Source organism: Lissotriton vulgaris, unplaced genomic scaffold (genome assembly GCF_964263255.1).
Source record: "Lissotriton vulgaris unplaced genomic scaffold, aLisVul1.2 SCAFFOLD_314, whole genome shotgun sequence".
NCBI classification, from domain to species: Eukaryota; Metazoa; Chordata; class Amphibia; order Caudata; family Salamandridae; genus Lissotriton; species Lissotriton vulgaris.
Genome location: NW_028252733.1, coordinates 1558061 through 1627500, shown reverse-complemented (window position 1 = coordinate 1627500; position 69440 = coordinate 1558061). Strand labels below are relative to the sequence as shown.

The window sequence follows — 69440 nt, the reverse complement described above, 5'->3', positions numbered from 1 at the left end:
CTATGTATCTATCTATCTATCTATCTATCTATCTATCTATCTATCTATCTATCTATCTATCTATCTATCTATCTATCTGTTACCCTCACTCTATCTAATGCCCTCACTCTATCTATCTTTTGCCCTCACTCTATTGCCCTCACTCTATCTATCTATCTATCTATCTATCTATATATCTATCTATCTATCTATCTATCTAGCTATCTCACTCTATCTATCACCCTCACTCAATCTATCTATCTATCTATCTATCTATCTATCTATCTATCTACCTCGCTCTATCTATCTATCGCCCTCACTCTATATCTATCTATCTATCTATCTATCTATCTATCTATCTATCTATCTATCTATCTATCTATCTATCTATCTATCTATCTATCTATCTATTGCCCTCACTCTATCTATTGCCCTCACTCTATCTATCTATTGTCCTCACTCTATCTATCGCCCTCACTCTATCTATCTATCACCCTCACTCTATCAATCTATCGCCCTCACTCTATCTATCGCCCTCACTCTATCTATCTATCTATCTATCTATCTATCTATCTATCTATCAATCTATCTATCTATCTATCTATCTATCTATCTATCTATCTATCTATCTATCTATCTATCTATCTATCGCCCTAACTCTATCTATCGCCCTCACTCTATCTATCCATCGCTCTCACTCTATGTATCTATCTATCTATCTATCTATCTATCTATCTATCTATCTATCTATCTATCTATCTATCTATCTATCTATCTATCTATCTGTTGCTCTCACTCTATCTAATGCCCTCACTCTATCTATCTTTTGCCCTCACTCTATTGCCCTCACTCTATCTATCTATCTATCTATCTATCTATCTATCTATCTATCTATCTATCTATCTGTCTGTCTGTCTGTCTGTCTGTCTATCTATCTATCTATCTATCTATCTACCTCGCTCTATCTATCTATCGCCCTCACTCTATATCTATCTATCTATCTATCTATCTATCTATCTATCTATCTATCTATCTATCTATCTATCTATCTATCTATCTATCTATCTATCTATCTATCTATCTGTCTGTCTGTCTGTCTGTCTATCTATCTATCTATCTATCTATCTATCTATCTATCGCCCTCACTCTATCTATTGCCCTCACTCTATCTATCTATTGTCCTCACTCTATCTATCGCCCTCACTCTATCTATCTATCGCCCTCACTCTATCAATCTATCGCCCTCACTCTATCTATCTATCGCCCTCACTCTATCTATCTATCGCCCTCACTCTATCTATCTTTCTATCTATCTATCTATCTATCTATCTATCTATCTATCTATCTATCTATCTATCTATCTATCGCCCTCACTCTATCTATTGCCCTCACTCTATCTATCTATCACCCTCACTCTATCTATCTATCTATCTATCTCACTCACTCTATCACCCTCAGTCTATCTATCTATTCCCATCACTCTATCTATCTGTCTATCTATTGCCCTCACTCTATCTATCGCCCTCACTCTGTTTATCTATCACTCTATCTATCTATCACTCTATCTATCTATCTATCTATCTATCTATCTATCTATCTATCTATCTATCTATCTATCTATCTATCGCACTCAATCTCTCTCTCTATCTATCGCACTCACTCTGTCACCCTCAGTCTATCTATCGCCATCACTCTATCTATCTATCTATCGCCCTCACTCTATCTATCAACATCACTCTATATCTGTCTATCACCCTCACTCTATCTATCACCCTCACTCTATCTATCTATCGCCCTCACTCTATCTATTGTCATCTATCAATCTATCTATCGCCCTCACTCTATCTATCGCCCTCACTCTATCTATCTATCACCCTCACTCTATCTATCTATCGCCCTCACTCTATCTATCGCCCTCACTCTATCTATCTATCACCCTCACTCTATCTATCTATTGCCCTCACTCTATCTATCTATTGTCCTCACTCTATCTATCGCCCTCACTCTATCTATCTATCACCCTCACTCTATCAATCTATCGCCCTCACTCTATCTATCGCCCTCACTCTATCTATCTATCTATCAATCTATCTATCTATCTATCTATCTATCTATCTATCTATCTATATATCTATCTATCTATCTATCTATCTATCTATCTATCTATCTATCTATCTATCTATCTATCGCCCTAACTCTATCTATCGCCCTCACTCTATCTATCCATCGCTCTCACTCTATGTATCTATCTATCTATCTATCTATCTATCTATCTATCTATCTATCTATCTATCTATCTATCTATCTATCTATCTGTTGCCCTCACTCTATCTAATGCCCTCACTCTATCTATCTTTTGCCCTCACTCTATTGCCCTCACTCTATCTATCTATCTATCTATCTATCTATCTATCTATCTATCTATCTATCTATCTATCTATCGCACTCAATCTCTCTCTCTATCTATCGCACTCACTCTGTCACCCTCAGTCTATCTATCGCCATCACTCTATCTATCTATCTATCGCCCTCACTCTATCTATCAACATCACTCTATATCTGTCTATCACCCTCACTCTATCTATCACCCTCACTCTATCTATCTATCGCCCTCACTCTATCTATTGTCATCTATCAATCTATCTATCGCCCTCACTCTCTCTATCGCCCTCACTCTATCTATCTATCACCCTCACTCTATCTATCTATCGCCCTCACTCTATCTATCGCCCTCACTCTATCTATCTATCACCCTCACTCTATCTATCTATTGCCCTCACTCTATCTATCTATTGTCCTCACTCTATCTATCGCCCTCACTCTATCTATCTATCACCCTCACTCTATCAATCTATCGCCCTCACTCTATCTATCGCCCTCACTCTATCTATCTATCTATCTATCTATCTATCAATCTATCTATCTATCTATCTATCTATCTATCTATCTATCTATCTATCTATCTATCTATCTATCTATCTATCTATCTATCTATCTATCTATCTATCTATCTATCTATCTATCGCCCTAACTCTATCTATCGCCCTCACTCTATCTATCCATCGCTCTCTCTATGTATCTATCTATCTATCTATCTATCTATCTATCTATCTATCTATCTATCTATCTATCTGTTGCCCTCACTCTATCTAATGCCCTCACTCTATCTATCTTTTGCCCTCACTCTATTGCCCTCACTCTATCTATCTATCTATCTATCTATCTATCTATCTATCTATCTATCTATCTATCTATCTATCTATCTATCTATCTATCTATCTATCTATCTATCTATCTATCTATCTGTCTGTCTGTCTGTCTGTCTGTCTGTCTGTCTGTCTATCTATCTATCTATCTATCTATCTATCTCACTCTATCTATCTATCACCCTCACTCTATCTATCTATCTATCTATCTATCTACCTCGCCATATCTATCTATCGCCCTCACTCTATATCTATCTATATCTATCTATCTATCTATCTATCTATCTATCTATCTATCTATCTATCTATCTATCTATCTATCTATCTGTCTGTCTGTCTGTCTGTCTGTCTATCTATCTATCTATCTATCTATCTATCTATCTATCTATCTATCTATCTATCGCCCTCACTCTATCTATTGCCCTCACTCTATCTATCTATTGTCCTCACTCTATCTATCGCCCTCACTCTATCTATCTATCGCCCTCACTCTATCAATCTATCGCCCTCACTCTATCTATCTATCGCCCTCTATCTATCTATCTATCTATCTATCTATCTATCTATCTATCTATCTATCTATCGCCCTCACTCTATCTATTGCCCTCACTCTATCTATCTATCACCCTCACTCTATCTATCTATCTATCTATCTATCTATCTATCTATCTATCTATCTATCTATCTATCTATCTATCTATCTCACTCACTCTATCACCCTCAGTCTATCTATCTATTCCCATCACTCTATCTATCTGTCTATCTATTGCCCTCACTCTATCTATCGCCCTCACTCTGTTTATCTATCACTCTATCTATCTATCACTCTATCTATCTATCTATCTATCTATCTATCTATCTATCTATCTATCTATCTATCTATCTATCTATCTATCTATCTATCTATCGCACTCAATCTCTCTCTCTATCTATCTATCGCACTCACTCTGTCACCCTCAGTCTATCTATCGCCATCACTCTATCTATCTATCTATCGCCCTCACTCTATCTATCAACATCACTCTATATCTGTCTATCACTCTCACTCTATCTATCACCCTCACTCTATCTATTGTCATCTATCAATCTATCTATCGCCCTCACTCTATCTATCGCCCTCACTCTATCTATCTATCACCCTCACTCTATCTATCTATCGCCCTCACTCTATCTATTGTCATCTATCAATCTATCTATCGCCCTCACTCTATCTATCGCCCTCACTCTATCTATCTATCACCCTCACTCTATCTATCTATCGCCCTCACTCTATCTATTGTCATCTATCAATCTATCTATCGCCCTCACTCTATCTATCTATCACCCTCACTCTATCTATCTATCACCCTCACTCTATCTATCTATCTATCTATCTATCTATCTATCTATCTATCTATCTATCTATCTATCTATCTATCTATCTATCTATCTATCTATCTATCGCCCTCACTCTATCTATCTTTTGCCCTCACTCTATCGCCCTCACTCTATCTATCTATCTATCTATCTATCTATCTATCTATCTATCTATCTATCTATCTATCTATCTATCTATCTATCTATCTATCTATCTATCTATCTATCTATCTATCTATCTATCTATCGCCCTCCCTCTGTCTATCCATCGCCTTCACTCTATCTATCGCCCTCCCTCTATCTATCTATCGCCCTCTCTCTATCTATCGTCCTCTCTCTGTCTATCGCTCTCACTCTATCTATCGCATCACCACAGCATCACTCAGCACCACCACCGCATCACTCAGGGGCACCACAACATCACTATGCGATACCACAGCATCACTGAACGCCAGAGCATCTATCGCTCTCCCTCTATCTATCTATCGCCCTCACTCTATCTATTTATTTATTTATTTAGTTTCTTACATCGCGCCAGAATTGACCCCAAAGGGGTATCTCCGCGCTTTGCACGCCGGGATGGTAAGGATTGTACCTCTGTAGATGAGGTATGGGCCATTATTCTTCCAGGAACAAGGTTGTTTTGATCGTTTTCCTGAAGGATATGTGATTGGTGTTGTGTCTGAGACTAAGGGGCAGTTTATTCCACAAGGTTGGCCCCATAAGGGAGAGGGCTCGGCCACCTTGCCTGGTCTTCTTAATGAGCGGGGATTTTAATAGCAGTTGGTTACTTGATCGAAGAGGGCGATCAGGTTTATAGAACTGGAATTTTTGGGCCAGGTATTTGGGGCCATCTCCAAAAAGGCATTTATGGACAGTGCAGCAGATTTTAAACTTAATACGTTGCCGTATCGGTAGCCAGTGGAGTTCTCTCAAAAGGGACTTGGAGGGAGTTCTTGTGGGATCATTCAGGATTAGTCTTGCCGCCGTGTTTCGGACCACCTGTAACCGGTTTACAGCGTCCTCATTAGCTAGTATCAGGAGCCCGTTACAGTAATCCAGCCGGCTTATCACCAGGGCCTGTACAAGGGTCTTTCTATGCGTATCAGGCAAAAGAGGGAAGACTCGCCTTAACAGGCCAATGGTGCGGAAGCATGCTCCAGAGATGAAATTTGCATGTTCCTTTAAGGTTAGATTTTGGTCTAGCTTCACAGGGAGAAGGACGGTGCGAGGGGGGTAGAGCAATAGGGTGCGGGGTGGGATGAGCGCTCATGGGTGGATTTAAGGGCCCCAATATTTGTTCAGCAGGAGAATTTTGAGGTATTTTTCTAAGCTGGTGTAGGAGGGGTTGCAACGAAGATCTTTGGGGAGCGAGTTCCAGATGATCGGAGCATTTCCGGAGAAGGAGCGGGATTGTGTGGTTTCTTGTTTAATAGAGGAGTTACAAGAGCGAGGGTGTTGGTGCTTCTCAGTGATCTAGAGTTGCCGGCTATGTGAAGTTTGGCAGTGAGGTACTGCGGGGAGCATTGATGAAGGGCTTTCTGCGTAATGCATGCTGTCTTGTATGAGGCCCCTGGCCAAGGTACTGACACCGCCTTGCTGGCAGTCTATGAAACTGGGGACATGGATGTTAACATGCTTCTCAGCTAGTTTGCTCAGGAAGGGTAATAGAGAGATGGGACGGAGGTTGGAAAGTTCCGTCCAAGGTAAAGCTGAGTTTTTCCGTATAGGATTCACTATTGCCTCTTTCCATTGCTGGGGGAGTTGCCCTTCTTTGAAGGAGAGGTTCAAGATTTTATAAATGATTGGGCATAGTGTCTTGCTCAAAGTGGTCGTTAGTCTTGCAGGAAGCAGATCAAGGGGGGAGCCTGTTTTCATGTTGTTTAAAAGTGACATAATGTCACTGTCAGTGGCTTCAGGAATGTCAAGAAAGGTGTCCCTTTGTGTCTCCAGATGAAGGGTACTTGGGGCCTCAATGTCCATAGGGCATTTGGCCGAGGTGATTTTATTGTAGATAGTTTCGATTTTATCCTCAAAAAATTGAGAGATGTTGTTACACAGCTCTTGGGAGAATGTGTCGGGGCTTTCACATACCAAAGGGTTAGAGTCTATCATACTCACTCTATCTTTCGCATCAATCTGTGCAACCATTCAACAACAACTGGTTCAAATATGTTCTCTCAATGTTTCAAGCTGCATTACAAATGTCGCAAAGAGATGTTAATATTTCACTTCTGTACTTGGATTTTCGTCACAATAAAATACACTGAACATAATCTTCACAAAAGTTATTTACAAAAGTTTAGGCTATTGCCATTATAAATTACAATAACTTTTATTTAAGTATTAATTATTTAAAAAAATTGAAAGCCATTGTTATTTGTAATATCAATACATCTAAGTCATGTAAATACAACACATATTGCATTACAAATGCTATAGGTGTCACATTTGCGAAAGTTATAATTATTGGCATTGTAAATGACAAAGCTATTAATTTCGCTATTTTCAAAACCAACACATAAGTACAAAATTTGTCATTTACAATACCAATAGCTCAAACATTCCTAATGCGAGACCTATTGCATTGGAAATGCTTGTTTTAAGGTGGGTTTTGTACACGATGTCTGCTTATTTTGTAACTCTGTTGTTGTGTTCTAAGACTTTACCACCCTGCCTCATTAAAACTATAAACTGTCCCATATGCCGCTCAGTAAACTCTTAAGAGATGCTTATTGCTGAGGGGCAGATTTACAAGCCCCTTGCGCCTCTGTTACGCCACTGTTGCGTCACTTTTGTGATGCAGCGGGGCAGATTTACAAGCCCCTTGCGCCTCTGTTACGCCACCGTTGCGTCACTTTTGTGACGCAGCGGCGGCGCAAAGCCAGCGCCATGCTGCGGGGTATTTACAACGTGACGCATCTGGGAGATGCGCCACGTTGTAAAGCCCTGAGCCTCATGTAGGTGTTCTGGCGCGGGGGGGAGGGGGCGTTCCGGCTCAGGAACGCCTCCTAAAAATGGCTGAGTGAAATCTACAAGATTTCACTCAGTCACTTTTAGGGCCATGCTGCGTCAAAACCCTGCGCCTGCTTGAAGCAGACGTAAGGATTGACGCAGCATGTTAGAGATAGGGCACCCCGAGCCTTGCTGGAGATGTGTCGAGCTTGCGACGCAACTCCAGCAATGCGCCGCATTCCCGCCAGGGATGCATCGCACATCTGCCCATCCGAGCACCACGGTGCGCCGCATTGTAAATGTGGAGCATCAGTGGTGGCGCACGGGTGGGCAGATGCGTCGCAACTCTTCTGGCGCATCTCTGCTAATTAGCAGAGATGCGCCAGAAGTCGTAAATCTGCCCCTTAGTATTTATTTATTTAACATGTTTTATATAGCGCTAGCTGAACCCGGGGGTATCAGAGTGCTTTACAGGGGTAATTTTTTTCAATACAGTAAAAAATTAGGTAGTATTCAGAAATCAATACAAATGGAAGACATCCTGTAAAATATTGCATAGTCTAAACGAAAACAAAGGCGGGAGTAGGGAATGGGGAGGGGGGAGGCAGGGAGTGGGATAATAAGGGGAATATAATACAGCAATACATAGATAGGATTGATTGAATGTAACAGGATAACAGTGAGATAGAAATCAATACTCAACAGGAAGGTCCAAACAATTCTAGAATTAACATCGACAAAATATATGAGAAGAGAGGGATTACCCGCTTGTCCTGGGATATTTATCCTGGTATAGGAGGGAAAACATGGAGAGGAGGGGAAAGGGTCGTTGAAAGGTAGTGGGCTAGGATGAGGAGGGGGTGAGATTTTGATCATAACAGGTGGGAAGGGGTGGGTCATATAGGAGGACATGAGGGAGAAGTTTTCAGGGAGAAGGACGGTGCGAGGGGGGTAGAGCAATAGGGTGCGGGGTGGGATGAGCGCTCATGGGTGGATTTAAGGGCCCCAATATTTGTTCAGCAGGAGAATTGTGAGGTATTTTTCTAAGCTGGTGTAGGAGGGCATGCAACGAAGATCTTTGGGGAGCGAGTTCCAGATGATCGGAGCATTTCCGGAGAAGGAGCGGGATTGTGTGGTTTCTTGTTTAATAGAGGAGTTACAAGAGCGAGGGTGTTGGTGCTTCTCAGTGATCTAGAGTTGCCGGCTATGTGAAGTTTGTCAGTGAGGTACTGCGGGGAGCATTGATGAAGGGCTTTCTGCGTAATGCATGCTGTCTTGTATGAGGCCCCGGGCCAAGGTACTGACACCGCCTTGCTGGCAGTCACGGAGGAGGCACGCTGCATTTTGGATTCAGGAGAATCAGTGGCAGTGATCCTCCTGGACCTTAGTGCAGCGTTCGACACTGTCAACCATCGGGTGTTACTCCAGCGACTGTCAGATGCCGGAGTGAGGGGGACAGCGCTGAACTAGCTCAGGTCATTTCTCAGCGAAAGATCCTTCCAGGTCTGGGAAGGGGGCGCATGATCGGCATCCACCCACCTCCATTGTGGTGTGCCTCAGGGCTCCTCCCTGAGTCCCACATTATTTAATGTGTACATGGCCCCCCTGGAGGATGTGGTGGCTCCATTTAACATCAAGATTGTGAGCTACGCCGACGACACCCAGCTGGTGTTCGCCCTCTCCCAATCCACGGACAATTCCCAGGTGCTACACTCTTGCCTTTCCAAAGTCTACTCTTGGATGGGGAACTCAGCATTAAAGCTGAATGGTTCAAAAACGGAGATAATGTTGATGGGACTGAAAAATCCCTCTCTCCCCTGCGCTGTACAAAACCGTTTAATAATAATAATAATAATAACAATGGGCAGCCACTTGAGGGCTTTAAGAGCGGGGGAGATATGATCACATCGTTTAAGGTCACTAATAAGCCTAGCTGCCAGATTAAGAACCAACTTGATAGGGGCGAGGTGGGCTTTGGAGTTCCGGTGAGGATGGCGTTCCCATATTCGAATTTTGACAGAACCAGTGATTGGACGACAAATTTAAAGTCGTCAGCAGGAATGAAGGGTTTTATTTTCTTTAAGTGATGGAGTGTGTAGAGGGCGCTTTTGGCTGAGTTTTTTATGTGCGGGATAAGAGACAGCTTCAGGTCAATGCTAAAACCGTGTGATTTAACAGAGTTGGATATGGTGAGAGAGCAGTTGAGTGCAGTAAGGTCTGAGATCCAGGCTAGAATGGGGAGCGCGTTGTTCTTGGGGGAGAAGAAAATGATTTTGGTTTTTTGGGGGTTGAGTTTGAGGTGGTTAAGGTCGAACCAGGATTGAATTTTACTCAAGGTATCATTGAGGTGAAGAATATCTGAGTGGGATTGAATTTTACAGTAAAGTTGGGTGTCATCAGCATAAAGGTGGTAGTTGATTCCTGCTTGTTTAAGGATGAGGGTGAGGGGTTCCATGAAGAGATGAAATAAAGAGGGGATGAGGATAGAGCCTTGAGGGACACCAAGGGAGATGGGCATAGGTTTAAAGAGGCAATCCCGGATTCTAATTTGCTGCGTTCTGTGTTGTAAAAAGGAGGTGAGCCATTTAAGGGCTGAGCCATTGAGGCCATAACGATCTTTAAATTTGTTAAGTAGTGTTGAGTGATTTACAGTTTCAAAAGCAGCGGAGAGATCAAGGAGAATGAGAAGGGAGGAATCGCCTTTGTCCAGGGCGTGTTGGATGTCATCAATTATGTTAAGCATTGCTGTTTCTGTACTACAGCCCTTTCTGAAGCCTGATTGGTCCGGGTCTAAATTATTGAATGAATCAATGTGTTTATCAAGTTGTAACTGGGCGCATTTTTCAAGGGATTTTGAGAGTATAGGAAGGTTAGAGATAGGACAAAGGTTATTTAGGTAACTGGAGTCACCAGCAGGGTTTTTGAGGATGGGAGTGATTTGTCCCATTTGGAGGGAGGCCGGCGACACAACCAGAGGCAAAGGAGGGGTTGATGATGGAGGTCCAGTAGGGGATAATGATATTTTTCAGTTCTTGGACAAGGTTTGATGGGAGAGAATCATTAGTGTGGGAAGATGGTTTTAGTCTGGAAATGACGTTTAGGACTTCAAGTTCAGTGACCAGATGGAAGTCGTGCCAAGAAGCGTTATTTTTTAGTTCCAGTATGATGGTGTCGGGTTCAAGATTGGGGACGAGAAGAGGGAGAGATAAGGAGTCAAGAGGGAGAGTATAGGGTAAGGCAGAATTAGAGGGGATGTCTAATGAGGGTAAATGGTTGGGGGGAGTTAGGGCGAAGGATTGATCTTTTTTGGAGATTTTTTCAACGAATGCGTTGGCAATTTCCTCACATCTCTCAGTGGATGCGATCACCTTGGGGGAAGCAGAAGAAGTTTGATTTTTCACAGTGCTAAAAAGTTCCCTAGGTCTGATCGAGTTGTGAGCGGAAGAAGGATGTCTGGGCGTTGAGAATGTGTTTTTTGTAGTTGGATCTAGCGGATCTGAGGAGAGAGAGGTTAAGGGTGGAGGGGTTTTGTCGCCAAATGCGTTCCGTAGATCTGAGTGCGCGATGCTCATTGTTGAGATCTGGATTGAACCAGGATTTGGAGGAGCTTTTCTGTAGTTTGTTTCGTGAAGTCAGAGCTTCACCCCTCCGTCAAGGCCATTTCTCGGTCGAATCTTAACCAGCCACCAGCCCTTCCTGCCTTTCGGTTTTCCACATTTCTACAAACTGTCTTAAGATTGCTTCGGAATTGGATTGGCCCTTTTCACGATGGGAAATGTGCACTCCTCTGTTGTGTCGCATTTGGCCCAAAAGTGCAGCGCGTTTGACAGGCAACCTCAGTCATGGAGAAGATTGGCTGGATTCAAAGGACTGTAGAGTTACTCCGACCTTTGGCGTATTTTCTTTTTAATTCTCCCCAAAAGTCTACACATAGTCATAGGAAGCTGAAATACTCGCAGATTTGTAGAACCACTCACTTTGGTAATTCTTTAGGCATGCTTAAATGTGAAGGGTTTACATATATGCAGTGTAACCGTTCATCAAAAGGACGTTTGTACTTGCTTTTTTCCGCCAAGCAGAGAATAGTTAGCAGTATGCAGTGTGAACCTCTTTCTCTGTATGTTAGTATATAGGACAAAAAAAAAGACATTTCATACCCATGTACACTCCCACCCATTAAAAAAATATACATGAATATGCAGAAAGGAGTGCGCCCTCTGGTCCTTCACACAGTTTTTTCTTAATTTGTTTCAAAAACTAAAGGTTACATGATAAATATATGGAAGAACAAATTAAATGAACTGGTAGAAAACTGTTTGCAAGTGGATTAAAAAAACCACAACATATCAACCCCTGTGACAACAGTTTTTTAATAAAAGATGGCACGTGTATAAACTACTGTAGAAAACCCTTGTTTAACTCAGGGTATCTGTTTAAATAACTTAACATGTATATTTAAACAGCAGCTTTCACCTTTGAGGATATTTTGACTTTTACATACAGGTGCTCATTTATACCCAAAGGTACTCATTTTATCAACCTCGGAAGAATGAAAGGCTGAGTGGACCCACGGGGATATGAACCTGTGTCCATGAGGTCAAACACACATTCCTGAAGTAGATACATTAGTCTACTGAGCCATAGATCCAGCATCGTAATTTCCAGTTTTCTTCATGTTTGTGTTGTTTCCAGTACTCTTTCATAATGTTTTTTCTTCAATTGCTTAAAAATAGATATGGTGAGGGTGCTAGGGCTGAAGGAGGAAAGTACAGCGATTGTGACCATTTAGGACAAGTTTAGGGGAGAGCCCCAAGACTAGAGACACTTTATGAGACTTAAAAGGAAGGGGTAAGGGTGCTGTGACATTAAGGACACACCTTTCAAAAATGTAATTAGTGTCCATTCAAATCAAATCAAATCAAAATTAACTTTATTCGGTTTTCATTGTTTACAAAACCATAAAAGTACAGTTTAAAAAGATTTTTCTTATAACATCACATAAGAAAGATTCCATAAGTTAAAAAACTATTATATAATAAAATGTATGTTAAAAGAGCTTTTTTGTAAATAATGGAAGAATCTGAATTAAAAAAGGCATAATTGAATAATTACTTACAGATTGTTAAGGTCCTAGGCAGGTGGATGGTGCTCTATTCCAGATTTAATCTATGGCAAACAATACATTTTAAAAATGTAATTACAATCTTTACTAACCAATCCTCCTCCAAAAACTGTAAGGATAACATTGCAGGGTAGCATCTCCTAATTCCCATATGTTTTAATACCGGGATGATCCAGGACTTTCTGGGTTCACAATAAAACTTGCAAAATAAAATTGTGTGAATAGTAGCCTGAGTAGAGAGATCATCACATGGACAGGTTGGTAATGCTGTTGTCCAGTCATTTCTTTTCGGGAAGGTAACCAATCGATTAAAGAGATTTAGTCTAACCCTTATCAACAGAAATCTCTCATAACTAATGGTATTAAAGGTTAGATAGGGTTGAATAGAAAAAGGGGTCTGTATAGCCAAGCTGTGCACAGTTGATGATGTAGTGGCTTCTTTGGCTAATCGCAGGTCGTCTAGATGTATTAAACACTGCGCAGGAATGCTTTTCTGGATATCTGGTAGATTAGGGAGGGTGAGTTGAAATATTTTCCCAAGCCAATGTCATACAAAAAGGCTTTTATATACCGCAACCATCCAATCTTGTTAGCATTTTTCAGGGAAATGCAATCCAAGATAAACCCTTGGGAAAAGGTGGTTCTATCTGATGTTCATAAACGTTGCCACAGGAGAAGTGGTTGTTTTTTAATAATATCGTCCAAATAAGAGAGGCCCAATTCCAAGTGGCATGAATACGTTGCACTACCCTGAGGGACTGTAAGAAGATACCTCAGGAATCTGTTTTCGACCATTTGCAGGGCTTCTGTGTTTTCGTAGCCCCACACGCCTGTCCCGTATGTCGCTACAGTTCAATTTCAATTCAAAATCTTTATTTCGGCATAGATGCCATAAAAGAACAATGCATACTTTACATTACATTTCATTAATAAATAAAACATATCACTGCTAAAAAAACATTAGTTAAAAAGTACAATTCAAGTTGGAAGAAAATTGGAGCGGAAACAATACATTCATAAATCATAGGATGGACCATCATGTCAATTCCAAGCAAATCAGTTCAGTTACAATTGATGCCCCATTTTTTTCCTTTGATAAAAGATAGAAAGTAAAAATCTACTGACACTAAATATTATCTGTTGAGATGTATTTGTTGTTAGGATTCTCAGAGCCTGTGAACATGACCTCAAGCCTAAAAGTAGGCATATTGGTTTAATCCATCTCTTTCTTGCCTGAGCATAAAGAGGGCAGAAAAGGAGGATGCGTTGCTCGTTTTCAATCTGGTTATGATCACACATAGGACAAATTTCGTCCATTACTGGGGACGATAAATCACGGTTCCTAGCCCAACGAGCCAAGGTAGTTTTGATTAATAAATTTCCATATCTGAACTTTAAAAATAAAGTTTTGGCAAGTGGGGGCTCTATTTCATCCATACAAATCTCATAAGAGGGTTCGTCCTTAAAATTTAGGAACTTTGCAACTAAGGTCCCACTAGTTGTGTTACTTCCAGTCCTATTTAATATGAAACTCCAAAAGGCCCTTTTTAGAATTAGTTTGGGATTGACAGGTAATTGCTCGGGTTCTCCCAAAAATGTTTCAGTCCTATATTGCTCATCCAAGTCTTAATGTGCCTTAGCCATGGGATGGCAGTCTGACTGTCAAGTATCATGATTTCTTTCAGCCCGTCTCTATAATCTTGGAGTTCTGGGACATGCCATAATCTAACCCACAGCATTAAAGGTCGAATCAGGACTTGGTGGTCAGTTCTTTTAAAGTTTAGGTCCAGTTCCAAGGGTACTAGTGGGGTGCCTCTCGGGACCCTTACCAAACTACGCATAAAGTTATTGTCTAGGACTCTTAAAGTCTCCCTGGACCCAGGACCCCATATTTCTGCACCATAGAGGACTGATGATTGGACCTTGAATTTAAATAATTCCATCACTGGGGTCACCACTTTGCTGGTGCTCAGGCTTTGCTCCCTAAGAATTGGTTTAGCATTCTGGGCAAAGATTAATTTACTTTTATCCATTTGGGCTTTCCAAGTAAAGTTTGAATCCAGGGTCACCCCTAAATAAGAAAAATGAGGCACTGATTCCAACTTTACTCCTTTTAATGTTAGACAGCCCTTATCCGGTTTAATTGGATTTAGGGCCATGCATTTGGTCTTCTTCCCATTGATCTCCAACCCCTTTTGGCTACAATATTCACTAAAGGTGTCTAATAATGTCTGTAAGCCATTTTTCGTTTGGGAAATCAAAATGGTATCATCAGCAAATAGTAAGGATGTCACCTTTTCACCGTTCAGTTTAGGAGAGTCATTTTTACATCTCTCTAAAAAAGAGGGAATATCGTTTACAAAAAGGGAGAAGAGCGTAGGAGCCAGGACGCAGCCCTGACGGACTCCACGTTCGATGGGTATTTTTTGGGTTAATTCACCATTTGGGCCCCATCTAATTCTCGCAAAATTCCCTTCGTGTAATTCTTTAATCTGAACGACAAGATTGTTTGGCATGCCTGCTGCACTCAAGGTTTTCCATAAGAGATTGCGAGGCACCAGATCAAATGCTGCCCTTAAATCAACAAAGGCAACATATAAATGGCACCTTTTAATCACTACGTACTTCCAATAGAGGCAGCAGAATCTAAAGATCTGATCTATTGTGCTGACTTTTGATCTGAATCCGGCTTGGAATTTAGTTAGAATTGTATTTTCATCTAGCCAGTTACTCACGCGTAATAAAATGTGTTGTGAGTAGATTTTCTGTAAAATGTCCATTAGACTTATTGGCCGATAATTACATGGGTCCATCCTGTCTCCTTTTTTAAAAATTAAAACAATTTCCGCACCCTTCCAGCTTTCAGGGAATTCTAAAGTGCAAGACAATGTATTGCACAAGTAGTTAATATAAGGTGCCCATACTCCTAGGTCATGCTTGTATAGGTCCCCCGGGATCTTGTCCAAACCTGGGGCTTTCCCAGATTTGATTTGGGTTATTGCCAGCTCTGTTTCCCCTAAAGTAAAAACCAGGTGGTCTGCTGGGGGTTCGTAGTTTGCCACACTCGTGTCCATATGTGGGTCATCATATTTTTTGTATAAATTCGTAAAGTGGGTGACCCAAGTTTGCTCATCCAAGAAAACGTCTTTGACCACCCTACCTACATGGTTCCCCATTTGCGACCAGCCTCCAGAAAGCCACATTATCTCGCGATCTGGCGGCTAGCAACAAATCGGCCCATTTGTCTTCCTCCCATGCTATCTTTGAGGCCCTTTGGACAGATTTATAATTATTCCTTGCTCTTTTTACATCTATTGGAGATTTGGTCTTTATTGCAATTAATAATTCCCTCTTTAACTCTCTGCAGGATCTGTCATACCATGGCTTACTGTGGGACAAATTCTGAGTCTTCTGCTGGGTTTTTTTGGGCATTTTGGTGACTAGTAATCTTAGGTCAGCAAAAAACTTCTGGTGTATTGGCAAGAATGACATTTTGGTTTCATCCTCAAACATTGTGGCTAAGTGAGGTCCAAAAGTCCCAGCAAAAAGTGAATATATTTCACTAAGAATGTCACTGTGGTCCAGTATAAATGGCCATTTCAGAGATCTTCTATTGTTGCTAATATGGATCTCAGAATTATCAGCACCACTTTCCTCGGATGGAAGTTGCTGGACTATATCGTTAAACAGTGAGCCATCTAACGTCAAGTTTAAGGGGAAGTGATCGCTTTCAAACCGTTCCATTATTTCAAGGTCCAAGAGATGTGGCCAGAGGGGAATAGAAGCAATCACAAAATCTAGGTTGTTTTTATAATTGTTCCTGGTAAATGTTGGTTTCTTAGAGCTATCGGATGGTAACCGTCCGTTACAAGCCCTAAGAGAGTGTTCCGTACATAAATTAATCAGTTGTAGACCTAGTGTTGAACATTTAACCGATTTTACATTCTCCAGAATAGGGATTTTGTTTGCCTGATCTTCCTCATCAAAGATTTCGCTAAGACCCAAAACTGGCTCAAAGTTACAATTTAAATCGCCAGCCAGGATAACAAAGTCCTCCCTAAGATCTAATCTACTCAAGAAACAATCTAATTTTGCAATGGTTGGTGATTCTCCTGAAGAGGTTAGGGGCCTATTATAGACATTTACAAGAAATAAGTTCTTCCCGTTGCAACCTGTGGCTTTTAAGGCTAATATATCTACAGAATTTGTGGGTATCTCCTCAATTTTTACCCTTAAGTTTATTTTCACCCACATCAAAAGACCCCCTGACGGCCTTCCACTTCTAGAAGGTGTCGCACCAATTCCATAAGTCTTATAGCCCACCCTATGGGGCGTCTCCACTGCCCAGGTTTCCTGAAAGAAACAGAGATCAAAGGACTCTATATAGTTTGCCCACTCCGGGTCCTTCAAGTTCTTTACAACTCCAGCTATATTCCAACAGACCATTTTAATCGGCATCTCAAGAGCAAGTGGCCTCTCAGAAAAAGCCCTGGGCGTCTCTTCATAGTTAATGGGAAGCACAGGTTGTATTACCAAGGGCATTACCTCTAGGGATGAGTTGTTACACAAAATGGTTGTGGGTAGTACCTGCTCTTCTAGAATATTTACATCATGGGATACATTTACGTCGTGAGGTACAGTTTTACCCAAACAAGAAGACACAGTATTAACCAATAAGTCAGGCATATTGACAATGCCCACATCACCAAAACTCCTTGTATCTGACCCCTCACCCCCCGAATCAAATAACATCAGTCGCAATCATCTAGACCGCTAAAGATGTCGAACCTATTAAAGGTTTCTAGAGGTGTGAAGGGTTTTAGGTGATCCATCCTTCCTTTCTGGGAATTGTATGTTTTAGCCGATACGTAATTCCATCCCATAGAGTCTGGGACTACCACGGGGCAGGGAACATAATGCATATTGTTTGCGTTCTGTAGTAAAGGGGGATACAGAGCATATTGATTGCTCCCAGCATTCTGTGCAATGAGATGGTTATTTGGCTGGGTTTGGGGTATATGCTGTAATGGTTGATACTGGGGCGGATGGTGCTGGGATGGAAACACCACTGACCTTGGATAAAAATATGTTAGTGGTTTAGGGATTATTATGTTATTAGAGCTACCTCTGGGGAAGATCGGAGTGAGGGACAAAGCTCTCGAGTGGTTGACGTCATTTCTCGACCAACGTTCCTTCCAAGTCTGGGAAAGTGACAGCCGCTCCCCTACCATCCCCCTCCAGTGTGGCGTGCCCCAGGGCTCGTCACTTAGCCCCACGTTATTCAACGTGTATATGGCCACACTGGAGGAAGTGGTTACCCCATTTGGAGTAACCACCATCAGCTACGCTGACGACACACAGCTGGTGGTTACGCTTTCCCACCCGAAGCAAGACCCCTCGGACCTTCACGGCTGTCTCACCAAAATACATCAGTGGATGAATGACTCAGCCCTCAAACTCAATGGGTCTAAAACGGAGATCCTACTCCTGGGGCACAGAGATCTTTCCCTCCCCCCTAACATCTGGCCGGCTTGTCTCGGTGAACCACCTTCTCCCAAAACTGAGGTGAAGAGCCTGGGAGTATGGCTGGAGAAAGACCTCACTTTTAAGACACAAGCAAAAAAGACGGCTGGTGTCTGCTTCGGCCTTCTCAGGGCATGCAGGAAAGTTCTCCCCCTGCTGCCTTTTAACTCTCGGAAACTACTGATCCAGGGCCTGATTGTGTCCAGGCTGGACTATAGTAATGCCATTTACTTGGGAGCCCCAGAAGCCACTTTTCACACTCTCCAGAAAATTCAGAACGCCGCTGCCCGGATGCTCACGGGCACACCGGCCAGAACATCTGCGAAACCCGCCTTGACGAAGCTCCACTGGCTCCCGGTCAGGGAAAGAGTGGTGTTCAAGGCGCTCTGTCTGGCCCACAAAACGCTGCACGATAAAGGCCCTCCAATCCTTAAAAACTGCATCACCCCCTACAGACCGGCCAGAGCACTGAGATCGGACCACGAAAACTTTTTAGTGGTACCGAGAGTGAAGAAGGCCCGGGCAGGAGGACGCCGATTCTCGGTGCATACAGCCAAGCAGTGGAATGCGCTGCCCCGGGAACTGAGAACGGAATCCAACCATCTCCGTTTCAGAAAAACACTCAAAACCCTCCTCTTCCCCAAACCCTCTTAATTTCCTGTCCTGTGTCCCTGCCCGGCTACTTGGTATAGCGCTGAGATACTCACGGGTGATTACGCGCTCTATAAATACCTTAAATTAAATTAAAATTAAATTACCTGTCTGCCAGTTCAATATGAATTGCACAGCATTAGGGTCCCTAAAATTCACCACCACCACGTCACCATCGATGTCTTTAGGTCTACCCCCCAACCATTGAAGACGACGAACATGGGCAATTTCACCATTCATATGGTTTGCAATTGGCCTATATATACTCAGCCAATGCATAATCTTATTTTTTAATTGGGCGAAACCCTCCCTCTTATTATGTCCAAGCACAGGCACCCCTGTTAGGACTACCACATAGGGTACTGCCTCTGGTGGAAGTTCAGGCAGAGGGGTCCTTCTAGGTTTCCCCCAGGTATGTCTAGTATCCCCCACCTCCCTTGTTGGTTTCCCCAAAAGTGGATTGGATATGTTACCAGTGGTTTTATTTGTGACATTTGACGATGGTTGGTCGGAGGTTTTTTGTGGGCGAGGTTTAGGGGGTGGGTGGTGTTGGACAGTCGCTATCACCGTGTTCCCGATAGATTTGGAGGTAGATGCAGTTGAGGGAGGGATAGAAATGGGAGTAGGAATAGGTTTGGGAGGTTGAGCTGGGGTTGGTGTATTTTTTGATGCATTGTTTGGAAACGTATTGGTTACATTGTTTGAACCGGTGTTATTTACAACGTCCTTGCTTCCCAATGCATGCTCAATTTTACACAGCCTACATTCCACTTCCATCAACCTCTCCAAAATACTTGCTGAGTAAGATTTAATCAAACTCTCTATATCAAGTAATGTCACAGGGCCCTTGTTCTCAATTGGTACATTAACAACCACACTAGTGTCCATACTGTCCTCCTTGTCTGTCGGCAGATTTGGCAAGGCTGAAGATGAAGATGATTTATGGATCCCCTCGGTGTCTATTTGTGGAGTACAGGGTTCCTTAACAACATTGTTCGTCTTTTTGCCAAAATCACAGCAGCTCAACTTGGGTTGTAACGGGTCCCCCCTTTTCCGCTGTTTTTTATTCGGTGGTGGACCATAGATTTTTTGGAAGGGTGTCAGTATTTTGGCCCTATTACGGGGTATTTTCACTGGAGGGCAGAACATCTCCCTCCAATGTACTTGGACTATTTGCATGTGGAGTTGAGGATAGCCCATTCGCGTCTGTCTTGGGTAAGGTATTTGGTGTGAGCACAACCACATTCACTTCCAAGGGCTGGCTATCCAGTAAGTTAATCGACTCATTAACTAATAATTCAGTGTCAGTGTCGATAAAACCAGTGGCGGGTAGTGAGGACAATAAAACAGACCCATTTTTAGGTTTCGCTGGGGGGCGGAGCCGTTAGGCTCCTCCTCCAGAGAAATCTATTGAGTACAGTAAGGCACTCTGGAACACGCCCCCCTTCCCATTGGCTAGCTCCATAAATGGAGCCTAGCCATTGGACGAGGGGCCTGTCCATCAATGCCGGACCAGACACGGGGGCGTTCCCGAGATTCTTTGGCTTTTGCCGACGTCACGCGACGCCGGGAACGCCCCCGAGTCTCCTCCGGCCGGGCCGTGCTTGCTGCTGTCCTGCCTTGTGTCCCTCCTCCCGCCGTCCCCACGTTTCCCGCCTCCCTCCCGACGTCCGTGTCCTTTCCTGCCCCCCTCGTCCTCTCCCGCCCGCCCCCCGAGAGTGCTTGCTGCTGTCCTGCCTTGTGTCCCTCCTCCCGCCGTCCCCACGTTTCCCGCCTCCCTCCCGACGTCCGTGTCCTTTCCCGCCCCCCTCGTCCTCTACCGCCCGCCCCCCGAGAGCGGAGGAGGGAAGCCCGACTCGCCCAGCATGAGCCACGAGCCCTGTGGGAGGCACTAGGACCCAGGGCCTGCTCGAGGGTTTCTTCAGCCGGCCGGCCAATCCTAGCGCGGCCGGCCGGAAGTGCCCGCCCCCCCCCCCCCCGCCGCCCGGGGGAAGAAGGAAGACGGCGGCCCACAAGAAGTATGGCGGCCAGGCTCAGCCATCGGGACTCCATGGGAGGGGGAGAAGCCGCGCCTCCTCCCGGGCTCCTCCAGCAGCATTGGCGGCGGATCGGGGTGCGTGCTTGAGTTGCTGCCAGCCGAGAGCGGAGGAGGGAAGCCCGACTCGCCCAGCATGAGCCACGCGGTAAGCACACTAGTAAACAAGGGACCCTGACTGTCGTCCTTCAGTGTGGGTCACTCTGCCACCCCTCTCATGCACCTCAGCTGGCCTCACCACTCTGTTAGACAGTGATTGAATTCGGCCTGCAGGGATCCACCTTTTGTTGTACTTGCTGTAAGACCAGGCCTAGTTGGGTGCCTCCTCCTTTAAGGTCCCACTTTCTCAGCATGGGTCAGGTGTACCTCACCTACCCGTATATTAATGGCTAGCCCTATCATGTATCCCTGCAGCCTTTGGAGACACTTCAGAGATTCAGCCTCATCTGTGTTCTCATCAGTTTGCGGAGCCTCCCTGGGTCCCTAGAAGATAATCAACTGGGTATACGACTTCTCTGATGACTTGACATTGCCTGCACCAGTGGTGGTATACAACGCACTGACAGGTTTCTTTAGGATTTAAGCAGCATGACATGGAGTGAATTTAGATTGCAGCCTCCATCTTAGGTCGTAACGCCACACCTCGCCACTCTTCCAAGCTCCAGGAATTGCTGCTTCTGATAGGACCTTCACAGGGTGTATTTTCTCATGTTGGTTAATAATACCTCCTAGGATTGTGTGGCTCTTTCTTCTGGGTAGACCACACATGATATTTACATCCTGGCTTTTTAACAGTGCTTCCATTGGTTGGGTCTTTGTCGGTGCTGGGTGTACTTCATACAACAGGTTCCATGTGAATTCAAGGTCAGCCTTAAAATTCTGACCACTTGTAAAGTAGTAGGTATGCATTGCTGTGTCTAGTCTCACCCTCTCTCCAACACATCATGTCTATTCCCAGTGGCGTCCACTGCACCATGTTTAAAGCAATACCATGCCTCCGTACTGCATTTTTATTCCTATAAAATAAATAAATACAAACTGCTGGTTAAAAACCTATCTGCTGCGACATAATAGAGTTTTTAGGAATTTTGATGTGTGTTGCTGAACATCCAGAAATAGTTGAGTCTCTGAAGCAGCCGCTGCAGGTAAGAGGGGGAAGGGGGGTAGGGGAGGGATTTGGAGAGACGACCAAGAGGGAAAATTAATTATTTATTTAATTTCCCCTTGTAGTCCTCTCTCGAAATCCCCCCAGCTGGCTCCACTGCTCTTGCCTGCTGCGGCTGCTCTGGAGATGGTAGAATGTGTGAGGCCTGTGGTGTTATTCCTTCTCATTAAATTCCAGATTCCTTAATTGCCGCAATCAAACCACTCCTTCAAAATATAGCGTTTGTCTGCCCCCTTCAAATAGCAGACTTTCATAGAGGAGTGTTTGATGCCTAAATAAGACACAACTTGATATGCCTCTTCCTGTGGTGGAAACATGCTACTGCTATCTGCGGCCTCCTTCGGCGGAAGAAACAACTTGACTGTTCAACTAGTATAATCAGCTCTGACACTAGGATGATGCTAGGGTGCACATTTGAGTTTTCGGGCCACTGGCTGTAAGATGTGGCTGTACCTGTTGGGTCAATCATTTTTCAACATGTTTAGAAAACTCTAAACAAGTGAACCACCTCAGTCCTGACCTTGTCAAAGGAGTAGGACCCGCACATTGCTGTTTCCTTGCACCACCCTTTGCTGGCGAAGTAATGTGTCCCAAACAGCTCTGTTAGTGCCTCTCAGACCAGCCCAAGCGCCGCGACTGCTCCAGTACTGGGACCCACACACTGCTCTGCTGAGATACCCACTCCTGAGCTGCAATGCCTCTGCCTTTCCAGGACTCGGACCCGCACGTTGCTTTGCCAAGGTTTATTTGTGTGGTCGAGAGTTGTCCAATAATAACGCCCACGAAGAGCAGACAGGAGCCTCTCGAAACGCTGCTGTCCTGGCCTATCATCAAGTTGGGATGTCAGATGGACCAACAGCAGCAACCAGGGCAACAGAATCCACATCCAAAAGTAAACATGTAAGAAGACACGTGCACATAAGGAACACCTGCATATGAATAATACAAAGCCCCAATATATCTCCCTTTCTTAACAAAACAAGAGAGTGAGAATACATACACCATAAGATAAGAAATGTTCAAACCAAGCTGTAAAAACAAAAGCGATACAGTGAAAAAGGAGAATACACAGTATCACCTAATACAAATAATAATTGTATTTTACAGGCAACACAGTTATCCTTCTAGTACCATTGCCAGTGGAATCAGAAGTAGAAGAATTAGAAACATTAGTGTTAAGATCACTGATTCTTCAACCTCATCACTCGCTTCCTGGTAACTTGACTCTGTGTGAGTTTGAGATGAATTCATATAATTTACAGTGACACATTCAGGAATTTGAATATCAGGCTGATACATGGAATGTGTGGTAACACTGCCAGAAGTAAAGTCTTTTACCTCTACACCTACATCCCATGTAATACAACTACTTCTCTCACTATCATAAACAAGCGTCTTTTTCTCTGTTAACTCCTTCTGAATGGTTTGGTACTCACAACCGCTCCTTTTATTCAACATCCACAATTTTTAAGCAAAACAGCAGAACGTGTGACTCTTACAATTTGAGTAGGATGAGATGCTAAAACTTACAAGAGCAGGCGGCACAGATAACTTATCAGCAGTAATAATAAAAACAGCTATTCCCCTTGGAACAACTTGCTCCACCTGCTTTTTCAAACAAATTCTCATGAAAAGAGCTTCCGAGATTGCTGGAAGGGGCAGTCACTCGAATCTGGGGTACACCTCCTCCACCTCTGGCCAAGTTCGATCCCCCGCCCCACGTATGGAGCTCTCCCTTCATTGTTTACCTCCTCTCTTTCATCACTTCTCCCTTACCCTCCCTCTATTTCATGCTAGAGGCTTCATGCGAGCCTCAGCTGGTGAAACTCTGCTTCTGTGCCACCCCTGACCTCTGTGTGGGGCTCTTTGCATGTGTGTGGGGCTCTTTGCATGTGTGTGGGGCTCTTTGCGTGTGTGTGGGGCTCTTTGCGTGTGTGTGGGGCTCTTTGCGTGTGTGTGGGGCTCTTTGCGTGTGTGTGGGGCTCTTTGCGTGTGTTTGGGGCTCTTTGCGTGTGTGTGGGGCTCTTTGCGTGTGTGTGTGGGGGGGGGGCTCTTGCGTGTGTGTGGGGGCTCTTGCGTATGTGTGTGGGGGGCTCTTGCGTGTGTGTGTGGGGGGCTCTTGCGTGTGTGTGGGGGGCTCTTGCGTGTGTGTGGGGGGCTCTTGCGTGTGTGTGTGGGGGGCTCTTGTGTGGTGTGTGTGGGGGGCTCTTGTGTGGTGTGTGTGGGGGGCTCTTGTGTGTGTGTGTGGGGGGCTCTTGTGTGGTGTGTGTGGGGGGCTCTTGTGTGTGTGTGTGTGGGGGGGGCTCTTGTGTGGGTGTGTGTGTGCAAATGCAATACGTCTTGCATTTGCGACAGAGTAAGCTATTGGCATTGTAAATGAGAATGCCATTTATTTATCTGTTTTCAAAACCAACACATAAATAAAAAGTTTGCCATTTACAATGCCAATGGCTCAAACTTTTCCGAAGGCGAAACCGTTGCATTGTAAATGCTTGTTTATGCTTTCCACGGAACGGCGTCGATCCGCCCGCCGTTCCGCCAAGACGATTTCTCTAGCGATATCAGGGGATGATTTGGAAAAGTAATTGTCCAAGGTTCCATTTAGCAACATTCCCTGTTTGTCATGCGTGGGCTGGTCTATATTTAAGGAAGACATTTGTAAGGCTAGTTTGATAGGGCAAATGAGTCAAAGCAAGTAATGGGCAATAGCAAAAGCAATCAGTACCTGTAGGACTAAGAGATGTGCCCAGTCCGGTCTCCTCGGTTCTCGGAGGGTCTCAGAGGGTCCGCCCTTAGTCCGGGCTTTGTCCCGGGATGAGTCCCGCACACGCGTCCCGCTCACGCGCTACGTCGCCAGATCTTATACCGGAAGATGGTAAAGGGGAGGAGTTCCGGGGAAGAGGCGGCAGGTGTGCCAGGTATTCCACGCACAGCCTGGTGGGCCTCGCAGTCCCGTCCTCCTTAACAGCCGCGCTTTCTCCTAACGCAGCTCGCCTCACCAGCAGCACTTTCCCAGGGTAACGTGCAAGGATTCAAACAGTCAGCGGCAACAAGCACTCCTCTGCAAGCGGCACCCGCGAAGCGGGGGCCGCAAGGAGTTATGAAGGCGGTGAAAGAGGGGAGGAGTTCCCGGGAAGAGGCGGCAGGTGTGCCAGGTGTTCCACGCACAGCCTGGTGGGCCTCGCAGTCCCGTCCTCCTTAACAGCCGCGCTTTCTCCCAACGCAGCTCGCCTCACCAGCAACACTTTCCCAGGGTAACGTGCAAGGATTCAAACAGTCAGCGGCAACAAGCACTCCTCTGCGAGCGGCACCGGCGAAGAGGGGGCCGCGAGGAGTTATGAAGGCGGTGATAGAGGGGAGGAGTTCCCGGGAAGAGGCGGCAGGTGTGCCAGGTGTTCCACGCACAGCCTGGTGGGCCTCGCAGTCCCGTCCTCCTTAACAGCCGCGCTTTCTCCCAACGCAGCTCGCCTCACCAGCAGCACTTTCCCAAGGTAACGTGCAAGGATTCAAACAGTCAGCGGCAACAAGCACTCCTCTGCGAGCGGCTCCCGCGAAGCGGGGGCCGCGAGGAGTTATGAAGGCGGTGATAGAGGGGAGGAGTTCCCGGGAAGAGGCGGCAGGTGTGCCAGGTGTTCCACGCACAGCCTGGTGGGCCTCGCAGTCCCGTCCTCCTTAACAGCCGCGCTTTCTCCCAACGCAGCTCGCCTCACCAGCAGCACTTTCCCAGGGTAACGTGCAAGGATTCAAACAGTCAGCGGCAACAAGCACTCCTCTGCGAGCGGCTCCCGCGAAGCGGGGGCCGCGAGGAGTTATGAAGGCGGTGATAGAAGGGAGGAGTTCCCGGGAAGAGGCGGCAGGTGTGCCAGGTGTTCCACGCACAGCCTGGAGGGCCTCGCAGTCCCGTCCTCCTTAACAGCCGCGCTTTCTCCCAATGCAGCTCGCCTCACCAGCAGCACTTTCCCAGGGTAACGTGCAAGGATTCAAACAGTCAGCGGCAACAAGCACTCCTCTGCGAGCGGCCCCCGCGAAGCGGGGCCCGCGAGGAGTTATGAAGGCGGTGATAGAGGGGAGGAGTTCCCGGGAAGAGGCGACAGGTGTGCCAGGTGTTCCACGCACAGCCTGGTGGGCCTCGCAGTCCCGTCCTCCTTAACAGCTGCGCTTTCTCCCAACGCAGCTCGCCTCACCAGCAGCACTTTCCCAGGGTAACGTGCAAGGATTCAAACAGTCAGCGGCAACAAGCACTCCTCTGCGAGCGGCTCCCGCGAAGCGGGGGCCGCAAGGAGTTATGAAGGCGGTGATAGAGGGGAGGAGTTCCCGGGAAGAGGCGGCAGGTGTACCAGGTGCTCCACGCACAGCCTGGTGGGCCTCGCAGTCCCGTCCTCCTTAACAGCGGCGCTTTCTCCCAACGCAGCTCGCCTCACCAGCAGCACTTTCCCAGGGTAACTTGCAAGGATTCAAACAGTCAGCGGCAACAAGCACTCCTCTGCGAGCGGCTCCCGCGAAGCGGGGGCCGCGAGGAGTTATGAACGCGGTGATAGAGGGGAGGAGTTCCCGGGAAGAGGCGGCAGGTGTGCCAGGTATTCCACGCACAGCCTGGTGGGCCTCGCAGTCCCGTCCTCCTTAACAGCCGAGCTTTCTCCCAACGCAGCTCGCCTCACCAGCAGCACTTTCCCAGGGTAACGTGCAAGGATTCAAACAGTCAGCGGCAACAAGCACTCCTCTGCGAGCGGCTCCCGCGAAGCGGGGGCCGCGAGGAGTTATGAAGGCGGTGATAGAGGGGAGGAGTTCCCGGGAAGAGGCGGCAGGTGTGCCAGGTGTTCCACGCACAGCCTGGTGGGCCTCGCAGTCCCGTCCTCCTTAACAGCCGCGCTTTCTCCCAACGCAGCTCGCCTCACCAGCAACACTTTCCCAGGGTATTGTGCAAGGATTCAAACAGTCAGCAGCAACAAGCACTCCTCTGCGAGCGGCTCCCGCGAAGCGGGGGCCGCGAGGAGTTATGAAGGCGGTGATAGAGGGGAGGAGTTCCCGGGAAGAGGCGGCAGGTGTGCCAGGTGTTCCACGCACAGCCTGGTGGGCCTCGCAGTCCCGTCCTCCTTAACAGCCGCGCTTTCTCCCAACGCAGCTCGCCTCACCAGCAGCACTTTCCCAGGGTAACGTGCAAGGATTCAAACAGTCAGCGGCAACAAGCACTCCTCTGCGAGCGGCTCCCGCAAAGCGGGGGCCGCGAGGAGTTATGAAGGCGGTGATAGAGGGGAGGAGTTCCCGGGAAGAGGCGGCAGGTGTGCCACGTGTTCCACGCACAGCCTGGTGGGCCTCGCAGTCCCGTCCTCCTTAACAGCCGCGCTTTCTCCCAACGCAGCTCGCCTCACCAGCAGCACTTTCCCAGGGTAACGTGCAAGGATTCAAACAGACAGCGGCAACAAGCACTCCTCTGCGAGCGGCGCCCGCGAAGCGGGGGCCGCGAGGAGTTATTAAGGCGGTGATAGAGGGGAGGAGTTCCCGGGAAGAGGCGGCAGGTGTGCCAGGTGTTCCACGCACAGCCTGGTGGGCCTCGCAGTCCCGTCCTCCTTAACAGCCGCGCTTTCTCCCAACGCAGCTCGCCTCACCAGCAGCACTTTCCCAGGGTAACGTGCAAGGATTCAAACAGTCAGCGGCAACAAGCACTCCTCTGCGAGCGGCACCGGCGAAGAGGGGGCGCGAGGAGTTATGAAGGCGGTGATAGAGGGGAGGAGTTCCCGGGAAGCGGCGGCAGGTGTGCTAGGTGTTCCACGCACAGCCTGGTGGGCCTCGCAGTCCCGTCCTCCTTAACAGCCGCGCTTTCTCCCAACGCAGCTCGCCTCACCAGCAGCACTTTCCCAGGGTAACGTGCAAGGATTCAAACAGTCAGCGGCAACAAGCACTCCTCTGCGAGCGGCTCCCGCGAAGCGGGGGCCGCGAGGAGTTATGAAGGCGGTGATAGAGGGGAGGAGTTCCCGGGAAGAGGCGGCAGGTGTGCCAGGTGTTCCACGCACAGCCTGGTGGGCCTCGCAGTCCCGTCCTCCTTAACAGCCGCGCTTTCTCCCAACGCAGCTCGCCTCACCAGCAGCCCTTTCCCAGGGTAACGTGCAAGGATTCAAACAGTCAGCGGCAACAAGCACTCCTCTGCGAGCGGCTCCCGCGAAGCGAGGGCCGCGAGGAGTTATGAAGGCGGTGATAGAGGGGAGGAGTTCCCGGGAAGAGGCGGCAGGTGTGCCAGGTGTTCCACGCACAGCCTGGTGGGCCTCGCAGTCCCGTCCTCCTTAACAGCCGCGCTTTCTCCCAACACAGCTCGCCTCACCAGCAGCACTTTCCCAGGGTAACGTGCAAGGATTCAAACAGTCAGCGGCAACAAGCACTCCTCTGCGGACGGCTCCCGCGAAGCGGGGGCCGTGGGGAGTTATGAAGGCGGTGATAGAGGGGAGGAGTTCCCAGGAAGAGGCGGCAGGTGTGCCAGGTGTTCCACGCACAGCCTGGTGGGCCTCGCAGTCCCGTCCTCCTTAACAGCCGCGCTTTCTCCCAACGCAGCTCGCCTCACCAGCAGCACTTTCCCAGGGTAACGTGCAAGGATTCAAACAGTCAGCGGCAACAAGCACTCCTCTGCGAGCGGCTCCCGGGAAGCGGGGGCCGCGAGGAGTTATGAAGGCGGTGATAGAGGGGAGGAGTTCCCGGGAAGAGGCGGCAGGTGTGCCAGGTGTTCCACGCACAGCCTGGTGGGCCTCGCAGTCCCGTCCTCCTTAACAGCCGCGCTTTCTCCCAACGCAGCTCGCCTCACCAGCAGCACTTTCCCAGGGTAACGTGCAAGGATTCAAACAGTCAGCGGCAACAAGCACTCCTCTGCGAGCGGCTCCCGTGAAGCGGGGGCCGCGAGGAGTTATGAAGGCGGTGATAGAGGGGAGGAGTTCCCGGGAAGAGGCGGCAGGTGTGCCAGGTGTTCCACGCACAGCCTGGTGGGCCTCGCAGTCCCGTCCTCCTTAACAGCCGTGCTTTCTCCCAACGCAGCTCGCCTCACCAGCAGCACTTTCCCAGGGTAACGTGCAAGGATTCAAACAGTCAGCGGCAACAAGCACTCCTCTGCGAGCGGCTCCCGCGAAGCGGGGGCCGCGAGGAGTTATGAAGGCGGTGATAGAGGGGAGGAGTTCCCGGGAAGCGGCGGCAGGTGTGCTAGGTGTTCCACGCACAGCCTGGTGGGCCTCGCATTCCCATCCTCCTTAACAGCCGCGCTTTCTCCCAACGCAGCTCGCCTCACCAGCAGCACTTTCCCAGGGTAACGTGCAAGGATTCAAACAGTCAGCGGCAACAAGCACTCGCTCTGCGAGCGGCTCCCGCGAAGCGGGGGCCGCGAGGAGTTATGAAGGCGGTGATAGAGGGGAGGAGTTCCCGGGAAGAGGCGGCAGGTGGGCCAGGTGTTCCACGCACAGCCTGGTGGGCCTCGCAGTCCCGTCCTCCTTAACAGCCGCGCTTTCTCCCAACGCAGCTCGCCTCACCAGCAGCACTTTCCCAGGGTAACATGCAAGGATTCAAACAGTCAGCGGCAAAAAGCACTCCTCTGCGAGCGGCTCCCGCGAAGCGGGGGCCGCGAGGAGTTATGAAGGCGGTGATAAAGGGGAGGAGTTCCCGGGAAGCGGCGGCAGGTGTGCTAGGTGTTCCACGCACAGCCTTGTGGGCCTCGCATTCCCGTCCTCCTTAACAGCCGCGCTTTCTCCCAACGCAGATCGCCTCACCAGCAGCACTTTCCCAGGGTAACGTGCAAGGATTCAAACAGTCAGCGGCAACAAGCACTCCTCTGCGAGCGGCCCCTGCAAAGCGGGGGCCGCGAGGAGTTATGAAGGCGGTGATAGAGGGGAGGAGTTCCCGGGAAGAGGCGGCAGGTGTGCCAGGTATTCCACGCACAGCCTGGTGGGCCTCGCAGTCCCGTCCTCCTTAACAGCCGCGCTTTCTCCTAACGCAGCTCGCGTCACCAGCAGCACTTTCCCAGGGTAACGTGCAAGGATTCAAACAGTCAGCGGCAACAAGCACTCCTCTGCGAGCGGCCCCCGCGAAGCGGGGCCGCAAGGAGTTATGAAGGCGGTGAAAGAGGGGAGGAGTTCCCGGGAAGAGGCGGCAGGTGTGCCAGGTGTTCCACGCACAGCCTGGTGGGCCTTGCAGTCCCGTCCTCCTTAACAGCCGCGCTTTCTCCCAACGCAGCTCGCCTCACCAGCAACACTTTCCCAGGGTAACGTGCAAGGATTCAAACAGTCAGCGGCAACAAGCACTCCTCTGCGAGCGGCACCGGCGAAGAGGGGGCCGCGAGGAGTTATGAAGGCGGTGATAGAGGGGAGGAGTTCCCGGGAAGAGGCGGCAGGTGTGCCAGGTGTTCCACGCACAGCCTGGTGGGCCTCGCAGTCCCGTCCTCCTTAACAGCCGCGCTTTCTCTCAACGCAGCTCGCCTCACCAGCAGCACTTTCCCAGGGTAACGTGCAAGGATTCAAACAGTCAGCGGCAACAAGCACTCCTCTGCGAGTGGCTCCCGCGAAGAGTTATGAAGGCGGTGATAGAGGGGAGGAGTTCCCGGGAAGAGGCGGCAGGTGTGCCAGGTGTTCCACGCACAGCCTGGTGGGCCTCGCAGTCCCGTCCTCCTTAACAGCCGCGCTTTCTCCCAACGCAGCTCGCCTCACCAGCAGCACTTTCCCAGGGTAACGTGCAAGGATTCAAACAGTCAGCGGCAACAAGCACTCCTCTGCGAGCGGCTCCCGCGAAGCGGGGGCCGCGAGGAGTTATGAAGGCGGTGATAGAAGGGAGGAGTTCCCGGGAAGAGGCGGCAGGTGTGCCAGGTGTTCCATGCACAGCCTGGAGGGCCTCGCAGTCCCGTCCTCCTTAACAGCCGCGCTTTCTCCCAACGCAGCTCGCCTCACCAGCAGCACTTTCCCAGGGTAACTTGCAAGGATTCAAACAGTCAGCGGCAACAAGCACTCCTCTGCGAGCGGCTCCCGCGAAGCGGGGGCCGCGAGGAGTTATGAAGGCGGTGATAGAGGGGAGGAGTTCCCGGGAAGAGGCGGCAGGTGTGCCAGGTATTCCACGCACAGCCTGGTGGGCCTCGCAGTCCCGTCCTCCTTAACAGCCGAGCTTTCTCCCAACACAGCTCGCCTCACCAGCAGCACTTTCCCAGGGTAACGTGCAAGGATTCAAACAGTCAGCGGCAACAAGCACTCCTCTGCGAGCGGCTCCCGCGAAGCGGGGGCTGCGAGGAGTTATGAAGGCGGTGATAGAGGGGAGGAGTTCCCGGGAAGAGGCGGCAGGTGTGCCAGGTGTTCCACGCACAGCCTGGTGGGCCTCGCAGTCCCGTCCTCCTTAACAGCCGCGCTTTCTCCCAACGCAGCTCGCCTCACCAGCAGCCCTTTCCCAGGGTATTGTGCAAGGATTCAAACAGTCAGCAGCAACAAGCACTCCTCTGCGAGCGGCTCCCGCGAAGCGGGGGCCGCGAGGAGTTATGAAGGCGGTGATAGAGGGGAGGAGTTCCCGGGAAGAGGCGGCAGGTGTGCCAGGTGTTCCACGCACAGCCTGGTGGGCCTCGCAGTCCCGTCCTCCTTAACAGCCGCGCTTTCTCCCAACGCAGCTCGCCTCACCAGCAGCACTTTCCCAGGGTAACGTGCAAGGATTCAAACAGTCAGCGGCAACAAGCACTCCTCTGCGAGCGGCTCCCGCGAAGCGGGGGCCGCGAGGAGTTATGAAGGCGGTGATAGAGGGGAGGAGTTCCCGGGAAGAGGCGGCAGGTGTGCCAGGTGTTCCACGCACAGCCTGGTGGGACTCGCAGTCCCGTCCTCCTTAACAGCTGCGCTTTCTCCCAACGCAGCTCGCCTCACCAGCAGCACTTTCCCAGGGTAACGTGCAAGGATTCAAACAGTCAGCGGCAACAAGCACTCCTCTGCGAGCGGCGCCCGCGAAGCGGGGGCCGCGAGGAGTTATTAAGGCGGTGATAGAGGGGAGGAGTTCCCGGGAAGAGGCGGCAGGTGTGCCAGGTGTTCCACGCACAGCCTGGTGGGCCTCGCAGTCCCGTCCTCCTTAACAGCCGCGCTTTCTCCCAACGCAGCTCGCCTCACCAGCAGCACTTTCCCAGGGTAACGTGCAAGGATTCAAACAGTCAGCGGCAACAAGCACTCCTCTGCGAGCGGCACCGGCGAAGAGGGGGCGCGAGGAGTTATGAAGGCGGTGATAGAGGGGAGGAGTTCCCGGGAAGCGGCGGCAGGTGTGCTAGGTGTTCCACGCACAGCCTGGTGGGCCTCGCAGTCCCGTCCTCCTTAACAGCCGCGCTTTCTCCCAACGCAGCTCGCCTCACCAGCAGCACTTTCCCAGGGTAACGTGCAAGGATTCAAACAGTCAGCGGCAACAAGCACTCCTCTGCGAGCGGCTCCCGCGAAGCGGGGGCCGCGAGGAGTTATGAAGGCGGTGATAGAGGGGAGGAGTTCCCGGGAAGAGGCGGCAGGTGTGCCAGGTGTTCCACGCACAGCCTGGTGGGCCTCGCAGTCCCGTCCTCCTTAACAGCCGCGCTTTCTCCCAACGCAGCTCGCCTCACCAGCAGCACTTTCCCAGGGTAACGTGCAAGGATTCAAACAGACAGCGGCAACAAGCACTCCTCTGCGAGCGGCGCCCGCGAAGCGGGGGCCGCGAGGAGTTATTAAGGCGGTGATAGAGGGGAGGAGTTCCCGGGAAGAGGCGGCAGGTGTGCCAGGTGTTCCACGCACAGCCTGGTGGGCCTCGCAGTCCCGTCCTCCTTAACAGCCGCGCTTTCTCCCAACGCAGCTCGCCTCACCAGCAGCACTTTCCCAGGGTAACGTGCAAGGATTCAAACAGTCAGCGGCAACAAGCACTCCTCTGCGAGCGGCACCGGCGAAGAGGGGGCGCGAGGAGTTATGAAGGCGGTGATAGAGGGGAGGAGTTCCCGGGAAGCGGCGGCAGGTGTGCTAGGTGTTCCACGCACAGCCTGGTGGGCCTCGCAGTCCCGTCCTCCTTAACAGCCGCCCTTTCTCCCAACGCAGCTCGCCTCACCAGCAGCACTTTCCCAGGGTAACGTGCAAGGATTCAAACAGTCAGCGGCAACAAGCACTCCTCTGCGAGCGGCTCCCGCGAAGCGGGGGCCGCGAGGAGTTATGAAGGCGGTGATAGAGGGGAGGAGTTCCCAGGAAGAGGCGGCAGGTGTGCCAGGTGTTCCACGCACAGCCTGGTGGGCCTCGCAGTCCCGTCCTCCTTAACAGCCGCGCTTTCTCCCAACGCAGCTCGCCTCACCAGCAGCCCTTTCCCAGGGTAACGTGCAAGGATTCAAACAGTCAGCGGCAACAAGCACTCCTCTGCGAGCGGCTCCCGCGAAGCGAGGGCCGCAAGGAGTTATGAAGGCGGTGATAGAGGGGAGGAGTTCCCGGGAAGAGGCGGCAGGTGTGCCAGGTGTTCCACGCACAGCCTGGTGGGCCTCGCAGTCCCGTCCTCCTTAACAGCCGCGCTTTCTCCCAACACAGCTCGCCTCACCAGCAGCACTTTCCCAGGGTAACGTGCAAGGATTCAAACAGTCAGCGGCAACAAGCACTCCTCTGCGGACGGCTCCCGCGAAGCGGGGGCCGTGGGGAGTTATGAAGGCGGTGATAGAGGGGAGGAGTTCCCAGGAAGAGGCGGCAGGTGTGCCAGGTGTTCCACGCACAGCCTGGTGGGCCTCGCAGTCCCGTCCTCCTTAACAGCCGCGCTTTCTCCCAACGCAGCTCGCCTCACCAGCAGCACTTTCCCAGGGTAACGTGCAAGGATTCAAACAGTCAGCGGCAACAAGCACTCCTCTGCGAGCGGCTCCCGGGAAGCGGGGGCCGCGAGGAGTTATGAAGGCGGTGATAGAGGGGAGGAGTTCCCGGGAAGAGGCGGCAGGTGTGCCAGGTGTTCCACGCACAGCCTGGTGGGGCTCGCAGTCCCGTCCTCCTTAACAGCCGCGCTTTCTCCCAACGCAGCTCGCCTCACCAGCAGCACTTTCCCAGGGTAACGTGCAAGGATTCAAACAGTCAGCGGCAACAAGCACTCCTCTGCGAGCGGCTCCCGTGAAGCGGGGGCCGCGAGGAGTTATGAAGGCGGTGATAGAGGGGAGGAGTTCCCGGGAAGAGGCGGCAGGTGTGCCAGGTGTTCCACGCACAGCCTGGTGGGCCTCGCAGTCCCGTCCTCCTTAACAGCCGTGCTTTCTCCCAACGCAGCTCGCCTCACCAGCAGCACTTTCCCAGGGTAACGTGCAAGGATTCAAACAGTCAGCGGCAACAAGCACTCCTCTGCGAGCGGCTCCCGCGAAGCGGGGGCCGCGAGGAGTTATGAAGGCGGTGATAGAGGGGAGGAGTTCCCGGGAAGCGGCGGCAGGTGTGCTAGGTGTTCCACGCACAGCCTGGTGGGCCTCGCATTCCCGTCCTCCTTAACAGCCGCGCTTTCTCCCAACGCAGCTCGCCTCACCAGCAGCACTTTCCCAGGGTAACGTGCAAGGATTCAAACAGTCAGCGGCAACAAGCACTCCTCTGCGAGCGGCTCCCGCGAAGCGGGGGCCGCGAGGAGTTATGAAGGCGGTGATAGAGGGGAGGAGTTCCCGGGAAGAGGCGGCAGGTGTGCCAGGTGTTCCACGCACAGCCTGGTGGGCCTCGCAGTCCCGTCCTCCTTAACAGCCGCGCTTTCTCCCAACGCAGCTCGTCTCACCAGCAGCACTTTCCCAGGGTAACATGCAAGGATTCAAACAGTCAGCGGCAAAAAGCACTCCTCTGCGAGCGGCTCCCGCGAAGCGGGGGCCGCGAGGAGTTATGAAGGCGGTGATAAAGGGGAGGAGTTCCCGGGAAGCGGCGGCAGGTGTGCTAGGTGTTCCACGCACAGCCTTGTGGGCCTCGCATTCCCGTCCTCCTTAACAGCCGCGCTTTCTCCCAACGCAGATCGCCTCACCAGCAGCACTTTCCCAGGGTAACGTGCAAGGATTCAAACAGTCAGCGGCAACAAGCACTCCTCTGCGAGCGGCCCCTGCAAAGCGGGGGCCGCGAGGAGTTATGAAGGCGGTGATAGAGGGGAGGAGTTCCCGGGAAGAGGCGGCAGGTGTGCCAGGTGTTCCACGCACAGCCTGGTGGGCCTCGCAGTCCCGTCCTCCTTAACAGCCGCGCTTTCTCCCAACACAGCTCGCCTCACCAGCAGCACTTTCCCAGGGTAACGTGCAAGGATTCAAACAGTCAGCGGCAACAAGCACTCCTCTGCGGACGGCTCCCGCGAAGCGGGGGCCGTGGGGAGTTATGAAGGCGGTGATAGAGGGGAGGAGTTCCCAGGAAGAGGCGGCAGGTGTGCCAGGTGTTCCACGCACAGCCTGGTGGGCCTCGCAGTCCCGTCCTCCTTAACAGCCGCGCTTTCTCCCAACGCAGCTCGCCTCACCAGCAGCACTTTCCCAGGGTAACGTGCAAGGATTCAAACAGTCAGCGGCAACAAGCACTCCTCTGCGAGCGGCTCCCGGGAAGCGGGGGCCGCGAGGAGTTATGAAGGCGGTGATAGAGGGGAGGAGTTCCCGGGAAGAGGCGGCAGGTGTGCCAGGTGTTCCACGCACAGCCTGGTGGGCCTCGCAGTCCCGTCCTCCTTAACAGCCGCGCTTTCTCCCAACGCAGCTCGCCTCACCAGCAGCACTTTCCCAGGGTAACGTGCAAGGATTCAAACAGTCAGCGGCAACAAGCACTCCTCTGCGAGCGGCTCCCGTGAAGCGGGGGCCGCGAGGAGTTATGAAGGCGGTGATAGAGGGGAGGAGTTCCCGGGAAGAGGCGGCAGGTGTGCCAGGTGTTCCACGCACAGCCTGGTGGGCCTCGCAGTCCCGTCCTCCTTAACAGCCGTGCTTTCTCCCAACGCAGCTCGCCTCACCAGCAGCACTTTCCCAGGGTAACGTGCAAGGATTCAAACAGTCAGCGGCAACAAGCACTCCTCTGCGAGCGGCTCCCGCGAAGCGGGGGCCGCGAGGAGTTATGAAGGCGGTGATAGAGGGGAGGAGTTCCCGGGAAGCGGCGGCAGGTGTGCTAGGTGTTCCACGCACAGCCTGGTGGGCCTCGCATTCCCGTCCTCCTTAACAGCCGCGCTTTCTCCCAACGCAGCTCGCCTCACCAGCAGCACTTTCCCAGGGTAACGTGCAAGGATTCAAACAGTCAGCGGCAACAAGCACTCCTCTGCGAGCGGCTCCCGCGAAGCGGGGGCCGCGAGGAGTTATGAAGGCGGTGATAGAGGGGAGGAGTTCCCGGGAAGAGGCGACAGGTGTGCCAGGTGTTCCACGCACAGCCTGGTGGGCCTCGCAGTCCCGTCCTCCTTAACAGCCGCGCTTTCTCCCAACGCAGCTCGCCTCACCAGCAGCACTTTCCCAGGGTAACGTGCAAGGATTCAAACAGTCAGCGGCAACAAGCACTCCTCTGCGAGCGGCTCCCGCGAAGCGGGGGCCGCAAGGAGTTATGAAGGCGGTGATAGAGGGGAGGAGTTCCCGGGAAGAGGCGGCAGGTGTACCAGGTGTTCCACTTACAGCCTGGTGGGCCTCGCAGTCCCGTCCTCCTTAACAGCGGTGCTTTCTCCCAACGCAGCTCGCCTCACCAGCAGCACTTTCCCAGTGTAACTTGCAAGGATTCAAACAGTCAGCGGCAACAAGCACTCCTCTGCGAGCGGCTCCCGCGAAGCGGGGGCCGCGAGGAGTTATGAAGGCGGTGATAGAGGGGAGGAGTTCCCGGGAAGAGGCGGCAGGTGTGCCAGGTATTCCACGCACAGCCTGGTGGGCCTCGCAGTCCCGTCCTCCTTAACAGCCGAGCTTTCTCCCAACACAGCTCGCCTCACCAGCAGCACTTTCCCAGGGTAACGTGCAAGGATTCAAACAGTCAGCGGCAACAAGCACTCCTCTGCGAGCGGCTCCCGCGAAGCGGGGGCTGCGAGGAGTTATGAAGGCGGTGATAGAGGGGAGGAGTTCCCGGGAAGAGGCGGCAGGTGTGCCAGGTGTTCCACGCACAGCCTGGTGGGCCTCGCAGTCCCGTCCTCCTTAACAGCCGCGCTTTCTCCCAACGCAGCTCGCCTCACCAGCAGCCCTTTCCCAGGGTATTGTGCAAGGATTCAAACAGTCAGCAGCAACAAGCACTCCTCTGCGAGCGGCTCCCGCGAAGCGGGGGCCGCGAGGAGTTATGAAGGCGGTGATAGAGGGGAGGAGTTCCCGGGAAGAGGCGGCAGGTGTGCCAGGTGTTCCACGCACAGCCTGGTGGGCCTCGCAGTCCCGTCCTCCTTAACAGCCGCGCTTTCTCCCAACGCAGCTCGCCTCACCAGCAGCACTTTCCCAGGGTAACGTGCAAGGATTCAAACAGTCAGCGGCAACAAGCACTCCTCTGCAAGCGGCTACCGCGAAGCGGGGGCCGCGAGGAGTTATGAAGGCGGTGATAGAGGGGAGGAGTTCCCGGGAAGAGGCGGCAGGTGTGCCAGGTGTTCCACGCACAGCCTGGTGGGACTCGCAGTCCCGTCCTCCTTAACAGCCGCGCTTTCTCCCAACGCAGCTCGCCTCACCAGCAGCACTTTCCCAGGGTAACGTGCAAGGATTCAAACAGTCAGCGGCAACAAGCACTCCTCTGCGAGCGGCGCCCGCGAAGCGGGGGCCGCGAGGAGTTATTAAGGCGGTGATAGAGGGGAGGAGTTCCCGGGAAGAGGCGGCAGGTGTGCCAGGTGTTCCACGCACAGCCTGGTGGGCCTCGCAGTCCCGTCCTCCTTAACAGCCGCGCTTTCTCCCAACGCAGCTCGCCTCACCAGCACTACTTTCCCAGGGTAACGTGCAAGGATTCAAACAGTCAGCGGCAACAAGCACTCCTCTGCGAGCGGCACCGGCGAAGAGGGGGCGCGAGGAGTTATGAAGGCGGTGATAGAGGGGAGGAGTTCCCGGGAAGCGGCGGCAGGTGTGCTAGGTGTTCCACGCACAGCCTGGTGGGCCTCGCAGTCCCGTCCTCCTTAACAGCCGCGCTTTCTCCCAACGCAGCTCGCCTCACCAGCAGCACTTTCCCAGGGTAACGTGCAAGGATTCAAACAGTCAGCGGCAACAAGCACTCCTCTGCGAGCGGCTCCCGCGAAGCGGGGGCCGCGAGGAGTTATGAAGGCGGTGATAGAGGGGAGGAGTTCCCGGGAAGAGGCGGCAGGTGTGCCAGGTGTTCCACGCACAGCCTGGTGGGCCTCGCAGTCCCGTCCTCCTTAACAGCCGCGCTTTCTCCCAACGCAGCTCGCCTCACCAGCAGCCCTTTCCCAGGGTAACGTGCAAGGATTCAAACAGTCAGCGGCAACAAGCACTCCTCTGCGGACGGCTCCCGCGAAGCGGGGGCCGTGGGGAGTTATGAAGGCGGTGATAGAGGGGAGGAGTTCCCAGGAAGAGGCGGCAGGTGTGCCAGGTGTTCCACGCACAGCCTGGTGGGCCTCGCAGTCCCGTCCTCCTTAACAGCCGCGCTTTCTCCCAACGCAGCTCGCCTCACCAGCAGCACTTTCCCAGGGTAACGTGCAAGGATTCAAACAGTCAGCGGCAACAAGCACTCCTCTGCGAGCGGCTCCCGGGAAGCGGGGGCCGCGAGGAGTTATGAAGGCGGTGATAGAGGGGAGGAGTTCCCGGGAAGAGGCGGCAGGTGTGCCAGGTGTTCCACGCACAGCCTGGTGGGCCTCGCAGTCCCGTCCTCCTTAACAGCCGCGCTTTCTCCCAACGCAGCTCGCCTCACCAGCAGCACTTTCCCAGGGTAACGTGCAAGGATTCAAACAGTCAGCGGCAACAAGCACTCCTCTGCGAGCGGCTCCCGTGAAGCCGGGGCCGCGAGGAGTTATGAAGGCGGTGATAGAGGGGAGGAGTTCCCGGGAAGAGGCGGCAGGTGTGCCAGGTGTTCCACGCACAGCCTGGTGGGCCTCGCAGTCCCGTCCTCCTTAACAGCCGTGCTTTCTCCCAACGCAGCTCGCCTCACCAGCAGCACTTTCCCAGGGTAACGTGCAAGGATTCAAACAGTCAGCGGCAACAAGCACTCCTCTGCGAGCGGCTCCCGCGAAGCGGGGGCCGCGAGGAGTTATGAAGGCGGTGATAGAGGGGAGGAGTTCCCGGGAAGCGGCGGCAGGTGTGCTAGGTGTTCCACGCACAGCCTGGTGGGCCTCGCATTCCCGTCCTCCTTAACAGCCGCGCTTTCTCCCAACGCAGCTCGCCTCACCAGCAGCACTTTCCCAGGGTAACGTGCAAGGATTCAAACAGTCAGCGGCAACAAGCACTCCTCTGCGAGCGGCTCCCGCGAAGCGGGGGCCGCGAGGAGTTATGAAGGCGGTGATAGAGGGGAGGAGTTCCCGGGAAGAGGCGGCAGGTGTGCCAGGTGTTCCACGCACAGCCTGGTGGGCCTCGCAGTCCCGTCCTCCTTAACAGCCGCGCTTTCTCCCAACGCAGCTCGTCTCACCAGCAGCACTTTCCCAGGGTAACATGCAAGGATTCAAACAGTCAGCGGCAAAAAGCACTCCTCTGCGAGCGGCTCCCGCGAAGCGGGGGCCGCGAGGAGTTATGAAGGCGGTGATAAAGGGGAGGAGTTCCCGGGAAGCGGCGGCAGGTGTGCTAGGTGTTCCACGCACAGCCTTGTGGGCCTCGCATTCCCGTCCTCCTTAACAGCCGCGCTTTCTCCCAACGCAGATCGCCTCACCAGCAGCACTTTCCCAGGGTAACGTGCAAGGATTCAAACAGTCAGCGGCAACAAGCACTCCTCTGCGAGCGGCCCCTGCAAAGCGGGGGCCGCGAGGAGTTATGAAGGCGGTGATAGAGGGGAGGAGTTCCCGGGAAGCGGCGGCAGGTGTGCTAGGTGTTCCACGCACAGCCTGGTGGGCCTCGCATTCCCGTCCTCCTTAACAGCCGCGCTTTCTCCCAACGCAGCTCGCCTCACCAGCAGCACTTTCCCAGGGTAACGTGCAAGGATTCAAACAGTCAGCGGCAACAAGCACTCCTCTGCGAGCGGCTCCCGCGAAGCGGGGGCCGCGAGGAGTTATGAAGGCGGTGATAGAGGGGAGGAGTTCCCGGGAAGAGGCGACAGGTGTGCCAGGTGTTCCACGCACAGCCTGGTGGGCCTCGCAGTCCCGTCCTCCTTAACAGCCGCGCTTTCTCCCAACGCAGCTCGCCTCACCAGCAGCACTTTCCCAGGGTAACGTGCAAGGATTCAAACAGTCAGCGGCAACAAGCACTCCTCTGCGAGCGGCTCCCGCGAAGCGGGGGCCGCAAGGAGTTATGAAGGCGGTGATAGAGGGGAGGAGTTCCCGGGAAGAGGCGGCAGGTGTACCAGGTGTTCCACTTACAGCCTGGTGGGCCTCGCAGTCCCGTCCTCCTTAACAGCGGCGCTTTCTCCCAACGCAGCTCGCCTCACCAGCAGCACTTTCCCAGTGTAACTTGCAAGGATTCAAACAGTCAGCGGCAACAAGCACTCCTCTGCGAGCGGCTCCCGCGAAGCGGGGGCCGCGAGGAGTTATGAAGGCGGTGATAGATGGGAGGAGTTCCCGGGAAGAGGCGGCAGGTGTGCCAGGTATTCCACGCACAGCCTGGTGGGCCTCGCAGTCCCGTCCTCCTTAACAGCCGAGCTTTCTCCCAACACAGCTCGCCTCACCAGCAGCACTTTCCCAGGGTAACGTGCAAGGATTCAAACAGTCAGCGGCAACAAGCACTCCTCTGCGAGCGGCTCCCGCGAAGCGGGGGCTGCGAGGAGTTATGAAGGCGGTGATAGAGGGGAGGAGTTCCCGGGAAGAGGCGGCAGGTGTGCCAGGTGTTCCACGCACAGCCTGGTGGGCCTCGCAGTCCCGTCCTCCTTAACAGCCGCGCTTTCTCCCAACGCAGCTCGCCTCACCAGCAGCCCTTTCCCAGGGTATTGTGCAAGGATTCAAACAGTCAGCAGCAACAAGCACTCCTCTGCGAGCGGCTCCCGCGAAGCGGGGGCCGCGAGGAGTTATGAAGGCGGTGATAGAGGGGAGGAGTTCCCGGGAAGAGGCGGCAGGTGTGCCAGGTGTTCCACGCACAGCCTGGTGGGCCTCGCAGTCCCGTCCTCCTTAACAGCCGCGCTTTCTCCCAACGCAGCTCGCCTCACCAGCAGCACTTTCCCAGGGTAACGTGCAAGGATTCAAACAGTCAGCGGCAACAAGCACTCCTCTGCGAGCGGCTCCCGCGAAGCGGGGGCCGCGAGGAGTTATGAAGGCGGTGATAGAGGGGAGGAGTTCCCGGGAAGAGGCGGCAGGTGTGCCAGGTGTTCCACGCACAGCCTGGTGGGACTCGCAGTCCCGTCCTCCTTAACAGCCGCGCTTTCTCCCAACGCAGCTCGCCTCACCAGCAGCACTTTCCCAGGGTAACGTGCAAGGATTCAAACAGTCAGCGGCAACAAGCACTCCTCTGCGAGCGGCGCCCGCGAAGCGGGGGCCGCGAGGAGTTATTAAGGCGGTGATAGAGGGGAGGAGTTCCCGGGAAGAGGCGGCAGGTGTGCCAGGTGTTCCACGCACAGCCTGGTGGGCCTCGCAGTCCCGTCCTCCTTAACAGCCGCGCTTTCTCCCAACGCAGCTCGCCTCACCAGCAGCACTTTCCCAGGGTAACGTGCAAGGATTCAAACAGTCAGCGGCAACAAGCACTCCTCTGCGAGCGGCGCCGGCGAAGAGGGGGCGCGAGGAGTTATGAAGGCGGTGATAGAGGGGAGGAGTTCCCGGGAAGCGGCGGCAGGTGTGCTAGGTGTTCCACGCACAGCCTGGTGGGCCTCGCAGTCCCGTCCTCCTTAACAGCCGCGCTTTCTCCCAACGCAGCTCGCCTCACCAGCAGCACTTTCCCAGGGTAACGTGCAAGGATTCAAACAGTCAGCGGCAACAAGCACTCCTCTGCGAGCGGCTCCCGCGAAGCGGGGGCCGCGAGGAGTTATGAAGGCGGTGATAGAGGGGAGGAGTTCCCGGGAAGAGGCGGCAGGTGTGCCAGGTGTTCCACGCACAGCCTGGTGGGCCTCGCAGTCCCGTCCTCCTTAACAGCCGCGCTTTCTCCCAACGCAGCTCGCCTCACCAGCAGCACTTTCCCAGGGTAACGTGCAAGGATTCAAACAGACAGCGGCAACAAGCACTCCTCTGCGAGCGGCGCCCGCGAAGCGGGGGCCGCGAGGAGTTATTAAGGCGGTGATAGAGGGGAGGAGTTCCCGGGAAGAGGCGGCAGGTGTGCCAGGTGTTCCACGCACAGCCTGGTGGGCCTCGCAGTCCCATCCTCCTTAACAGCCGCGCTTTCTCCCAACGCAGCTCGCCTCACCAGCAGCACTTTCCCAGGGTAACGTGCAAGGATTCAAACAGTCAGCGGCAACAAGCACTCCTCTGCGAGCGGCACCGGCGAAGAGGGGGCGCGAGGAGTTATGAAGGCGGTGATAGAGGGGAGGAGTTCCCGGGAAGCGGCGGCAGGTGTGCTAGGTGTTCCACGCACAGCCTGGTGGGCCTCGCAGTCCCGTCCTCCTTAACAGCCGCCCTTTCTCCCAACGCAGCTCGCCTCACCAGCAGCACTTTCCCAGGGTAACGTGCAAGGATTCAAACAGTCAGCGGCAACAAGCACTCCTCTGCGAGCGGCTCCCGCGAAGCGGGGGCCGCGAGGAGTTATGAAGACGGTGATAGAGGGGAGGAGTTCCCGGGAAGAGGCGGCAGGTGTGCCAGGTGTACCACGCACAGCCTGGTGGGCCTCGCAGTCCCGTCCTCCTTAACAGCCGCGCTTTCTCCCAACGCAGCTCGCCTCACCAGCAGCCCTTTCCCAGGGTAACGTGCAAGGATTCAAACAGTCAGCGGCAACAAGCACTCCTCTGCGAGCGGCTCCCGCGAAGCGAGGGCCGCAAGGAGTTATGAAGGCGGTGATAGAGGGGAGGAGTTCCCGGGAAGAGGCGGCAGGTGTGCCAGGTGTTCCATGCACAGCCTGGTGGGCCTCGCAGTCCCGTCCTCCTTAACAGCCGCGCTTTCTCCCAACACAGCTCGCCTCACCAGCAGCACTTTCCCAGGGTAACGTGCAAGGATTCAAACAGTCAGCGGCAACAAGCACTCCTCTGCGGACGGCTCCCGCGAAGCGGGGGCCGTGGGGAGTTATGAAGGCGGTGATAGAGGGGAGGAGTTCCCAGGAAGAGGCGGCAGGTGTGCCAGGTGTTCCACGCACAGCCTGGTGGGCCTCGCAGTCCCGTCCTCCTTAACAGCCGCGCTTTCTCCCAACGCAGCTCGCCTCACCAGCAGCACTTTCCCAGGGTAACGTGCAAGGATTCAAACAGTCAGCGGCAACAAGCACTCCTCTGCGAGCGGCTCCCGGGAAGCGGGGGCCGCGAGGAGTTATGAAGGCGGTGATAGAGGGGAGGAGTTCCCGGGAAGAGGCGGCAGGTGTGCCAGGTGTTCCACGCACAGCCTGGTGGGCCTCGCAGTCCCGTCCTCCTTAACAGCCGCGCTTTCTCCCAACGCAGCTCGCCTCACCAGCAGCACTTTCCCAGGGTAACGTGCAAGGATTCAAACAGTCAGCGGCAACAAGCACTCCTCTGCGAGCGGCTCCCGTGAAGCGGGGGCCGCGAGGAGTTATGAAGGCGGTGATAGAGGGGAGGAGTTCCCGGGAAGAGGCGGCAGGTGTGCCAGGTGTTCCACGCACAGCCTGGTGGGCCTCGCAGTCCCGTCCTCCTTAACAGCCGTGCTTTCTCCCAACGCAGCTCGCCTCACCAGCAGCACTTTCCCAGGGTAACGTGCAAGGATTCAAACAGTCAGCGGCAACAAGCACTCCTCTGCGAGCGGCTCCCGCGAAGCGGGGGCCGCGAGGAGTTATGAAGGCGGTGATAGAGGGGAGGAGTTCCCGGGAAGCGGCGGCAGGTGTGCTAGGTGTTCCACGCACAGCCTGGTGGGCCTCGCATTCCCGTCCTCCTTAACAGCCGCGCTTTCTCCCAACGCAGCTCGCCTCACCAGCAGCACTTTCCCAGGGTAACGTGCAAGGATTCAAACAGTCAGCGGCAACAAGCACTCCTCTGCGAGCGGCTCCCGCGAAGCGGGGGCCGCGAGGAGTTATGAAGGCGGTGATAGAGGGGAGGAGTTCCCGGGAAGAGGCGGCAGGTGTGCCAGGTGTTCCACGCACAGCCTGGTGGGCCTCGCAGTCCCGTCCTCCTTAACAGCCGCGCTTTCTCCCAACGCAGCTCGTCTCACCAGCAGCACTTTCCCAGGGTAACGTGCAAGGATTCAAACAGTCAGCGGCAACAAGCACTCCTCTGCGAGCGGCCCCTGCAAAGCGGGGGCCGCGAGGAGTTATGAAGGCGGTGATAGAGGGGAGGAGTTCCCGGGAAGAGGCGGCAGGTGTGCCAGGTGTTCCACGCACAGCCTGGTGGGCCTCGCAGTCCCGTCCTCCTTAACAGCCGCGCTTTCTCCCAACACAGCTCGCCTCACCAGCAGCACTTTCCCAGGGTAACGTGCAAGGATTCAAACAGTCAGCGGCAACAAGCACTCCTCTGCGGACGGCTCCCGCGAAGCGGGGGCCGTGGGGAGTTATGAAGGCGGTGATAGAGGGGAGGAGTTCCCAGGAAGAGGCGGCAGGTGTGCCAGGTGTTCCACGCACAGCCTGGTGGGCCTCGCAGTCCCGTCCTCCTTAACAGCCGCGCTTTCTCCCAACGCAGCTCGCCTCACCAGCAGCACTTTCCCAGGGTAACGTGCAAGGATTCAAACAGTCAGCGGCAACAAGCACTCCTCTGCGAGCGGCTCCCGGGAAGCGGGGGCCGCGAGGAGTTATGAAGGCGGTGATAGAGGGGAGGAGTTCCCGGGAAGAGGCGGCAGGTGTGCCAGGTGTTCCACGCACAGCCTGGTGGGCCTCGCAGTCCCGTCCTCCTTAACAGCCGCGCTTTCTCCCAACGCAGCTCGCCTCACCAGCAGCACTTTCCCAGGGTAACGTGCAAGGATTCAAACAGTCAGCGGCAACAAGCACTCCTCTGCGAGCGGCTCCCGTGAAGCGGGGGCCGCGAGGAGTTATGAAGGCGGTGATAGAGGGGAGGAGTTCCCGGGAAGAGGCGGCAGGTGTGCCAGGTGTTCCACGCACAGCCTGGTGGGCCTCGCAGTCCCGTCCTCCTTAACAGCCGTGCTTTCTCCCAACGCAGCTCGCCTCACCAGCAGCACTTTCCCAGGGTAACGTGCAAGGATTCAAACAGTCAGCGGCAACAAGCACTCCTCTGCGAGCGGCTCCCGCGAAGCGGGGGCCGCGAGGAGTTATGAAGGCGGTGATAGAGGGGAGGAGTTCCCGGGAAGCGGCGGCAGGTGTGCTAGGTGTTCCACGCACAGCCTGGTGGGCCTCGCATTCCCGTCCTCCTTAACAGCCGCGCTTTCTCCCAACGCAGCTCGCCTCACCAGCAGCACTTTCCCAGGGTAACGTGCAAGGATTCAAACAGTCAGCGGCAACAAGCACTCCTCTGCGAGCGGCTCCCGCGAAGCGGGGGCCGCGAGGAGTTATGAAGGCGGTGATAGAGGGGAGGAGTTCCCGGGAAGAGGCGGCAGGTGTGCCAGGTGTTCCACGCACAGCCTGGTGGGCCTCGCAGTCCCGTCCTCCTTAACAGCCGCGCTTTCTCCCAACGCAGCTCGTCTCACCAGCAGCACTTTCCCAGGGTAACATGCAAGGATTCAAACAGTCAGCGGCAAAAAGCACTCCTCTGCGAGCGGCTCCCGCGAAGCGGGGGCCGCGAGGAGTTATGAAGGCGGTGATAAAGGGGAGGAGTTCCCGGGAAGCGGCGGCAGGTGTGCTAGGTGTTCCACGCACAGCCTTGTGGGCCTCGCATTCCCGTCCTCCTTAACAGCCGCGCTTTCTCCCAACGCAGATCGCCTCACCAGCAGCACTTTCCCAGGGTAACGTGCAAGGATTCAAACAGTCAGCGGCAACAAGCACTCCTCTGCGAGCGGCCCCGGCAAAGCGGGGGCCGCGAGGAGTTATGAAGGCGGTGATAGAGGGGAGGAGTTCCCGGGAAGAGGCGGCAGGTGTGCCAGGTATTCCACGCACAGCCTGGTGGGCCTCGCAGTCCCGTCCTCCTTAACAGCCGCGCTTTCTCCTAACGCAGCTCGCGTCACCAGCAGCACTTTCCCAGGGTAACGTGCAAGGATTCAAACAGTCAGCGGCAACAAGCACTCCTCTGCGAGCGGCCCCCGCGAAGCGGGGGCCGCAAGGAGTTATGAAGGCGGTGAAAGAGGGGAGGAGTTCCCGGGAAGAGGCGGCAGGTGTGCCAGGTGTTCCACGCACAGCCTGGTGGGCCTCGCAGTCCCGTCCTCCTTAACAGCCGCGCTTTCTCCCAACGCAGCTCGCCTCACCAGCAACACTTTCCCAGGGTAACGTGCAAGGATTCAAACAGTCAGCGGCAACAAGCACTCCTCTGCGAGCGGCACCGGCGAAGAGGGGGCCGCGAAGAGTTATGAAGGCGGTGATAGAGGGGAGGAGTTCCCGGGAAGAGGCGGCAGGTGTGCCAGGTGTTCCACGCACAGCCTGGTGGGCCTCGCAGTCCCGTCCTCCTTAACAGCCGCGCTTTCTCCCAACGCAGCTCGCCTCACCAGCAGCACTTTCCCAGGGTAACGTGCAAGGATTCAAACAGTCAGCGGCAACAAGCACTCCTCTGCGAGTGGCTCCCGCGAAGAGTTATGAAGGCGGTGATAGAGGGGAGGAGTTCCCGGGAAGAGGCGGCAGGTGTGCCAGGTGTTCCACGCACAGCCTGGTGGGCCTCGCAGTCCCGTCCTCCTTAACAGCCGCGCTTTCTCCCAACGCAGCTCGCCTCACCAGCAGCACTTTCCCAGGGTAACGTGCAAGGATTCAAACAGTCAGCGGCAACAAGCACTCCTCTGCGAGCGGCTCCCGCGAAGCGGGGGCCGCGAGGAGTTATGAAGGCGGTGATAGAAGGGAGGAGTTCCCGGGAAGAGGCGGCAGGTGTGCCAGGTGTTCCATGCACAGCCTGGAGGGCCTCGCAGTCCCGTCCTCCTTAACAGCCGCGCTTTCTCCCAACGCAGCTCGCCTCACCAGCAGCACTTTCCCAGGGTAACGTGCAAGGATTCAAACAGTCAGCGGCAACAAGCACTCCTCTGCGAGCGGCCCCCGCGAAGCGGGGCCCGCGAGGAGTTATGAAGGCGGTGATAGAGGGGAGGAGTTCCCGGGAAGAGGCGACAGGTGTGCCAGGTGTTCCACGCACAGCCTGGTGGGCCTCGCAGTCCCGTCCTCCTTAACAGCCGCGCTTTCTCCCAACGCAGCTCGCCTCACCAGCAGCACTTTCCCAGGGTAACGTGCAAGGATTCAAACAGTCAGCGGCAACAAGCACTCCTCTGCGAGCGGCTCCCGCGAAGCGGGGGCCGCAAGGAGTTATGAAGGCGGTGATAGAGGGGAGGAGTTCCCGGGAAGAGGCGGCAGGTGTACCAGGTGTTCCACTTACAGCCTGGTGGGCCTCGCAGTCCCGTCCTCCTTAACAGCGGCGCTTTCTCCCAACGCAGCTCGCCTCACCAGCAGCACTTTCCCAGTGTAACTTGCAAGGATTCAAACAGTCAGCGGCAACAAGCACTCCTCTGCGAGCGGCTCCCGCGAAGCGGGGGCCGCGAGGAGTTATGAAGGCGGTGATAGAGGGGAGGAGTTCCCGGGAAGAGGCGGCAGGTGTGCCAGGTATTCCACGCACAGCCTGGTGGGCCTCGCAGTCCCGTCCTCCTTAACAGCCGAGCTTTCTCCCAACACAGCTCGCCTCACCAGCAGCACTTTCCCAGGGTAACGTGCAAGGATTCAAACAGTCAGCGGCAACAAGCACTCCTCTGCGAGCGGCTCCCGCGAAGCGGGGGCTGCGAGGAGTTATGAAGGCGGTGATAGAGGGGAGGAGTTCCCGGGAAGAGGCGGCAGGTGTGCCAGGTGTTCCACGCACAGCCTGGTGGGCCTCGCAGTCCCGTCCTCCTTAACAGCCGCGCTTTCTCCCAACGCAGCTCGCCTCACCAGCAGCACTTTCCCAGGGTATTGTGCAAGGATTCAAACAGTCAGCAGCAACAAGCACTCCTCTGCGAGCGGCTCCCGCGAAGCGGGGGCCGCGAGGAGTTATGAAGGCGGTGATAGAGGGGAGGAGTTCCCGGGAAGAGGCGGCAGGTGTGCCAGGTGTTCCACGCACAGCCTGGTGGGCCTCGCAGTCCCGTCCTCCTTAACAGCCGCGCTTTCTCCCAACGCAGCTCGCCTCACCAGCAGCACTTTCCCAGGGTAACGTGCAAGGATTCAAACAGTCAGCGGCAACAAGCACTCCTCTGCGAGCGGCTCCCGCGAAGCGGGGGCCGCGAGGAGTTATGAAGGCGGTGATAGAGGGGAGGAGTTCCCGGGAAGAGGCGGCAGGTGTGCCAGGTGTTCCACGCACAGCCTGGTGGGCCTCGCAGTCCCGTCCTCCTTAACAGCCGCGCTTTCTCCCAACGCAGCTCGCCTCACCAGCAGCACTTTCCCAGGGTAACGTGCAAGGATTCAAACAGTCAGCGGCAACAAGCACTCCTCTGCGAGCGGCGCCCGCGAAGCGGGGGCCGCGAGGAGTTATTAAGGCGGTGATAGAGGGGAGGAGTTCCCGGGAAGAGGCGGCAGGTGTGCCAGGTGTTCCACGCACAGCCTGGTGGGCCTCGCAGTCCCGTCCTCCTTAACAGCCGCGCTTTCTCCCAACGCAGCTCGCCTCACCAGCAGCACTTTCCCAGGGTAACGTGCAAGGATTCAAACAGTCAGCGGCAACAAGCACTCCTCTGCGAGCGGCACCGGCGAAGAGGGGGCGCGAGGAGTTATGAAGGCGGTGATAGAGGGGAGGAGTTCCCGGGAAGCGGCGGCAGGTGTGCTAGATGTTCCACGCACAGCCTGGTGGGCCTCGCAGTCCCGTCCTCCTTAACAGCCGCGCTTTCTCCCAACGCAGCTCGCCTCACCAGCAGCACTTTCCCAGGGTAACGTGCAAGGATTCAAACAGTCAGCGGCAACAAGCACTCCTCTGCGAGCGGCTCCCGCGAAGCGGGGGCCGCGAGGAGTTATGAAGGCGGTGATAGAGGGGAGGAGTTCCCGGGAAGAGGCGGCAGGTGTGCCAGGTGTTCCACGCACAGCCTGGTGGGCCTCGCAGTCCCGTCCTCCTTAACAGCCGCGCTTTCTCCCAACGCAGCTCGCCTCACCAGCAGCACTTTCCCAGGGTAACGTGCAAGGATTCAAACAGTCAGCGGCAACAAGCACTCCTCTGCGAGCGGCTCCCGCGAAGCGGGGGCCGCGAGGAGTTATGAAGGCGGTGATAGAGGGGAGGAGTTCCCGGGAAGAGGCGGCAGGTGTGCCAGGTGTTCCACGCACAGCCTGGTGGGCCTCGCAGTCCCGTCCTCCTTAACAGCCGCGCTTTCTCCCAACACAGCTCGCTTCACCAGCAGCACTTTCCCAGGGTAACGTGCAAGGATTCAAACAGTCAGCGGCAACAAGCACTCGTCTGCGGGCGGCTCCCGCGAAGCGGGGGCCGCGAGGAGTTATGAAGGCGGTGATAGAGGGGAGGAGTTCCCAGGAAGAGGCGGCAGGTGTTCCACGCACAGCCTGGTGGGCCTCGCAGTCCCGTCCTCCTTAACAGCCGCGCTTTCTCCCAACGCAGCTCGCCTCACCAGCAGCACTTTCCCAGGGTAACGTGCAAGGATTCAAACAGTCAGCGGCAACAAGCACTCCTCTGCGAGCGGCTCCCGCGAAGCGGGGGCCGCGAGGAGTTATGAAGGCGGTGATAGAGGGGAGGAGTTCCCGGGAAGAGGCGGCAGGTGTGCCAGGTGTTCCACGCACAGCCTGGTGGGCCTCGCAGTCCCGTCCTCCTTAACAGCCGCGCTTTCTCCCAACGCAGCTCGCCTCACCAGCAGCACTTTCCCAGGGTAACGTGCAAGGATTCAAACAGTCAGCGGCAACAAGCACTCCTCTGCGAGTGGCTCCCGCGAAGCGGGGGCCGCGAGGAGTTATGAAGGCGGTGATAGAGGGGAGGAGTTCCCGGGAAGAGGCGGCAGGTGTGCCAGGTGTTCCACGCACAGCCTGGTGGGCCTCGCAGTCCCGTCCTCCTTAACAGCCGCGCTTTCTCCCAACGCAGCTCGCCTCACCAGCAGCACTTTCCCAGGGTAACGTGCAAGGATTCAAACAGTCAGCGGCAACAAGCACTCCTCTGCGAGCGGCTCCCGCGAAGCGGGGGCCACGAGGAGTTATGAAGGCGGTGATAGAGGGGAGGAGTTCCCGGGAAGCGGCGGCAGGTGTGCTAGGTGTTCCACGCACAGCCTGGTGGGCCTCGCAGTCCCGTCCTCCTTAACAGCCGCGCTTTCTCCCAACGCAGCTCGCCTCACCAGCAGCACTTTCCCAGGGTAACGTGCAAGGATTCAAACAGTCAGCGGCAACAAGCACTCCTCTGCGAGCGGCACCCATGTCGCTACAGTTAAACATTTGTCCTTGTATATCGCTATTAATTCAACAGGTGGCCTTCTTCCCAGCCTTCGGGCAAAGTTTACCAGGGCGGAGGTAGATCTCATGCAGAGAAGCTTTCTGGACTCTATGGCCATTTTCCACGTAATTTTATGATCAATAATGATCCCTAAATATGGATATTTTTCAGTGGACTCAAGCTTTTCATTTTTCAATAAGATACCCTTTGTTCTATTCTTACTAATTCCCGAGGACATAACAAAGGTCTTTTTAATGTTAATATTTAGATCAAGATTAGCCATAAAGGAAGCATATCTATCAAGGGCTCGTTGCAATTCAACGGGAGTACGGGCCAGTATCACCGCATCGTCGGCGTGGAGAAGGGCCGGAATTGGGCGACCATCGATGTAAGGAAGGTCCTGGCACTCTTTGACCATGGCCCTCTATAGGCCGTTGGTATAGAGTGTAAAAAGAAAGGGCGCCAGCATGCAGCCCTGTCTCACCCCTCTCTCCACGGCAAACGATTCAGTTAGCTCTCCATTTACCCCTTGCCGTTCTCTGGCTGTGGCGTTTGAATATAATTTACGCAGAAAATGTACAAGCCTCAGCTCCACCCCCATTTCCAATAGAACTGTCCAAAGTTTTGCGTGACTGACACAATCGAAGGCAGCCGACAAGTCGACATATACCATATGGAGGGCCCCGCCTTTTGCACTAACATATTTGCCTATCAGCAGGGTCAGATTAAGTGCTTGTTCGGTTGTCCCTAAGCCCTCTCGGAACCCATACTGTAGGTCAGATAAGATCCCGCTATCGTCCGCCCACTACTGGAGGCGTTCAAGGATGACTGGGCCCGCCACTTTACCTAGTGAATCAAGCAGTGACATTGGTCGGTAACAGGATGTTAGTTCACGGTCCCCTTTTTTGAAGACGGGTACTAGAATCGACTTTGACCATGATTCCAAGAGCCCTACAGTGCAAGATGCCTGCAGGACCCTAGTTAGGATTGGAGTCCACAGGTCAGGATTTGATTTTAAAAAGTCGATTAGGACCCCGTCTGGGCCTGGGGCCTTCCCATTTTTACTAGCCTTTAATGCCAGATCTACTTTGTCGTGTGTTATGTCAAGAAGTATGGGATATACGGTAGGATGTTGCTCAGGGAGAGTTTCTACATGGCCAGACCCTGGATTGTTTCCCTTTGCAAATATCTTGTTAAAATACTCCACCCAGGCTCTTTCATCTATGGCCACATCAATTTTGGGAGAATCTCTCTCATCTGAGAGGAAGGGAGATTTAACAATGGCCCAGAAGGCGACGCTACTTTTTTGGGTACAACTGTTATGAAGTTGATCCCAAAGATCCTGTTTGAGTTATGCTTTTCTATCCTTTATGACAATGTTGTACTCCTTTGTGAGAGTTGTAATTTCTTGAGCATCCCTTTCTGTTATTTGTAAAGCATTTTTCAATTTAGAATAACTAGTTCTACACCTTTTTATTAAACCAACCTTTCTTATTGGGTCTAATCTTTTCCAATTTAATAAAAAGTGCTTCTTTTATTGTTTTTATGACCACCCAGAAGTTAATCAATACTTCCTCATCAGATGTGGCCGTGTCTAAACACTTTTCGATTGCCAAATAAGCTGTTTTTACTACAGTTGTGGTTACGGCTTGTGGGTCGACTTTCTCCCATTTAAGTGAATACCCGTTTATTTTATCCAATGTTAGTCTATTTTGGTCCAGAGTACTTGCTATGCTTCGGATATTTTGTTTCTGGAGTAAGGTCAAAGCGATGCTAATTGGATAGTGATCGCTTATTGCATTATCATGCGTCACAGAATTAGTAATACGTTTTTCCGCTCTACAGGAGACAAAGATGAAGTCTATTGTACTTGATCTTCCTCTACCATTAAAAGTTGGAGCAATGGTGGTTAGAGAATTATTCATCTTGTTTGCCAAGCCCTAGTCTAGATCAAACAGAGTGTTATTTAGGGCATTCCCTATTACTGAATTGGAAAAATGAGTTATCGGGGTGTCATTTTCATCTAATATACCACAGATATTTTGGTCACTATGTTTACATAGGGGCTGATTAAAATCGCCACCCCATATAGTTATGACCTCTATTGCTGTGCGCTGTATTAAGAGATGGATCTGTCTTATTGTAGCCAGTAATTCTCCCTCAGGCATATTGTTATAGAAGTTTACTATAAGAAATTATTCCACCTTGTTCAAGCAAAGACTTAATACTTGATAGTTGGCTTCAAGTCGTACCGTGGTAATGTCTACTACCTCTATCAAGTTGGATACGTAGATAGATAAACCACCCTTTGCTCTACCGGAAGGTGAAGGTTGTGCAGGGGAAAAATAAGTCTTGTACCCTACTATATGAATTACTGTAGTAGTCCAGGTCTCCTGAAAGCATAGGACATTAAAATTTTGAATAAAACTAAGCCAGATATCGTTATTTGCCTTTGAACGCTGTCCGGCAATGTTCCAGTAAAGTATTGTAATTGTTGGGTTATCTTTAGATAGTTGTGAGGGCTTTGGCTGAATAATGGAGTCTACACAATCATTAGATTTGGAGATTCCCGAAGCATCATGTATCTCTCCTTGGTTTATCCCTATTTCTGGTATCTGATGTTCTTGAATGGCAAGGGGAAGGTGTAAATCAAGTTCGATTGTATTGGGGACTGACAGTTGTTCAAAAGGAGTATTAGGAAATTCATGAGAGATTAATTTCCGGTTTCTAAGGGATACGTTCACTTTTAACCCTGAGGTGGGGGAAATCAGTCAATCAAGTTCATCCAGATCCGAAAAAAACCTCGAATCTATTCCGTATTGGGATACTATATGGATAATGTTGAATTGATGGGTTTCTGCCCTTTCCTAAGACTCCTAGGGACCCCTTTATCGGGGAGTAGAAAAAGCCTAATGGAAGAATATGTATTTCATCTCTTACAATAGCCCTAACTCCGCTCTGTTGCAACACTCTATTTACCAACTGAGGAGAACGGAAGGTCAGAACAATTGAGTCACCCGCAAAAGGATTGCCCCGAGAGCCTACACTTTTTTACCCTTCTAGCCATTTCTAAATTCTCTAAACAGATGGTCCGTTAGGCCCGATTTCTTGCCCAGCCAGTAAAGGGATTTATTCCTCAATGTTTCCCAGCCTTCCACTACCGACGGTTCTTTCTTTGGGACATTGGCCAACACTTGGCCAACACTATAATGTACGGAGTGACGGCTGGAGGGAGGTCAAGATGATCATTTGGGGCCAGGATTGCCCTATCCGGGTGGTTTCTTTCAGGATTTTTTACAAGATTAGGGGATGAATCTCGGGAGGTCAGGCCCATTGGATCAGTTACACTCTCCTTAGAGACAGAGTTCCCCCTTCTGGATGTATGTTTTTCCAGGAGGGGTTTGGCCGAGTTAGCAGGATATCCTTTCGCTCTGAGATCTGATGAAGTCGTAAGAAAGGGGAGTATACTTGTTAAACGTTCCTCATCTCTAATATTTAAGGGGACATTATTTGTCTCATTAGGTACATGTTTAGAGATCTGGCCAAGGTTCAAAGTACCGGCTTCAAGTACATGTGATTGTGTGCTTGCAGTTGGTTGGTTTTTGGCGTTAGCTAGGTATTCTTCAATGGATGTCAATCTCAGGTCCATCTGATCTAACCTGACTCTGAGATAGAGATCCAGCCTCTTTATTAATAACACTAGGTTCTTTGGTTCTATGCGCTGAACATCGGATGGTTTCCTGAACCTTGTCCTATCTTTTGTTAGAGTTTTTTTTACCCTCTTTTTTTCTTGACATTGTGCAGAGTATTAGCTTTCAGCGGGGTAATTTCAAGGCAAATTAAAGCATCTGTTTGTGTCAAATTATTATGAGTAGCAGGATTTTGTGGGGGTAAAGGGGACCCTAGCTTCTTTCAGGGAGGCTGGGGTGGTTGGTCTGGGTCATTCACCTCGATGTCATCAGTAATGTGTTGAATACGCCCATTGGCAGGCTTTTTTAACGTTTTGATCTGCCCTTGGGAGGATGAGGTCTCCGATTGAGCCGCATCATCATTTGACCGAGACAAGCTTGCCTCAAGAGATTCCACTACTGAGCTAATTTGTTTATCTAGCGCCCCCATTGCTCCAGTTAAGTAGCTCAGCAATGTTTGTTGTGTCTCGACGTGGGGCCTTTTTCCAGTGCTGAGGTTTGGGCTAGGTAAGTTTCTCTTCCCCATGTTAGCTTTAAGTAAAACGTAGTGTTAAAAAATCAGGGATTGTTTCCAAGTAAGAAAGTGAGTGACAAAAAATTGGGATCGAATATTACTCCGAGTACAGGTACCTAGACAATAAAGCAGTTATAAATAGTGGTAAAAGATGGCATTTTTCAATAATTATTAGTCAATTTAAATTTCAAAGTCCCATTGACTTTATAATCTTACTGAAACGTCGTGGTTAGAGAGCCAAATGAAAGAGAAAGGGCCCAGCCCAGCCCAGCCTCATCCGGGCACAGACGGGCAAGGACGGGCCCGCTCTTGGCCCGGGCTTCGCCCACGCGCGTCCCGGGAGCCCCGCTCCTGTTTAATACCGCAGTTGACTCCGCCCCTCAACTCCTCTCGTGGGACCGCGCTGCCTTGTGGGTCTTGTAGTTGGCAGCGCGCGGTCCGCGATCTCGGGGGAGGAGAGGCTGTGAGCGGGAAAGCTTTGGTGGGTACTGGCACTTACTGTCAAAGCAGGGTAAGGTCCCCTTTGGTCCAGTCACTCCTCAGATGAATGCACGAAGGGAAAACAAACAGGCAAGTGATTTTTGACGTCCCGTGTCGCGGGAGCCCCGCTCTCGTTTCATACCGCAGTTGACTCCGCCCCTCAACTCCTCTCGCGGGACCGCGCTGCCTTGTGGGTCTTGTAGTTGGCAGCGAGCGGTCCGCGATCTCGGGGGAGGAGAGGCTGTGAGCGGGAAAGCTTTGGCGGGTACTGGCGCTTACTGTCAAAGCAGGGTAAGGTCCCCTCTGGTCAAGTCACTCCTCAGATGGCAGCACGAAGGGAAAACAAACAGGCAAGTGATTTTTGATGTCCATTCACTTTGGCTACGATTCCAAATTTCCTTTGGGCCATTAGATTCTTTTAAACTTCGGTCCTCCGCGCTGCGTTGTTTTCTAAACTCCGTAGATAAACATGCTCCATGAAAAGGCCAGAGTGTGGTATGGTTTCCAGTTTTCTTATGCTGCAGGCATGCCACTTGCAGTGTTGGTTATGGTCTAGCTCGACAACCCAGCTGTCGCCAGACAATTATGTGAGACAGAATTACCAGGAGAGGGGCTTTGGCTCCGCCCACATGTTGGGAGCCAGGAGTACATGTTTTGATTGGGCAGAAGATGTGTGCTTCCTCAAACAAGCATTTGCATTGCAATAGGTCTCGCATTACTGAAAGTTTGAGTTATTGGCGTTGCATTATTGTTTGCAACAGCAATAGCTCAAACTTTCAGTAATGCGAGACCTATTGCATTGCAAATGCTTATTTAGGTTTGAGTCTACATGTGCTCGCAAGCTACTATTGTGTTCAATGAAAGACTTGGAGTCCTCCCGTTGCTTACTATTTGTTGACTTTAGTTGCAGTCTTCTTGCGGCATCTAACTGCCTAGAGCAGGCCAAACATCATACCCGTTTGTCTCTGTGCGGGCAGGGACCAAGCACTAATGAATCCAACGTAATCAGTGCTTGTCTGCTGCTCCTGACATCATTTAGGTACTATTTCCCCACCTCCCCAAGTCTGGTTTCCCAATTGTTCCAAGCTGATCAGTGTGTCCTTTCAAGAGGGTGTGTTTGGGTGGGAGAATCAGGCAGTGCATTGCACACAAACATCACTTGGAATGTCTGGCTGAATAATGTCAAAGCGCGTGAATTGGGATGGAAATGAGAGGCATGAGGCACTATCATGTAGTGACTGCCTTCCATCCACAGTCCCCATCTGCCATCCCCATGGCCACCTCTCTGTTCCCAGTAGCCTGTCTTTTCTGTTGCCAAGATTCCCACCTGGACAGCAATGTAACATTTCAACAATTACATTGTATTGAAGTAATTGACAGTGGACTGTGGGCTGCCTGAATGCGCCATATTCAAAATGGGCTATTTCAGTGCCATCTTGCCACAATTCTTTAACCTTTTAGCTAATGGACTGAGTTGGACTCATTGCAGACAACATGCTGTTTAGGTCTCGCCTACGCAGCGCAAAAGCGCTGCAAAGGCAAAAAGACCTTTTCTGATCGCTTTAGCTTTTTAGCCAAAAACGTGCACGCGTTCCATTGCCATCAATGGCAACGCGTGCACCTGAGGCGATCTACTTGCGGGAGCGCGCGCCGCCATATGGCAGCAATTTTCGCTCCCGCAAGTGCAGGCTCCCCTCCTCCCCCCTGCTGCCGTGTGAGCTTTTCTCCCTTCTCTCAATGTATTTTTCTCTTTTCTAGTTTGTTCTCTTTCACTCTTGTTTCTTATCTCGTGTGTTACTTTCTTTCTCTTTCATGATTCTCCCTTTCGCATCACTGCTATCTCTATCTTTGTTCTTGTACCAACCCCTTCCCCCCTCACCCCGCCTCATTTATTTTCCTTTCCGCTCTCGCTCATCTCACTCAATTCTCTTCTTGCCCCATCTTCCTGCTCATAGTCACTTCTCACTTGGCCAGCATGAGCCGGAGCCGCCTCCTCTTTAATTACTTCTCACTATGACCTCTTTGCTGGAAAGACAGCGTTTCCGCCGGCGGGTATCTGTACAGGAGACAGTCTGGCCGCCTCCTTTCCTTCTCTGTGCTCCCAAGGGTCTTGCCAGGCTGTAACTCTTGCAGTACAACAGACAGATTAATTTTAAGGTGCGAGGATGAAGTTTCATAAAAGGCAGGAAGGCTCCTCCATCATAGCGTGCTGGGGCCGGCCAGGGGTGAAAATGGCACGCACTGCACAATGGAAATTAATCTGGTTTTGGTTGAACGTGACGCCTTTATAGCCCATGGACACCACCCGGTGCCGAAACACTGAAATGTACATTTTATCCGTCAAATTGTGTCACTGAGTGTCACAGCCATATTGCACGCTTGAGGCTGCAGATGCCACTATCACTCAAAAAATGGGACACCACCGCTAAACTCAACTGGGGGTATGTGTGCCTTCAATATGGCAGCACTATATGTAAGTGACTGTAGTCTCTAGATGAAGAACGTAGGCTAACCATTTATAGCGCTAGGGGAACATGTACATAAAGAAATTCTGCTTCATCCATATATAAAATCAATTGAAAGATGCACAAGCTCATTCCAGATCTTTGCAATACCAGTCGATAACTGCACTCCTCATAAGCACTGATAGTGCCAGATGTGCAATTTCCTAGGAGCCCATTGCTTCACCATTTGGAGTTTCTTTTCTCGAAGGATGGGAAATAGCATGTGTCTTCCCCGTATTCCCCGTTCTGAGATGCACAAACTTGGAATATGTGTGGTTTAGTCAGTTGTGATAAATTTGAACTGGTAAAAATGGTGTTGGTTATCACTCACGGTTGTGCATTTAGTACACAAGTTTTAATCCTAATTGCGGTTGGCCTAATTAGTTTTATCTGTGGCCCCTAAGTTCTTATTGTGCCACTGCCCCAAAAAGAATCTCTAGAGACGTCACTGTGGGTAGAGAATGCCACACAGGGGACCGCCGATTGCCAACTGGACTCGGACTACACTATGTGTGCAAGGTTCAGGGTCTTAGTCGCGTGCAGCGCGCTGAAGTAACCAAAAGTGACGCACAGTGCCACAAAGAACTCTTCAATGAATGATGTGGCCGGTGCAGCTAATATGGCTCCTTGGAGAATCTGAGCGACGCATCATTTTGTACTTCGAGAGCAGAACTATGCTGGCCTATGGGGAAATCTGAAGACTCCGTTTAGATGAGGACTCTCAAACGTCTGGAGTCCTGAGTCAGTCACTTATCAGGTAGGGTGTTTTTTTTCTTACATCCTTTGAAGCTTTCAAAGCTTGTCATATATTTTTCCAAACGTTTACCTTTTCCCTTATGTACATGCACATCATGACTTTTGTCACAATTAACATCCAATTTAACAAGCATTTGCAATGCAATAGGTCTCGCTTTTACTTGAGTATGAGCTATTGGCATTGTAACACAACGCTACAGAGTGAGAGACTGTCCTTGTGAGAGAGCAGCAGTACTGGGACCGGAGAAGCGCAGGAGCGCCAACGACCACCCACGCCGAGCAAACCAGCCGCCTCGGGACTACAGATCCCGGCGTCCCTTGCTGCGGCGCATACCCTGACATGAGTGCTGCGACAGGAGGGGCCTATAAACAACTGTGCCCTCGGTGGAGCGGGGGGAACACAACGCTACCGAGTGAGAGACTGTCCTTGTGAGAGAGCAGCAGTACTGGGACCGGAGAAGCGCAGGAGCGCCAACGACCACCCACGCTGAGCAAACCAGCCGCCTCGGGACTACAGAGCCCGGCGTCCCTTGCTGCGGCGCATACCCTGATGCGAGTGCTGCGACAGGAGGGGCCTATAAACAACTGTGCCCTCGGTGGAGCGGGGGGAACACAACGCTACCGAGTGAGAGACTGTCCTTGTGAAAGAGCAGCAGTACCGGGACCGGAGAAGCGCAGGAGCGCCAACGACCACCCACGCCGAGCAAACCAGCCGCCTCGGGACTACAGATCTCGGCGTCCCTTGCTGTGGCGCATACTCTGACGCGAGTGCTGCGACAGGAGGGGCCTATAAACAACTGTGCCCTCGGTGGAGCGGGGGGAACACAACGCTACCGAGTGAGAGACTATCCTTGTGAGAGAGCAGCAGTACCGGGACCGGAGAAGCGCAGGAGCGCCAACGACCACCCACGCTGAGCAAACCAGCCGCCTCGGGACTACAGATCCCGGCGTCCCTTGCTGCGGCGCATACCCTGACGCGAGTGCTGCGACAGGAGGGGCCTATAAACAACTGTGCCCTCAGCGTCGCGGGACGCCCGGGGCTAAGCCCGGGCAAAGGGCGGGCCCTCTGTGGCCCTCAGAGGCCTGAGGAGCCTGGCCTGAGCCATACCCCCTGCCCAAGTCACCCCGCCTTATTGATTATTGGACACCTCACCTTCAAGTACAGGTGCAGTATATAGCAGTAACCTGTAACCTGGATTGCTAATCTTGTGTTGATAAAACTCCACTGTTGTACTAGTAAGTGGGAGCAAGTACTGTCATGGATTGTCGAGAGACTAGAAGTATGGCTGCTGGGGGAGTAAAAAAGCTAACTGGTACCCTTGATGATTTTATTGTCCGTACCAATGCCTTAATTGATGAAGGGATTGTTTTAATGGACAGAAGGGTGTCCCAAGATTTGGCCATGGCTAAAAGATCTTCATTAGGTCTCATTGCTCAGGCACGTACGCCCAACACCTTGATTTGCCCAAACAACCTGGCCAGGTTAGACAAAGACAATGACGGGGACCAGCACTTACTAAGTTCGCAACAGGACCTTGAGGTCCCCCCTAATCCCATCTTGTTATCAGAGGGCGGTCCGGATATTGATCTGGTAACAGCGAGGGCGAATAATCGACCGACGGCCACTGACATAAATGAAAGAGGGTTGAAAGAGGGGGCAATTCCCAAAAATAAGGTCAACAAATCGATTACTCGCAAAGCTAGGAAAATTAAAAACACCCATAATCAGGATGCATCCATCGTACACCCTGTGGCTGTGAGTGGGGACCTGGCGGTAGGTGTAGAGGAAAAAGAGGGGGCACACCTGGCAATTGCTGGTTTACCATTGAGCCTTCCAGACAATACGATTGTAGATAGCAGTTTGGAGGAAATTATGGAAGTAAGTGGTGAAGAGAACAACCCGGTGGAAATTCGGCTAGATGGAAGTGGGACAATTGTAACGAATAATAACATCCTTGAAATGTTAAAGATCCTCCTTGAACCTATAGAGGCAAGGCTACGATGTTTAGAAACGGTGTTGAAAAACATCCACAAAGACATAAGTGCCCTTAGTTTCAGTCTAAATAACACGGCCCCCCAGGTTGTGACCAAAGTAAATAAGCCACCCTTGGCCGATAAAAATGTCACCCTGGGTAAAAACATCGTATCAAAGAACCCGATCAATACCCCAAACACTGGAGGTGCAAAGGCTAAGACCCCTGACCCTAACCTAATACCTAATCCAGCTAAACCCAAGACAACCCCTCAAGTTAAATTTAAAGATCCTATACCCTTGACCCCAAATTTAGACTCAGCCCCAAGAGATAAGGAGGAGGCCCGAAGAAATATCCACCTACCCCCAGATGCCTGTCCTTATGTAGTTATCTTAACTGGGGTAACAGAAATATCACCATCTTATGTGGAATCCTTCCAGACATTGAAAAATAAAGTTTGCCACTGGTTATCAAACAACCATCCCCTACCACCAAACATCCCCAGCAACATCCTAATGGTGGAGAGAGCCCCTTGGGTGGGTGGGAATAGAAAAAACTTACAAGGGGATTGTATTGTGGTAACCTTTGAGAACCCACAGGTGGTAGAACATATTTGCAGAGGAACCTCTCGTTACCAAGCCAGTACTGTCACTGCTAGGCCACTCTCTTATTTCTACTTGCCTGAGAACCAAGTGGATAAAAGATGGAGTTGGCTAAGGGGCCCAAGTGACCAAAAAAGTAGGCGAAGGTTCAATGCCCCGTGGGAGGGGCGAGCTCACGGTTGGGAGGAGGATGGTGATGATAACTGGAACCTGGTTAAGAGAAGAAGAGGCAGATGTATTCAAGGTGGGTTCATTGTAGGGTCACAGAATGGACATCTTTACAATTATCCACAGAATGTTAATGGGTACGATAACCATTTTTACACCCCAATGGCCAATCGTTATGAGTGTTTGTCAAATTTGGATTGGGTCGATTGACAAAAACAGGGTCCATCGTTCAACTGGTTGCAAAATATCTCCCCAACCCCATCACAAAATGAAAATAGTTTTCAGGCTGTGCAGGAGTCAAATAATGACTTAATTCCTATCATCAATCAGGGTGCTGAAGGAGGGGACTCACTGCCAGAAAAAAAGGATCAAACACTGGGGAAGGGTGAGATGATCGTGGCGACATGGAACATTGCTGGCCTCAGGAGTAAAATTGATGATCCCATATGGAGGGACTTTATAGCGACTATGGACATATTAGCCATACAGGAAACCTGGGACACACAAAATATACTTACTGTTGATGGCTTTACTACATTTTTCCTCCCAGCTGTCACCTCTGCTCGGGGGCGTGCACGAGGGGGTTTGGTTACTCTGGTATCTGCTAAAATCTCAGGCACCTACAAGGAAATAGCTACTGGATGCCCCTACTGTCTTGCAGTTCAAATTACCCGTAAAGGCTCTCACAATGTCCTGGTAGTAAATTTTTATAATTCCTTTGATAGGGCCCACTCGATTAGTAATCTGATGATGTTAAACTCTTTTCTTTTTAAATTTAATGAGTCATCGGAGTCTGATTGTACTATCATGTTAATGGGGGATTTTAATGTTCATAGCTGTCAGGACAAATGTCCCTCTAATGTCTTATTTGGCCCTCCGAACGAGGAGAACATTCACTTTGAGCATTCTGACCAGGGCATATTCTTGGAAACTCTGCTAGCCGAAAATGGGTTAACGCTACCTTATGGGTGTGATGAGGATATTCCAACATTTACAGGACATGGTAGCGGGTCTGTAATTGATTATATTTTTTTAAGCCGCAGCTGTGGAAGCCATATCACTAGTTATTCAGTTGTGCGGTCTCACTTTAGTGATCACAACCCAGTTGTACTAAGGATTAACAATGTATTTGCAATTAGGGAAAGTAGGTTGAACTTGGTGGACAAATGCGACATGCGACTGACTGACCAAGGCCGTAGAATTAAATGGTGCAAGATAGTTCCTGAGGAGTTTTTCAGTAATCTTTGTTGCAGTAGCCGGGAGGAACTAAAGCTTTGTATGGATGATCAGGCAGGGGACAATGAAGTGGTGGAGGTGTACCAAAAGATTTGCCTCGACATAGTCTCCAATCTGACATGGCAGGGTAGAGGCAAAGCGCGAGGGAAGGAAGGCTGGTTTGACAAGAATTGCTCTGCGGCCAACCATAAACTAAAAATGGCCCTTAAAACTAAACCAGTGGATAGATCGCTTGTGGCCACCCTTAGGAAAGAATATAAGTCAGTAGTTGAAAAAAGACGGCGCGAGATTAGAGAGGACGCTTGGGCTGAGTTAACATCAATAGATGTACTGAAAAGCAGCGCCAAGTTTTGGGCGGTGGTCAACCAACCCTACTTTTCTAATTCTAGTAACAACGAAATGGATTGTGGAATCCAAGAGGATAAATGGCACCTGCACTTTAAGTCTGTTTATGAACAAGAAACTTTGGGGGCAGAGGCTTCGACCACCTTTACCAAACTGCCTTACACCCTATCTGTAGATGAGGGTGAGGTGGCCGTAGCCATTGGTAAAATGACTAGTAACAAGGCTCCAGGGCCGGATGGTGTTCCCTCCGACCTTTTTAAGGTTAATATCCCATTTTGGTCCAAAATATTAGCAAATGTTTTTAATAGAATTTCTAAAACAGGCATTCCAGAGACATGGTCTCAATCGGTGATTGTCCTTATCTACAAAAAAGGGGATAGGGGTGACCCTGGCAATTACCGTCCTATATCTCTTATCGATTCTGCGGTAAAAGTCCTAGGGAGAGTGGTTCTATGTAAACTTACTGACTGGCTAGAGGACACTAATACCCTCTCTCCCTTACAGTATGGTTTTAGAAAGGGGCGTAGTACCATAGACCAAAGTCTGAATCTGCAATTGCTTATAGGGAAATACACAATCGCGAAGCCAGGATCCATGTACATTGCCTTTATGGATCTGTCCTCGGCATTTGATCGAGTTAACAGATCCAAGTTATGGGGCCAGCTTCTCAAGATAGTAATAGACTCTAATATTGTGTATTTCCTAGCGGACCTCCATAGAGATTTAACAGCCAGGGTAAGATTTGACAGAAAAGGTAACTGCACGGGTAACATCAGAATCACCAACGGTGTAAGGCAGGGATGCATCTTAGCTCCCCTGCTCTTTACACTATACATAAATGATCTGGGTGGTGTTTTGGGAGAAGCGAACAAGGACATCCCGAGAGCAGGGAAGTATCTTTTACCCGCATTATTATATGCAGACGACGCTGCTCTCCTATCCAGAACTGCAGTGGGTCTCAAATGCCTGTTGAACTCATTTTATGATTTTATGATAAACCTTGATTTAAGTGTTAACTATGGAAAATCTCACGTCATGGTGGGGGCGCAGAAAGGGAAGGTCAGGAAAAATGTAATGACACTGCAATGCAGTGGGCATAAACTAACAAGGGCCTCTAGATTTCCCTATTTGGGGGTTGTATTTGATGATTGTTCGACGTGGAACCCTCAACTACTAGAGAAAAGAAATGCCCTGGCACGTTCTATTTCGGCGGTGCTGGGCTTCTCACGTAAGCTAGGGGTGAAACCTTTGGAGGCAGTTTAAAAGGTTTATGCCGCTAAGTGTATCGCAATCGCCATGTACGGTGCAGATTTATGGGGTTTTAGGCCAGTTAAAATGCTTCAGGTAACGGAAGATAACTTCCTTAAAACGATCCTCTCCCTGCCACGATCCACGGCCGGCTTCATAGTACACCAGGAATGTGGCGTGGACTATCTGGAAGATCGCCATGGCCCCCCTACTTAAATGGATCTCAGTTTGGCTTAACTTGGAATTGGAAGTGAACCATGAAATTTTTAAGGACTGCCTAACGCTAGATCATTGGGACAAGATCCCCTGGTTGAAATACGTACATCAACTATGTGTAAAGTTAGGTCGGCCTGAGTTGTTTAATGAACCATCTAACCTTGTTAAAGGTGACCTGAAGTGGGTTAAAAACACTTTTTTGTTGAACCGAGGGATGGACAGAGAAGGGGTGGAACTGTTAAAGCCATCGGTCAGGACTCATCAACTGATCGTATCCACTGGACATACTCTGGAACTTTACTTAAAGGTTGTGAACAATCCAAATCATAGATTCCTTTTAACAAAGTTCCGGTTAGACAAATTTCACCTGTTAATTTCTGGCCGTCCTGGTTGGACCAAGCAACATGATCTAGAGTTGTGTAATTGTGATGGCTGTTCAATCATGGATACTGCACATTTCCTGTTTTTCTGTGATTATTTTAAAACTATTAGGAAAAAGTTTATCATACCCTTGTTGAAGAGGAAGGGGTTTAGGCAAGTTAAGCCAGCTATATTATATTTACAATTATTATCAAACGTTTGGGAGATCTACAATGTGGCTAGTTTTCTAAGCATAGCGGTGAGACTTAGCAAAAAGATTAACTGGCCCTAGATGAATTACTGTAAATATCAATCCCCGTAACTTGAATCAAATTTTAAACTAATTTTCTTATGTTCCTTTTTTAATTATTTAATGATGTATATATTGCTGTTCTTAAAACTTTACACCGTGTGTCAGCATTTTTTAGCTTTTTAATTGGGTACTCTCTATACTGAATTGTTATGCCATTATGCTGCATGGTGTCCTGTGGACCATTTTGTGTGTTTTTGTACTTTTGTGGTTTTGAAAATTGAACCGAATAAAGTATTTCTTGACTTGACAATGCCTTTTATTTATGTTTTGATTTTTAAAACAAATAAATAAAAGGGATTGTTATTTACAATGCCAATAGCTTAAACACGAGTAAATGTGAGACCTATAGCATTGCAAATGCTTGCTTTCAGTGGAACAGCCACAGCACATCAAAGCACTCCAATGAACATGTTACCACAACTGCCGGGTGTCCCACTTACTAAAATCTCACGCTCTTTTGGAAAGGTTCTCTTTGTTTTAATATTTTTATTTTATTAGGTAGAGATGTGTCATTATGGCCGAAGTTGCCAGCTATGGTGCTGGGGAACCAGGTTCTAGTCCTGGTGTCGACTCAACTTCGTGATTCTGGGCTAATCTCTTAATGACAACATTTTCGGATGAGTTTGCGCGATATTAAATGGCACAAAAAAAATGTTGTTGTGATGCAGAACCCCGCAGATAAAACCATGAACAGCCATAAAATTACTCTAACGGCCATCCTCAGAGCCTCCCTATGAGAAGCAAAGAGAGAAAAGCACACAGAAGTTCCACACAGCCAATTACAGCATATTTTTATTCAAAGTCATGAAAAAACAACTGTTAAAAGAAAGAATACACTGGACAGCCACCATTAAAATTTGTTGCAGTATTAACATTTATTAATGAGCCTGGCATGATTTGTTTTCTTCTGCATTCCGCACAGAGCTTGCTGTCATGCAACATGTTCGCAATTATCTCGCTCCCTCCTCTCTACCCCCAGCCTCGAAAACTCCCTAGCCCAGCTCCTGCTCTCCTACGCATAAATGGAGACTCAAGCTCTGACAGATACACAGCTAGATAGAGACCAATAATTCAATACAGCATGTCTGTACTGGGGCTGCCACTAAATCCATCATGCAGTAAATTTCTAAAGCCAATGCTAGCTTTTATCTTTCCAATTTGATGTATGTCTGTGTGAAGCCTGAGTATCCAGTGAATACTCTAATTCAGAGCTTGGCTTGTCTCAGATAACATATTAGCTTTTTTTTGGGGGGTGGGGGGTCTCGTCTGAAACTTACTTCACAGTGACATGGCATACCATACAATGACAGGCCATACCATACTAAAATGAACAATGACAGGCCATACCATACAATATTAAACAAAGGCAGGTTGTACCATACTATACAATCCAATGAATATCATACTGTACAATGACAGGACATATCATTCCATACAATGACAGCTGTATCATAATATACAAAGACAGGTCATACAATGAAAGGCCATATGTAGGAAGCTGGCTCTGTATATACTATACCAAAATGAGGTGTCCGGTGCACAGAGTCAAGTACAACCCCAAAGGTAGGCAGAGGTAAAAGTAGATAGCACCTTACTCTCTATTTGTGGTAGTGTGGATGAGCAGAAAGGCTTTATCAGAGGGTAGTGTTAAGCATTTGTTGTACACACTCAGGAAGCAAATGATGTCATACACTCAAAGACTGAATTCAGACCAATTTGTATAAAAAATATTATTTAGTTATATTAATTTTCGAGAACCAAGCAAGCCTGGCCCAGGTGAGTGTAAATGGTACTTTTGAAGGCAGGTAGAACAATACATGCAAGCTGATGTCACACACTCAAAGACTGAACTCAGACCAATTTGTTTGTATAAAACATATTTAGTTTTATTTATTTTCTAGAACCAAGCAAGCCTGGTACAGGTAAGTGTAAATGGTACTTTTCGAGGCTAGTTGAAAAATACAAGCAAGATGAATGAAAATATCTTTGTTACAGGTTTGTGCAGATAGTGTTATTGAATTAATCTTAGCTATGCAGAAATAGCGAGTTCTCGGGGGCCATGCATGTTTCACGCCACTCCAGATCCACCAGTTCCCCCACCCATCCCTCCCTTCTCCATCTGAGCTGGTCCAGTATCTCAGGGGCATTGCAGACTAGGGAGCGGTATATCTGGGAAGTTCCCCCTCGACCCAGGCCGCACATTAGTAACCGTGCCTCAAGGGGGCCAAAATTAAGTACGTCGATTAAGTATGCCTGGTAATACACAGTTGCATGCCTCAGCTGCAGGTATTTATGAAACTGAGTACAGGAGATTGTAAAATAGGTTTGTAGGTCTGCAAAGAGTGCATGTGAGAACCTTGCCACACGTCCCCCAGCACTGTAACCCCAATCAAGTCCCGTCGTTAGAAGCCATCTATCCATGTATGTGTTCCAACCAGCACCCCTTCCAGAGAAGTGTCTGCTGTGTCAAGGTCCAGACCAAGAAAATCATTTCATTGATCTCTGGAGTACCAAGGGGAACCAGTCGGCCATAAAGATAGTGCATCACTTTATCTAGATCAAGGCAAGCAAGTTTGAGCTGGTATGTCAGGCGTTCCAACCACCAGTCAACCAATCATTAATTACTATCAGCTGGGATGCCCCCTTATGTAAACAGATATACACCGCTTCCAGGACACCATCATGCACAAAGCAACGACATTTAGCTAGGGCAATATGCTGGGGCCTACCTCTCTGAAGGAAGGATGAAGTACTGCCACCACTTCAGTAAACCAGGTTGCAAATATGGAGGGGAAAATGTTGCAGGGTATAGAGGAAACGTGAGAGTATCAATATTTTTATCAAAACGACTCGGCCCAGAACATGAAGGGGAAGAGTGGACCAAGTAACAAGACTAGTCTTCACCATCTTAACAAAGGAGTTAAGATTAAGACTACGCGTGAGCTTCGGCATTGTTGCTATATGGATGGACAACCAAGTACTTGAAGTTGAGATGACGGATTGATATATCAGACTGCCGTTCAAGCATGGCGTAATCACCGCTTAGAGGAATTAGGAGTGATTTTCCCCAGTTTACCCTGAATCTCGAAGTGTCTTCAAAAAGTCGCATGTTTTCGAGCACATGTGGGCCCGACATTTGAAGGTCCGCAAGAAACAGAAGGACGTGATCCGCATAAACTGCAATTCATTCCTCCAACGTCTCATTCCCTCTCAAATCCACATCTGAGTAGCACAGCAAATTATATGGGTCAAGGGTTCTATAGCCAGAACGAAGAGGAGGGCGAAAGAGGGCAACCCTGTCTAGTCCCACATTGAACCGGAAACTCGCGTGGCAGCTCACCATTGACAAGGACTGCGACTGGAGTATAGGAGGTCCAATAAACTCCAAAAACAGACACCAAAGCCCATGTGCTGTAGCACAGAATCAAGATAGTCCCAATCAGAGTCCTTTTCAAAATTGACAAACAGTAGGGCTACTACTTCCCCGATATCTACTCTTTTCTTCCCAGGTCAAAAAAGCATTTTTTCGGAAAAGAAGCAGTTTCTGCTCAATTCCGCCACCTCAATAATGCTCTTGCCATTGGGACTGTTGGATCAGGCTGAGACCTAGAGCCTAGGTTGTGAGCTTGTCTACAGAGCAGCCATTCTAGGTTGCATGGATAATCTTCTCCTACAGGAGATCGTTTCATTGGCTTGGGACAAATAACATCATGATGGGGTAACAACCCACCTGCTCAGGTCTAGACCAGACATTCTTTAATATTTTACAGATGCTATCTTTATATAGTACGATAATATGTAAGGCTATGTGTAGTGTCAGTTGAGTTAGGAATGACGGAACCCGGGGGCGTGGTCAGCAGCATGGCCGGCTAGGACGTGCACTGCCGGAGCTCCTGACGAGCTGCACTTAGATCTGCCGCAATACTTTTCCCAAAGAAGCGCAAAACCGACCAACAGGAACCGCAACACCCCGGGAGCTGCCGGAGGTGCAACCGATACACGAATTACGCGGGGCTTCTCAGAAATCCGAGTTTGTAGCCCCGACTCGGCGCTTCCCTGAGAGGCCAAGATGGCGGCCGTGGCGCCTGAGGATCGCTGAAGCGCATAGAAAACATCCCGAGACCGGCGGAGCCAGAGCACACTGCCTAGAAGACACCGCAGAGAAGCCTGCCCACGGTGCCAGACGCCCGGTCCACAGTGGGGTGAAAGACGAGACACTGAATAACGGCCGCCTCTACCAAGATGGCGGCCGGCGCGACTAAATGCCGGTAGGAGGGAGCCGGGGCAGGTCGCCACCTCCCCCCCCCCCCCGGGCAGCGAGACCGGCAGAATACGGAAGCGAAGAGCGGAGGAGCTCCGGTGCGCTTCCCAAGGAGAGGCAATTCCGGTGGGGGCCGGGGACATTGAAGCATAGAGCCCTTGCACGGACCCGGATCCTACACCATCATGGCGGCGGAGATCGGGGGATGCCTGAGGGGGCTGAATGCCACGGGAGCGCTGTGAGTACGGGGAGAGGCTAGCGCTTGGCCCATCCTCCCCCCCCCCCGCCTCCCTCCAGGGAGAGAGCTGCTCGCCTGACAACCTGATTGCCTGACCATCTGAAGGGGGACCCGGGGAACCGGGTGCGAAGACTGT

The 69440-nt window shown here is 51.4% G+C and overlaps 1 protein-coding gene across 1 annotated transcript; it reads right to left on the bottom strand.

Annotated features, from left to right (window-relative positions):
* Positions 1–15774: 15774 nt before the first annotated feature.
* Positions 15775–17370, bottom strand: LOC147662049 (uncharacterized). The gene has a single exon (XM_086951154.1). It carries the CDS (start codon positions 17368–17370, stop codon positions 15775–15777), a length of 1596 nt encoding a protein of 531 aa, XP_086807280.1.
* Between the last annotated feature and the right edge of the window lie 52070 nt (positions 17371–69440).

Bases quoted from the DNA above. Each gene is read 5' to 3' on its own strand.
- LOC147662049 (XM_086951154.1), bottom strand. From the start codon at position 17,370: ATGTTATTTGATTCGGGGGGTGAGGGGTCAGATACAAGGAGTTTTGGT.